The sequence below is a fragment of the Camelus bactrianus genome, chromosome 6 (genome assembly GCF_048773025.1).
Source record: "Camelus bactrianus isolate YW-2024 breed Bactrian camel chromosome 6, ASM4877302v1, whole genome shotgun sequence".
In the NCBI taxonomy this organism is placed as follows: domain Eukaryota; kingdom Metazoa; phylum Chordata; class Mammalia; order Artiodactyla; family Camelidae; genus Camelus; species Camelus bactrianus.
The window spans coordinates 100,968,019-101,037,706 of NC_133544.1; the positions used below are offsets into that span (position 1 = coordinate 100,968,019).

Here is a 69,688-nt window from a genome sequence, read left to right on the forward strand (position 1 = left end):
AAGGGTAGCTAGGAAGACAACAGAGAAAATAGAAGGATATAAAGTAATGGAGAGACTTCAGAGCAGTACAAATGTTGACTTTGACACCACCAGCTGCTGACGTGAACTTGGCAGGAATTTGTGAGAAATGGTGGGTGTCACTGCAAGAAAGAGAGTCCTGCAGCTTTTGGGGTGAACAGGCAAAGGGGAGAGCAGATATGGTGACCACTCGGGGGCTGATTATTTGTGTCCTGAATGTGAAAATGTCTGGTCTCCTGTTCAATTTTGCAGCCACAACTTCACGTGACTCAGGGCATTATTTCCACCAGATACCATAAAAACATAAACAACCTCTGTTTCCCAAAGTGTTTGTTCTCGATCTGAGATGATTGTCCTGTGGTGGGAGGTAAGTGGGCGGTGGGTCCTATTACATCACTCCCTTTCACTAAAAGTCTACCTCGCTGCTTTTCACCCTACTGCTAGGGGTGCTGCCATTCTGTTACACCTAGACCTATAAGACAGGCTTACCTGAATCCTCACGTGAAGAGGGATAGTTATGTGCAGTTTTAAATAATTGCTTGGGTCATGTGGTCCTTTGTTCCCTCCATTGGAAATCACTATTCCAGAGCAAATAGTATGAATCTATATAAACTATATTGTTTGTAAGATGTCTTCGGAAGTTTTGCAGTAGGTTTAAATATTTGCTTGGTGATGGCCTCTTGATTGTTTGAAGGAGGCAACCCTCACTAGGGGCTTTGTTGGCTCCCTTAGATTTCCCTTACTGGCAGTAGAGTGTTCGTAGGCAGAGTTAGAAAGTTAACTGGGCTGAGAAGCTGAATTTGCCCGCAGCTGGGAATTGGTAGAAGAGTCAGTTATGGAAGGAAGGATTTAGGATTATCTGGTAGCAGAGTTGTGGGATCCAAGCCCTGGGAAACCTCAGCTTTTGTAGAGTATATTCTGTAACAATAGGCTATTGGATAATTTTAACACTTGTTATGGGATGTAGAGTTGGGGAAAGACTTAAAAGTGAAAGAACCTTAAAAAAGAATCTCCAAATATTTTAAAGAAAACAGTACTCAGAATGAGAGCTTTCCTGGAAAAGACTAGTTCTTCACTTCACAGGGGAAGCAGGGAGAAAGTGTAACTGCACTTACAGTAACTTAAAAGGTAAACCTTACCCTCCCACTTAGCTGTTTCCTGGTGTAAGTTCATATTCCACATCTGTAGTTTTAGACATGATGTGTCATTTTCTGGTACTCCATTCTGCTTCTGAGTGAGAGACTGACGCAAAGTCACATAGCAATTGAAAAATTGCACAAAAGTCTTTATTGTTAAAAATGTAGATATGTGGCAGAGTGCTGCATTTGCAAATGACTTTCAGTACAGAGAACACTTAAAAGAATGCGGTGTTATTTCTTTTTTTATTCCTTTAAGCCTTTGAATAGAAGGTTTTCTTTGCAGAGTTTCTGGAGTACATCAGAACAAGCAGAAACTAAAAATAGCTTTAAGAAAGCACCAGTATAGATGTTGTTTATAGTATGGTATCTGTCTTAAAGTTAACTCTTTAAAGCAGGAAGTTGTAACTCTCAATTTCTTAAGCAAATAAAAAACATTCTTGACTCTTAATGACATACTTTGTGGGGTGAAGCCGCTTTTGCTTCCATTCTGAGCATTGAAAGGCCTTCAAGGATAATTCTACCAGTCCTCAATATTTTATTTTCCTTCTGTTGTGAACTTGTTATTAAACTTGAAGGAGATATAAATATCATTAACTTGCTACATATGTAGATATTTAGTGTTACATAGTCAGAAAATTTGTGTACATCACACGTATCTACATAATTCCCCAGGTTCCAACTGTGTTCCTGATAAAAGAATGGTGGGAAATGGCATTATGGGGATATGTCTTGCAGTACACAGTGTTTCCCCTGTTCCCTCTACCAGATCTGGATATTCTTTCATCTTTCGGCTTCTAGAATTTCTACCTCTTTTTCTTAAGACAGGTGTAACTCATCCCCCTGCTCACACAAATATGCGTACACACACACACACACACACACACAATGTGCCATAGGGAGTAGCGTGCACCATCCCATTCTCTGACTCCAGCTCTGATCCCACACACTGGAGGCAGTGTCTTGCACGAATTCATTTGTAAGTTCCTTTTTAAAACTCGGGTGGTCGGGAAATAGGACTGATATCCTCACCTAGTAGGCAAGCCCTCAAGGATAACTTCTATGGTTAATGCCAGGGTATCTTAATGTTTGAGTACCTGGGTTTCATGTCTTCCTGTACCACCTGTGTGACCCATGATTCCCACAGTTCTGTCTCCCGTTAGACTTTTTCTCTCAAACTCTGGACTCTTATAATATTCTGCTGATTTGGCATCTTCACTTGGAACTCTGATATCTTAAAACCAACGTGTGTAAAAACTGAGCTCTTGGTCCTCCTACCCCCCAAACTGGTTCTTTATGCAGCCTCCCCCATTCAGTTAGTGGAAACTTAATCCTTCCAGCTGCTTGGGTCAAAAATCTTGGAGTTATTCTGACTTTCACTGACATACCACATGAATTCTGTCAATAGATCTGGTTTGACACTGCCTTTAAAACATATCCAGAGCCCAGCCACTTCTCACCATGGCTCCTGCTTCCACTGCTGCTTCCCTGCCCTGAGCCACTGTCCTCTCCTCCTGCATAGCCCTTCTCAGTAGCTTCCCACCTTTCATCTCTGACCCGTTTGCACTATTCTCACCCCGCAGTCAAGTGAGCCTTGAAAACCTAAGTTAGATTGTGTCGTCCTTCTGCAGTGCCTCCCCATTTCACTCCGGGTAAAAGCCACAGTCCTTACAATGTCCTCCAAGGCCATACAGGATCTGCACTGACCCTTCTCCGCAGCTCCAGCCGTGCCCCCATTCTGGAACATGCGAGGTCACGCTGGCCTTGGTGATGGTTATTCCGTCCTCCTGGGACTTCTCACCTCCTAGTCTTAATTCTAACCTCAGTTCACAGTGTGCCCTGCTCTGGTATTTAATACAACATCACCCTCATCCTATACCCTCAACTCTCTTTACTTTGCCCTTTTTACTTTTATCTATGGTTCCTCTTTCCTAGCATGCCACCTCCTCTGCTGCTCTGTTGTGTGTATTGTCATCTCCACCCCCACCCCAGCTAGACTCCAACCAAGCTCCGTGAGGACAGGACTTTTGTTTTGTTTATTGGTCTATTCCAAGTGCCTAGAGTAGTCCTGGGTACATTGTAGGCCGTCAAAAATTATTTGCTGAATAAATTAAAAGGCTATTTTAAAAATGAATCATCCTTTCATTAACAGGTGAGGAAAGGAAGCTGCATGAAGGAAAATGGTGCAGTAAATAATGATATTTGCCTGTTGTACTATGTATGATATATATATATGTGTTTTAGTCTTAATTTGGTATCTCAGTTTCTTAATTTAATAGCTGTATTAAGGTGTAATTTACAGGCCATAAAATTCACATATTATAATTGTACAAGTCAGCCATTTTAACTATTTCTAGAGTTGTGCAACTGTGTCCTCATAAAGTCCCCTTGTGTCCATCCATATGCAGTTCGCCCTCCCCTCAGTGGCACCCTGATTTTATTTGTTTTTGTTTTTTTGGCAATCACATCTGAAAAGAATAATTTACACAGCAGTACTAATATAGCTTTGCACTTTTAGAAATGACACACTTAAATATGAAATCAGGAGTCATTGCTGAATGTAGGCAGCAGTATCAGACATCGGTGAGAAGAATGGACTTGAGTGTCAGACTGGCTGCGATATTACCCAGCTCCACCATTTACCAAGTTACCCAAATTATTTTCTGTCTCAAGCTCTATGTCTGTTATATGGGTGTAATAATAGCAGCTTACAGAGTTGTGAGGATTAAGCAAACAGGGAAACAAAATTTAGTATAGTGGCCAGCTTATGTTATTACCTAAGAAATAGCCTTGCAGGTAGAGAGCAAAATTCAAATCAGTTTCTAAAGTATGTGTAAAATATGATCCAGTTCCTGCCTGGTTTGTAAACACGTATGCCTACTGCAGAATATAAAAGCAGGCTAATTTCCAACAGAAAAGATCATTTCTCAGCATTTCTTTCAAAGGTAGTTGCAAAATAATTTTTACTAAATTTTCTGTGCCCATCTCTGACAGAGCTTTGACACCAGGGAAGTAATTATCTACATTTTTGTTAAAATGATGCTGACCATCAGGAAGTGTTCCGAATTATATTTTAGCCTTTATGTTGGGAAATATTGTGAAACTTCTTCTAAATTAATGGGGGAGGGGCATTCATTGTAGCTCTTGTAGCCTGATAAGGCTTCTCTAAATTATCTTTTTTTAAATTTTAATTAAAGTAATTAATTAATTTTTTGCAGGGGGTGGTAATTATGTTTTTATTTATTTTATTTTTATAAGAAGTTCTGGGGATTGAACCCAGGCCCTTGTGCATGCTAAGAATATGATCTTTCACTTGAGCTATACCCCCCTAAATTATCTTTAATAAGGTCTTTTTCTCTGTTTGTTATTTTCTTTTATGTACAGATGCACAAAGCAGGGTCATCAGAAGCCTCTCAATTCCAAAGATGATTATAGTGAAAAACATTGCACAGTGACAGTGAATCCTTGGAATATGAAGAAAGATTGTAAAGTCCTGAATGAATTAAGAAGGAATTGTTACATTAACTTACATGTAACCATGGCTCTCTTACCTTTATTTTTCACTTTATAATGAAGATATTCCTCATCAGTCAAGGTTGCTTTGTTAGATATAGGGAATATCTAAAGCCTTTTCTGGAAGATTTTTAAATAAATAAGAGCAGGTAATTTATCAGAAGTGTGAATGGTGTAATCTGCTCTGTCTAGTATGGTAGCCACCAGCCACATGTGACTATTGTGAATTGAGATGTTCTATAAGTGGAAAATACATAATAGATTTTCAAGACTTCGTACAACAATAATAATGTAAAATATTTATTAAAAGTTTTCAAAGTGTTAATCACTTTTGAAATGATAGTATATTGGATATTTTGGGATAAATATAATTATTCCTGGAATTAAGTACACTTGTTCCTTTTTATTGTCTAAATGGGATTACTGGAAATTTGTGACTTGCACTATGTTTCTATTGACAGTGCTGGCTTCTAACTTATTGCAAATAATATGAAAAAAACTTTGATTAAGTATTTTATAATTGAGTAGTTGATTTCCATCATATTATTTTCAGGTGTACAACACAGAGGCTCAACATCTTTATATATTATATTCCATTTAATGTCACCATAAAATAATGGCTATATTTCCCTGTGCTGTATGATACAGCCCTATAACCTATCCATTTTATACATAGTACTTTTTACCTCTCAATCCCTTACCCCCTTCCTGCCTCCCTCTCCTCCTTCTCCCCATTGGTAACCACCAGTCTGTTCTGTGTACCTGTGAGTCTATTTCTGTTTTATTATAGTAATTAATTTGTTTTATTTTTTAGATATACATATAAGTTAATAAATAGAATATTTGTTTTTCTTTCTCTGACATATTTCACTTAGCATAATACCCTGTAGGTCCATCCATGTTATTGCAAAAGACATTATTTAATTTTTTAATGGCTGAGCAGTATTCCATTGTGTGTGTGTGTTCATGTGTATATATGTGTGTGTGTATGCGTGTATATATGTAAATATACATATATATATAATATACCACAACTTCTTTATCCAGTCATCTGCCAGTGAATATTTGGGTTGTTTCAGTGTGTTGGCTACTGTAAATAGTGCTGCTGTGAACACTGGGGTGCATGTGTCTTTTTGAATTATATTTTTCTCCAGACATATACCCATGAATGGGATTGCTGGATCACACGGAAGTATATTTTCAGTTTTTTAAGGAAACTCTATACTGTCCTCCATGGTGGCTGCAACATTTACATTCCCACCAACCGAGTAGGAGGGTTCCTTTTTCTCTTAAAAGGTCAAAAATTCTCTACATTTATATACTTTCCTTACAGTTTAGGACACAATTTGGCAAAAGCCAGATAGAATTTAATAGGAGTAAATACAGTATTTTTTCAAATGTCCATGCATTATGGATAGATATGTTATTGATGAGTTGGTTCCCTATTTTTGTAGATGCAGAAATTTTTATAGCTTCACAGACATTTCAGTCTTGCAGAAAGAAAAATGTCTTTGCATTTTGCTGAACTTGTCCGGGTGGCTTTATGGAATTTGGTCCAGGCCTGCAGAGGTGAATACACATCCAAACCTGAACCATTTGAATGTCTGCAAGATTTTAAGAGTCTAGAATGTCAGATCTGGACTATAACTCTGGTGAATGACATCAGTGAGTGGACTCAAGAAAACTCCATTTGAGTGCAAAGCCTTTCATAAGCCAAAAAAGGCTTTGAAATTGTGGCAAAGCCAGAGACTTTTGTGCACCACATATGGCCAAAAACCCATGGGGACAACCACAGGCCTTCTGGAGTGCCAAGGGAATTCCATGTGAGGAGTTCAGCACTCACAGGAATCCAACAAGTCCCTGCCAGCCAGAGCACCTTCATTGCTACTGTGGTATTTTGAGCAAATGTCTTTTCTTCAGGTTCAAATTGGTTTGTTGTTTTTTTTTTAATAAAAGAAAATCAAACAACTTCTTGTTCCCGTGGTGAAAGTAAAAGTCTAACATTTTCTGATTTCTTTTGACAGAGAAAACTTGAGCCTATGAATCTAAACTCATCTGTGATGGTCTGCAGCTGGGAGCAAGCAGATCAGTGTCAGTCCCTTTGCAGCCGTTGGCTGGGAGCCTGCATGTTCCCTGGAATGATATTTGAAACATGTCACCCTAGCCGTGCTTTTGCTCTGGACTGGGAGGCGAGTCAGTCAGAATCTGCATTATGGAATGTATGTTTCAGATCCAAAGCTAGGAGATCTTTTTTTAATAGCCAGAGAATGTAGTCATAAATATATCTATTAATGTATTTATGCAAGAACAATTTTAAAGTTTTTTTATTATAAAAATTTCCCCCAAAATTGAAAATGAAAGAACATTGGAATTAAAATCCAATGGAATTAAAAGCAGTGGAATTAAAAATCATCTGTACCTTAGTTATACATAAAGAATCTTAAAATCCTTCTAAACATTTTTTTGTTCAAATGTAGATATTTTTCCCTTCCAAAAATGAAAATTATTATTTCACATTTTTTTCTTTTTCCTTTTATTATATATTCCATATTAATAAATATAATTCTTTTAAATCCCTTTTAATGGCTGTTTAACATTATATTGAACAGATATGTAAATAGTCCTAGGTTTAAGAAATTTAAAAAATTGTCATTACAATGCCCCTGCAAAGAATTTTTTCGTGTTTCTATTTTTAGTTACTAATTTGGACTAAAAGTTAACAAGTTTACTTTTCTTCATCTAAAACATTGGTTATTTTATGAATGAATTGTAAGGATTTTAAATAACTTTTCAGTAATTTCAACAAAGAAATTAACTTTAAGGCAAAAATGTATGATGGTTTGCAAATCTATTTTCATTATATCTTCACTTTTACCAGTGTCATATCTGTGTGTGTTTGCACAAGTGCTTTAACTACCAGCAATGTAAGAAAAATCTGTGTACTAAAAATGTGAAAATAGTTTCCTGGTTTGTGTTTTCATTCTCCCAATATAGGTTTTGGATGACAAGCTTGTATTTGCAAATGTACACACCCTGTGGGTGGTGCTCTGTACATACGCTGAGATACTGTACATAAAATTGCCTCTGAATCCCAATCATCTGAAAACCGTGTCCTCAGCCTTTGATACCTTCAGCTGTTTTATGAAAGTCCTCCAAGTGGATGAAAGTATCAACAACCGGAACAAGAGTTTTTCATTGCCCTATTTGAGAAGAGCTGCGTGAACGACTTTTATATTCAGGATAGAGATACATTCATCAATCCAACCACCAGGAGCCTCACTGTAAGTCTAAACCGAGTTTAGCTGCTGTCTTGGGGGTGATTTAGAACCTGCTGTTGAATTATAAGTGATTTGGTTTTGTTGGTTTGGTTTGGTTTTTAAAAGCTGCCCATAAAAATGAAAAAAGAGAAAGAAAAGAAATATGCCTACAGATTCCTGTTAGGATAGTAAACAGTGGCTGGTTATTTACCCTGTATAAACCACACGCTTTCTTAGAATCTATTTAGGTTTACTTCATCCTTTCTCAGATCAAGTATCAAGTAAGGGACAGTTTTAAAAAAAAATTCAGGATTAACTGGCTTGTGAGCTCCGGGATCTGCAAGGCAGCTTTCCCTTCCCATGGTGTAAGTCAAATGGCAGAAATGAAATAAAGCACTTCATGTATCCTCCGGTGTTAACAGGAAAAGGTAAGTCTTCTTGACCTTGTTACTTCCTGGGTAAAATGAAGATAATATGTCAGGAGTCGACAAGCCCATTTAGGGCAGGAACCATGTTGTCTTGTTCACTGCTGAATCCCAGGCACCAGGAAGGCTGAGTTTAACAAGTGGGTGAATGAATGAACTGTAGTTCCCCCAGAGTTACCATGTGGGGCAATGTGGATTAGCAGCTAAGAGCATAGACTCGAGAGGTGAGGGTACAGTTCAAGTGATGGGGCGCATGCTTAGCACGCATAAAGTCCTGGGTTCAGCCCCCAACACCTCCTCTAAAATAGACAAATAACCCTAATTACCTCCCCACCCCCCACCAGAATTACCTTATTATCTCCCTGCCACCAAAAAAAAAAAAAAAAAAAGGTAGAAGTGGCCAAGAGCATAGACTCAGGCTGGAACACTTGTGCTGGTTTCTCGCTGTCTACCTTGTAAAAGTCATTTAGCCTCTGTGTTTATCAAGTTCCTCATCAATAAAATGGGGATAATAATAGTACCCACCTCGTAGAGATGCTATGGGGATTAATGAATCTGTTTGAATTTTAGAACAGCCCTGGCTAATAGTAAGTACTATGCATTTGCCAGCTCTTTTCATAATTACTGACAGATGTTATTATCAACCAAAGAAGTATTAGTTCTTTGTAAGGGAAATGCATGTTAGACCATTTCATTTATCATTTTCTGTAATTCAGGATTTTTCCCTCTGAAATATCATTTTCTGTCTGTGCACTAGTAAATCACAGGGCTTTCCAAATTTCATCTGTCTGAGTTCTTGTCATGATGACAATACTGCAGAGTTTTGACATTTTTTAGGGACTCCATCTGAGATGACAGCAACCCCTCAAATTCAGAAGCACTTCTCTAACTGACAACATCTCGCATGAAATGAAGTTTGTAAAATGTAAGAGCTTCAGACGCTAAATGATGCCATAAATGCAAAGATGTTATATCTAAGCTCTTTAAATAAATCCTGTCATTGAAATAAAGGAAATACTATATTATAGCGCTCTATGACTTTGTTACCTTGCTATCCGTTTATCTGACTCTTTAAGACAAAAGAAAGCAAAGACTGAGATTGATCATTACTACTGTGTGGTACACGTATTTGTGGATGAAGACCATACTGAAATGCACTGTCTAAGATACTAAAATGGACACTAAACAGCTGCTTGATGCACATGCATGAACAGAACAGGGAGCTGGTTGCAGGGAGCAGACACTGAGCTTCCTGGATCAGAGACTCAGCATAGCAGTCCAGCCCAGCAGTCCACATGTTTTATATTTATATCCCAGCAAAATTAGCAGTGAGAGTCTGAAATGAACTTTGGGGACACTTGCAAACAGCTGTCATGATTACTAATGTGGGACACCAGGATTCTACAGTGTTTAGTTGGCATCTGCACACAACCATTTCTTTTCCACTAAAGCCTGTTGTAATTGCTGGTTCCACATCCAGGCTGAGGAATCACCTCATGTGGTGTTTGGGAGGGAGGTAAGTGGAGTCAGGACCCATGCTAAGGCTGGGTGGGTAATAATCTGGTTCTAGTACAGGAGAAAGGAAAGTAGGTCAGGTGGGAAGGAGAATGACTGGATTTAAATTTTGTTTCTTGAGTAAGCTAAATATATAACATCATGTCAAGTTTCTTTATTGTTTATATTCCATGTGCTGTCACCGAATAACTACTGAATTGTGGGGACAAAAAAGCCTGGGTTTTAGAATTGACCCTGCCCCTAAACAGCCAGAGTCCAGGTTCCTCTGTGTGTCCAAGGAGGGGGCTGCTGCCTCCACTGAAGCAGTTTGGGCACTTGGGTGGCGTAGTTTTTTTTGCTGTGGAAGACTGGCCCGGTTGTAGGACATTAAGCATCTGCAAGGCCCTCACCAGGTACCCACGGTGGTCCCAGGACGGTAACATCCAAGTGTTCCTTTCCAGCCACGTTTGCAAATGACCCTCAAGGGGTTAGTATTAATCCTCGGTGAGAATTATGAAAAATTATATGGTACCTCCATCCCTTCTGGCAAAGGAGGGCCCCTTATTTACAAATGACCACAAAGTGTTAGCACCACATTTTATTAGCAGAACATGTGAACACGTGGTGACAGTGACGCTCACCTGTTTGCTTCTGCTTCCCAGTGCAACTTCAGCCTCCATCAGAGGACCTCAGCTGCCCCAGCGAACAGGGCCTTCTGTACAGGGAATGTGCTCCTCCTCGAAGCATAGACAAGAAGCAGCCCTTAGATCTCATCAGGTGAGCTGTTGTGGAGAGCACTCCAGTGGGAAGGGCTCAGGGTTGCCCTCATGGCTTCTGAGTGTGACAGTCCTCCCAGAGTGTTACCAACCAGGAAGCTCACAGGAGCTCTGAGCTTTGTTGCCCCAAGTTTTTACTGGAGACTTTATTACAAAGACATGATTTATTGGGTCACTACTGACATGGCTACCCCAAACACTAACTGTAAGTCAAAGCCCTAACATTTGAGCCCCTACCTCTCCTGATGGTCACTCACTTGTCACAAAGCTCAAAGCCCCACTCCTCTAATCACATGGTTGGTGTCTCTGGCTGGCCAGTCCCCATCCTGAGTTATCTCATGAACACAAGCCATTCAAGGGTCCACCATGAATAGTAAAGACACTCCTATCTTGGGAAATTTCAAGGCTTTAGGGGTTGCCGTCCAGGAACTGGGAACAAAGACCTTCCAAATTCTTCATTAAACAGGAGTAAATGTTAGGTTTCACTTAAATTATAAAATAAGAGAAGTATTCTCACTGCTTAGCTCTATCTGCTGTTCGACACCGTTTCACTACACCACGTGACTGTAATGTCGTGCTCAGCATGTGTATTCTCAGAGCATCAGCGCCGGCTGCTCCCCGGGAGCTTATGCTGTTTGTGCAAGGCTGCTGGGAGGAGGGAGGCCAAGGACAACTGAGCAAACAAAAATAATCGGGCTAATAAGGAAACAATTTCAGATTGAAATGAAGGAAATAATACAGTGTTGAGATGGGAGACTTGGGGGAAATGGAGTCAAGAAAGCTATCTTTGAGAAGGTTACATGTGAGCTAAAATGGTGATAAGGAGGCTGGTCTTTGAGGATCTGGGATAAGTCACCCCAGGAATAGAGGCAGCTTGTCCATTGCCCCGAGGCACAAATGTGCTCAGCAGGTTTGAGGAGATACTGGAGCCAACGCTGGTGAGAGTGATGAGACGCGAGGTTTAGAAGGGCATCAGGAGCACGGAAAGTAGTGTAGACTCTAAGTGCAGTGAGAAGCAGTCATGATAGTTTAAGCACTAAGGTAATTTTCTCTCACAATTTGCAAAGATAATGTGGAGAATGAATTGCAGGGACCCAGGAAGCAGGGAGGCCTGGTCGGAGGCTCTTGGAGTGGGCCAGATGAGAGATGGTGGGAGCCAGGGAGAATGCGTTTGGGGAGTGGAGCTGACAGGATGCAGTTATGGGCTGGCTGTGGATGGTGAGGAGAAGAGAAGGGTCAAGGTAGCCCCAGGTCGGCCTGGAGCCAGGTGCCTGATCTTCCTAATCTCAGTGCCCCATTCAGATGCCCACTTACTTGGGCAAACCTCTTAACCTTCCAAGTGAGGGTTTTAAATCACTGAAGTCTTTTTGTTTGTTTCACATTTTATGGAAAGATTCAAACACGTACAGAAGTAGAGATAACAGCACAGCCAGCCTGTCTGTATCAGTCACCCATCTCCAGAATTATCAACTCAGAGTCACTGTTGTTGCAACTTTCATCTCCACCTCTTCCCCTCCCCCACTTCGGGATCATTTTGAAGGCAATCCTACGTAGCTTAACCTTTCATTAGTGAAATGACAAGGTCTCTTTCAAATACAATTGGAATATTCATTTTTTTTAGGGTTACGAAATAATTCCCTGATTGTCACAAAAATACACTTTTAAGCAGTTTTGGGGTTGAAATCAGGATCCAGACTAAGTTCACACATTGCAGCTAGCATATCTCTCAAGTGGGTTCTAATCTATAATTTTCCTGTTTCTCATTTTCCTTGAAATTGCTGAGGGATTTCTCTATTTCCTGTTTGGTTGATTTCATTCTCCCCTGTGGTTAGACTTATTTCTCCATCCTATGTATTGGCTTTAGCTAAGTGATTTGATCCTCCCCTAAAAGCTTGATCTGAACGAGGTTCAAATTTGTGCAAGAATATTTGTTATATGAAGTTTTGTACTCCTGTCATAAGGTACATAATGTCCAGTTGACTCTCTTTTTTGTGATGACAGCAGCCAATAATGATTGTCACCCGGGATCATTATTTCATAAGGGATTTTATTTCATGTGGTCATACTCTAATTTCATCCCACAATTATCAGCAGGATCACAGTCATGAAGAGGCACTTTCTCATTAACCCGGATTATCCTGTAGAACAGTTTTAAAAGAGGAAGTTTATATATTTGTAAATATTTAAAGTTGATACATTTTTCTATTGTTTCTAATGTTTTTTTTCTAATAGAGGTACTGAAGATTGAATCTAGGACCTTATGCTAGCTGAGCACACACTCTGCCACTGAGTGTACCCCATCCCCCTTGAGATTCATATTTATATGATATATTCCTTCTGTTATTTTTGTTTTATGTTATACAGAATTTGATGGCAGGGCAATGGGTTTGATGGCTATTTAATCATTCTTTATGGGATTTTGGGGTTGGTGTGTGTGTTTGTGTTTGTAAAGAGAACAATTTTCCCACTATTTTAAGTATGTTTTGTGAAGGAAATTATGTTGATCTGTTCCCTTCTCCTGGTCCATGTATTCCCTTGTTGCTTCCCACTAGTGGCCACTTGAGCTCTGTGACAAGACTAGCATGTCGTTAATCCAGGTTGAAGGAGATCTGAAGAGATTTATTCAAGGAGATGAAATTTGTAGACAATGAATTGGAAAGTATTGAGAAAGTTATTCATTAGGAGAAGGTATGGGGTTGAATTGTTAAGCGCAGAGAAATCTAAGCTATGAACCACCAAGACAATTATTAACTCCAGGAAAAACAAAGTAGGGAATAAAAAAGTAAGCCTAGCAGACAACTTGCTACAGCTGTGAACAGTCTGTACAGAGTCCTAATAATGTAAACCAAGGATACTGAGCTGATCAAAATTATAATGTATTTGTATCAAAAGGTTGGAAGAATGAAGGTTTGGGTGTGTAGAGGAGATGTGGTTTGAAAGAGAGCTTAATATTCATTTTCCAAAATAGAAAGTTAAATAGGTGATACATAAAGCTGAAAAAGTCAGTAGGCTGTGTTACAAGGATATTAGTCAGAAATAGGGAGTTTTTATTCCAAGAGTCAGCAGTAGGAGCTGAACATTGTTGCTTCTGACCAGGAAATGGGGTGGTTGTTGGGAACTGCTCCTTTTTACAATCGGTGTTCGAGAACTGTTTGACTCTTTAATGAATGTATGGTATAAGTTTGATAAAAAGAAATCAAAGCTGAATTTTGAAAAATTGATGTTAAGAATTGGGGTGTTTTTGACAGAGAGAGATAACAATCAGACAAAACTACATTTGAAGGGATCCTCATTATTTCTAGCCTTTCAGCAAGGACTAGGGGGCAGACATCTGTTTAAGGTTCAAAAATTCTTTCTGACATTCTTGCCGACATGTAACCTTTGGAAGTAATGAACTCTCCGTCATTGTAAATATGCAGGCAGAGGCTGCCTGACCAGCTCTCTAACTGTAGCAGGGTGTGTTTACCATTGGCCAGTTGGAGCAAGCAACTTCTAACATTCTTTCAGTTTTGAATGTGGCATTTTCAGGATGGATAGTTGATAAGAATGTATTACAAAAAGCTTAACAAGAAAGAGTCCAAGACATCTCAAACCCATTGCCAGGGTTTTCTCTGCCAGACACCATCCTGAGCCTGCCATCTGTGAGCCAGGCCACAAAGACCAGTCACATGAGAATGAACACACTTTGTCCCTCCTATCTGATTTGGCATCGGGCTCAGCCATTTTCCCCATGGAATGGTCCACGCCCAGGTCTCTGACGATGGAGCTGGTCTCACAGCAGCCCTGTGAGCGCTGGTCCAGCCCTAGGGGTTCCTGCGTGAAGTTTCTCAGGACTCCAGGCTGTTCTCAGAGCTGAGTCCCCCCTAGGCTAAGCCCTCGGAGCTCATCTCAGCTCCAGACTGAGCCGGAAGCTTCCGAGAGAACTCAGAGCTGAGGAAAGTCACAGGTCTTACCCAGCACTGCCGCGTCAGCAGTGCTCCAGCTGAGGGAAGTAGCAGCAGCAGCAAACACACCTGAGCCGCCGCCTCATTTTTCCGCCTCATCCCTAAGCCCTCTGTGTCTGCCTGTCTGTGTCTGTCTCCCTTTCAGGACCAGCCTGGCACCGCTTCGTGCCCTGCCTCCTTTCTTCTAATCTTGCCTCCCTGGCCTGTTCCATCTACTCCAGCTTAACTGAGTAACATTGAAGTGTTTTTGAAACCTAGGAACAGCCGACGAGCTAGATACAAAGAATACAGGGCAGTTCCTTACTCAGCCACATCCCTCCTGCCCTCTCCCATTCCTACATGAGTTTTATAAATATTTTGTCAGAGAGACATTGCACTCCCAGTTGTTATCATTATCAGCCATTTCCTTATTATCTGTGGTTTACGATGCATTTGCTCCAGGGAAGTTCCCGAGATAAGGCAGACTCAGATGACTGAGCCAGTAGTTGAAGTCCACTTGTGTCAAGCCTGTTAAGAATGATCTTTGGTGGGATTTGTTGAATGTGCCAGACTGTCCAGTGAGTGGTGATGATCCCCTGCATCTGCTCCGGAGTCGGCCTCGTCCCCTCCTTTGCTCTGTTCTCATTTATCTCTCTTCAGCAGGTGAACCAGTGATCTGTATTTCTATGATACGTAAAATACTTCTTATTTCACGGTAGAATTTGGGGGCTGCTGTGAAAACGCATATGTTTTAAGTGTGAGTTGAGTCAGAGGTTTAAACTTAAAGCCCCCTTGATTTAGAATCAGAAATTAGTATGATGGAAGGAGGGTATAACTCAGTGGTAGAGTGAATGCCTAGCATGCATGAGGTACTGGGTTCAATCCCCAATGCCTCCATTTAAAAAACAAATAAATAAACCTATTTATGCCCCACCTTAAAAACAAAGAAAAAAGAAATTAACATGAGGATGAAGCTACAGAGTGAATATGTGTGTCTTCTGAAACTACCTTCTGTCTTTCTACAGGAAATTCTACGGAGAGAAGGTCGGAATCTACTTTGCTTGGGCTGGGCTATTACATTCAGATGCTCCTCCTGGCAGCAGTCGTGGGGGTGACTTGCTTTCTGTATGTATATTTTAATCAAAATAACTGTACTTAGAGGTAACTTCTCTTTATTCCTTGTTACGGTGCTTACTTAACTTAGAATGACATTCTCCAGGAGCATCCACGTTGCTGCAAATGGCCCTATATTGTCAGTTTTTATAGCCGAGTGGTTTTCCATTGTATAAATATACCACTTCTTTAGCCAGTCATCCGTTGATGGACATTTAGGCTATCTCCATGTCTTGGCTATTGTAAATAGTGCTGCTATGTATATTGGGGTGCAGCTGTCATCCTGAAGTAGGGTTCCTTCAGGATATATGCACAGGAGTGGGATTCCTGTTTCATATGGCAATTCTATTCCTAGTCTTTTGAGGAAACTCAATACTGTTTCCAAAGTGGCTGCACCAAACTGCATTCCCACCAGAAGTGTCGGAGGTTTCCCTTTGTCCACAGCCTCTCTAGCATATGTCATTTGTGGATTTTTGAATGATGGCCATTCTGACTGGTTTGAGGTGATACCTCATTGTACTTTGGATTTGCATTTCTCTGATAATTAGTGATATTGAGCATTTTTTCATGTGCCCATTGATCATTTGTATATCTTCCTTGGAGAATTGCTTGTTTTGGTCTTCTGCCCATGTTTGGATTGGGTTATTTGGTTGTTTCTTAGTAAGTCATATGAGCTGCTTATATATTCTGGAGATCAAGCCTTTGTTAGTTTCATTTGCAAAAATGTTCTCCCATTCTGTAGGTTGTCTTTTTGTTTTACTTAAGGTGTCCTTTGCTGTGCAGAAGCTTGTAAGTTTCATTAGGTCCCATTTGTTTATTCTTGCTTTTATTTCTATTGCTTGGTTAGACTGCCCTAGGGGAAGATTTCTGAGATGTATGTCAGATATTTTGCCTGTATTTTCTCCTAGGAGGTTTATTGTATCTTGTCTTATGTTTATCTTGCTGAAGAGACTATCTTTATTCCATTGTATATTCTTGCCTCCTTTGTTGAATATTAGTTGACCAAAAGTATTTGGGCTCATTTCTGGGCTCTCTATTCTGTTCCATTTGGCTGTATGTCTGTTTTTGTACTAATACCATGCTGTCTTGACGACTGTAACTTTATAGAATTGTCTCAAGTCTGGGACAGTTATTTTTCCAGCCTCTTTCTTTTTTTCTTAAGTTATTCCCTGGAAATTCTATGTCTTTGATGGTTCCATATAAATTTTATTGTGATTTGTTCTAGTTCTATGTAATATGTCCAGGATAATTTGGTAGGGATTGCATTAAATCTGTAGATTGCCTTGGGCAGTGTGACCATTTTAACAATATTGATTCTTGCAATCCAAGAGCTTGGGATACCTTTCCATTTTTTAAAGTCTTCTTTAATTTCCTTCACCAATGGTTTATAGTTTTCTGTGTATAATTCTCTCACGTCTGTGGTTAGATTTATTCCTAGATATTTTATTACTTTGGGTGCTATTTTAAAGGGGATTGTTTCTTTACTTTCTTTTTCTGTTGACTCATCATTTGTGTAAAGAAATGCAACTGATTTTTGAACATTAATCTTGTAACCTGCTACTTTGCTAAATTCTTCGATCAGCTCTAGTAGTTTTTGTGTGGACCTTTTATGGTTTTCTATATATATTGTCGTGTCATCTGCATATAGTGACACTTTTACCTCTTCTTTTCCAATTTAGACCCCTTTTACTTCTGTTACTTGCCTGATTGCTGTGGCCAGGACTTCCAAGACTATGTTGAATAGGAGTGGTGATAGTGGGCATCCTTGAGTTGTCCCAGATTTTAGTGGGAATCTTTTGAGGTTTTCATCGTTGAGTGCTATGCTGGCTGTAGGTTGGTCATCTATAGCTTTTATGATGTTGAGATATGTTCCCTCAATACCCACTTTGGTGAGAATTTTTATCATAAATGGGTGTTGAATTTTATCAAAAGTTTTCTGCATCTATTGAGATGATCATGTGGTTTTTGTCCTTTCTCTTGTTGATGTGAAGTATTACATTGATTGATTTTCATATGTTGAACCACCCTTGTGTCCCTGAGATGAACCCCACTTGAGCATGATGTATTATCTTTTTTATGTGCTGTTGGATTTTATTTACTAGTATTTTGGTAAGGACTTTTTCATCTGTGTTCATCAGTGATATTAGTCTGTAATTCTCTTTTTTGGTGGTGTCTTTGCCTGGTTTTGGTATCAGGGTAATAGTGGCTTCATAGAATGAGTTTGGGAATATTCCTTCTTTTCAATCTTCTGGAAGAGTTTGAGAAGGACTGGTATGAGTTCTTCTTTGTATGTGTGGTAGAAATCCCCGGTGATGCTGTCCAGTCCTGGACTTTTATTTGTAGGGAGGTTTTTTATTGTTAATTCAATTTCATTCCTAGTGATCCATTTGTTCAAGTGGATAGTTTCTTCTTGATTCAGTCTTAGTTGACTGTATGTTTCCAGAAACTTGTCCATCTCCACTAGGTTATTCATTTTTTTCCATGTAGTTTGTCATGATATTCTCATATGATATTCTGTATTTCTATGTTATTTGTTGTAATTTCTCCATTTTCCTTTCTTATTTTGCAAATTTGTGCTCTCTCTTTATTCTTCTTTGTGAGTACGGCCAGAGGATTTTCGATTTTATTTATTCTTTCAAAAAACTAGCTTTTGGTTTGATTGATTATTTTCTCTATTTTTTTAATCTTTTTTTTATTTATTTCCTCCATGATCTTTATTATTTCCTTCCTTCTGCTGACTTTTGTGTGTTTTTGCTCTTCTGTTTCTTGTCTTTCAGCTGGTGGGTTAGATTGTTTATTTGGTATTGTTCTTCTTTTTTGAGGAAGGCCTGCATTACCCTAAACTTTCCTCTTAGCACTGCTTTTGCTGTGTCCCATATGTTTTGTGTGGTTGTGTTTTCATTTTCATTTGTCTCAAGGTATTCTTTAATTTCAACTTTGATTACATCATCGACCCATTGGTTTTCTAATAGCATGTTGTTTAATCTCAATGCTTTCCTTTTTTTCTCCTTTGTTTCTCTGAAGTTGATTTCTAGTGTCCATGGCATTGTGGTCAGTAAAGATTCTTGAGATAATTTCTATCTTCTTAAAATTGTTGAGGCTTCTTTTGTGACTAAGTACATGATCAATCCTAGAAAATGTTCCACACACATTTTAAGAGATTGTTTATTCTGTTATGGGGGATTGTAATGCTCTGAAAATATCCACTGAATCCAATTATTCTCTTGTATCATTTAATTTCTCTGTTGCCTTATTTATTTTCTGTCTGGAAGATCTGTCTAGTGATGTTAATGTGGTGTTAAAATTTCTGACAATGATTGTATTCCCATCAATTTCCCCCTTTATCTCTGTTAGTAGTTATTTAATGTACTTAGGTGCTCATGTTGGGTGCATATATATTAATGATTGTAATATCTTCATCTTGTATTGATCCTTTAATCATTATAAAATGTCTTTATTTATCTTTCTTTATGGCCCTTGTTTTAAAGTCTATTTTGTCTGAAATCAATACTGCTACCCCTGCTTTTATGGCATTTCCATTTGCATGGAATATCCTTTTCCGTCCATTCACTCTCAATCTATATGTGTCCTTCTCCAGAAAGTGTGTCTCTTGTATGCAGTGTATTGAAGGTTCTTGCTTTATTATCCAGTCTGCTACTCTGTCTTTTGACTGGAGCATTTAGACCATTAACATTTACAGTAATTAATGATAGATGAGAGTTTATTGCTATTTTCAACTTATTTTTGCAGTTGATTTGGTATTTCTTCTTGGTTCCTTTCTTCTTCCTTTTGTGCTATGGTAATTTTCCTTTGTATTGTATTTAGTTTTTGTGACTCACTTGTAAGTTTTTGGCTTGTGATTACACTTTTTTGTAAGTCTGTTAACCAATTACTGTAACTGTGTGTACTAAACAGATATTAATGTAATCTCAAACCCATCCTACTGAGAACAAGATTTAAAAAAAAAAAAAGAAGAAAGGAAAAATACTCTCACAGTCATGAATTCTCATTTCTGTAGCATCCTGCTTCTTTTCTATTTAGAGTAGACCTTTCAATATTTCTTTTAGCATGGGATTAGTGTTGCTAAATTCTTTTAGTATTTGCTTCTCTGTGAAATTCTTTATCTCTCCTTCTATTCTAAAGGATAGCCTTGCTGGAGCAAGTATCCTAGGCTGCATCTTTTTTTCATTCAGGACTTTGAATATATCTTGCCACTCCCTTCTGGCCTGTAGTGTTTCTGTAGAGAAATCAGCTGAGAGCCTTCTCTTGTAACTCACTGTTTGTTTTTCTCTTGCTGCCTTTAGGAACATTTCTTTATCCTTTAGTCTGGCCATCTTGATTTATGATATATCTTGGCGTGTTTCTCTTTGGGCTCTTCCTGTTTGGGACCCTCTGAGCCTCCTGTGCTTGGGTGTCTGATTCCTTCTTTAAGTTTGGGAAGTTTTCAGTCATGATTTCTTTAATTACCTTTTCCATCCCCTTTGTTCTTTCTTCCCCTTCTGGTACCCCTATTATGCATAGATTGGCATGCTTTATATTATCCCATAGGTTCCTTATATTGTTTTCATTGTTTTATATTTGTTTTTCTCTCAGCTGTTCTGATTGGGTGCTTTCTGTTGTCCTGTCTTCTAGGTCACTTATTCGTTCTGCTGCATTATCTAGCCTGCTTTGTACAGCCTTTAGGTCAGATCTCATTTCAGCCAATGAATTTACCAATTCTACTTGGCTCTTCTTTATAGCTTCTATTTTGTTTTTGATATATTTTATGTCTCTAAAGACTATCTCTTTTAGTTCCTTCAGTAATTTGATCACTTCTTTTTTGAAATCTTGATCTAGTAGGCCATCAATGTCTATTTTATTGATCGTTCTTTGAGGGGATTTCTCTTGCTATTTTAATTGGCAGGACTTCCTCTGCTTCTTCATTCTGTTCATATCTCTCTGGCCCTGTGGCTTTTGGAGTATCAGTTATCTATTGTGGTCCTTAAAGGAGTTTATTTATTTATCTATCTAAAGCCTATGTGGGAATAAAACTTAAAAGAGAGAGAGAGAGAATTTTAAAAGAATGGAGGAAAAGAAGGTTTGAAAAGAGTGTATAATCAATAATAGAAGAGCAAGTTGAAGCAGAATAGGAATCGAGTTGAGATATCTTTTAAGAATCTTAATAAAAAGAAGAGAAAATTCAAAATACAATATTTGAAACCTGTGACTAATAAATAACAGATCAAAACCAAGAGAATATAAATGAAATGAGAATTGTAAACATATAGGACTGTTTAAAAATAAAGATTAAAAATGTAATAGGAATAAAACAGATATAAAAAGATTTTAAAAACAAAGATGTGTTCTCCTAGAGACTGTGTGCTCTTAATGGTTTTATTGAGAGGCCTTTGTGTCTTCGCCCTGTTTCACAAACTCACCTTGCTCTGTTTGCCCCCTTGTCTGTGCTGCTCACAGTGTCTTTCGGCAAGAAGATTGCACCCCTCCAACACTGGGTCAGGTGATCCTTTCCTTTGTGGTGGGTGGGTGGGTCACTCCCCCTCCAGATGCTGCAGTCAGTGCTGGGCCAGTTGCTCCATATGTGGGCTCAGCTTCAAAAGTAACAGCTTTATGGAGATATAATTCACATACCATAAAATGCAGCCTTTGAAATTGTGCATTAGGATTTTAAGTACATTTCAGGGTTTTGTAGCCATCACTCCCAAAAAGAACCAGTACCCTTTAGTAAGTCACTCCCTAAACTTCCTTTCCCTTAGACCCCAGCAGCCACCACTCTACTTTCTGTCTCTACGGATTTGCCTGTTCTGGGCATTTCATATAAGTAGAACCATACAGTATGCTGCCTTTTTTGATTGCCGTCTTTCATTTAGTGTGACGTTGTCAAGGCTCATCCATGGTGTAGCATATATCAGTACCCAAAGTCCTTTTTGTGTTCAAATAATATGCCATTGTTATAAATACACCACTTTGCTTATCCATCCATCAGTTGATGATGAATAATTCTGCTGTAAATGCTCATGGACAAGTTTTTGTGTGAACACATATTTTCAGTTCTTCTCAGGATATATCAAAAAATGGAATTGCTGGGATGTATTCTACTTTTAACATTTTGAGGAATTGCTAAATTAGTTTTTAAAGTGACTGCACCATTTCATATTTCCAGTAGTAATGTATGAGGAGTCCAGTTTCTCCACATCCTCATCAACACTTTTTATTACCAAGTTTATAGATACATATTTATATATCATATATCATATATATTTGTCATCCTATTTGGTATGAAGTGGCATGTCATTGTGCTTTTGATTTCTGTTTCCCTAATGCCTACTGATGTTGAACATCTTTTTATGTGCTTATTTCCCATTCGTATGTCTTCTTTGGAGAAACATCTATTCAAATTCTTTGCCCATTTTAATTGTATTTGTCTTTGTATTTTCATGTTTTAAGTCTCCTTTGTCTATTCTGGATAAAAAGTCCCTTATCAGGGAAAATATTGGAAATATTTTCACCCATTCTGTGGATTGTCTTCTTACTTTGTTGATGAAGTCCTTTGAAGCACAGAAGTGTTTAATTTTACTGAAGTCCAGTTCACTTGATATATTTTCTTTTGTTGTTTGTGCTTTTGCTGTCATATCTTAGAAGTATTTGTACTTCAAAATCCTGAAGATTTTCTCATTGTTCATTTTCTAAAAGTTTTATAATTTCAGGTCTGTGATTTATTTTGAGTTAATTTTCATAAATGGTGTTAAGATAAAAGTTCAGTTTTCTTTCTTTCCAGGTGTATGTTCAGGTGTCCCAGCATCATTTTTGTAAAAATTACTTTTTCCCGTTGGATTGTCATGGAACCTTTACGAAAAATTAACTGGCTACATGTAAGAGTTTGTTTATGGACTCTCAGTTCTTTTCTCTCAATCTATTTGTGTGTCCTTTATGCAAGTACCACACTGTATGGATTACCATTTTGTTACTGAGTTTTGAATTTGGAAACTTCAAAACTTTGTTCTTTTTCAAGATTGTTTTGACTATTCTGGGTATCTTGCATTTCCATAGTTTTAGGAACAGTTTGCTCATTTCTCACAAAAAGCCAGATTTGCATTGAATCTATAGGTCATTTTGAGGACAAATGCCATCCTAACAATGATAAGGCTTCTGATCCATGAACACAGAAGAGCTTTCCATTTATTTTAGGTCATTTTTAACTTCTATCAGTAGTATTTTAGTTTTCAATATACAAGTTTCAGACATTTTCCTCAGTATTCCACATATTTTTCTTAATATTCCTAAGTATTTTATTCTTTTTGATGCTATTGTAAATGAAAATGTTTCCTACATTTTATTTTTAGATTATTCACTGCTGTTGTATAGAAATATAATTACTTTTTTATATATCGATTTGTGTCTTACAATTTTGGTCAAACTATGTTGTTAATTCTAATAGTTTTTTTTTTCTCTCTCTCTCTCTCTTTTTTCTTTGTGGATTCCTTGTGATTTCAATGTATAATATCATGTCATCTGGAATTGAAATAGTTTTATTTCTTTCTTTCTAATCTAGAGGCTTTATTTTCTTTGTCTGTTTGCTTTGACTAGAACCTCTAGTACAATGTTGATTTTGGGAGAAAATAATTCAGTCTTTCACCATTATGTATGATCTTTGCTCCAGGTTTTTCATAGATGTTCTCTGTCAAGTTGAGGAAGTTCTCTTCTATTCCTAGTTTTTATCTATTATTCTATTAATATTGCATATTACATGAATTGACTTGTATGTTGAAGTGCCTTTGCATACCTGGATACATCCCACTGAATTGTGGTCTATTTTATATGTTAATGGATTGGATTTGCTTTTATTCTGTTGAGGACTTTTGCATTTATATCCATAAGAGATAGTCTTTAGTTTTCTTGTGATGCCTTTGTCTGGTTTTGGTATCAGTGTGATACTCGTGTCATTGAATGAATTGGGAAGTGTGCCCACCTCTTTATTTTTAGACGAGTTTGTGAAGCATTTTTTGTTTGTTTGTTTTTTGTTTTTGTTTTTTCTTTAAGTAGTTGATGGAATTCACCAGCAAAGCCATACTGGCCTAGCATTTCCTTGTGGGAATGTTTTGGATTACTGTTTCAGTCACTACTTATTGTAGGATTATTTGAGTTTTCTATCTCTCCTTGAATTAGATTTAGTCACATATCCTTCTAGGAATTTATCCATTTCATCTAGATTATCTCATTTATTGGCTATACAAGTATTCATGGTATTCCCTTATATTCCTTGTTATTTTTGTTAGGGCAGTAGTGACATCCTTCCTTTCATTTCTCATCTTAGTAATTTGAACCTTCTCCCTTTTTTTCTTCAGTACTAGCTAAAAATTTGTCAATTTTCTTGATCTTTTCAAAGAATCAACTTTTCTTTTTGTTGATTATTCTCTGTTATTCATCTATTCTCTATTCCATTTATTTCTGCCTTTACTATTTTGATTAGAATATTTAATTCATTTACATTAATGTAATTTCTAATCAGGTTGAAGTTACATCTGCTATCTGCTTTCTATATGACTTTTTATTTCCCCAATGCTCTATTACTACACTTTTTTGTACAAAGTAGGCATTTTCAAGTGTGCCATTTTAATTTGTTGTTTATTTTATCTTTTTCTTCTCCTCCTCCTCCTCCTCTTCCTCCTCCTCCTTCTCCTCCATTGCCCTGGAGATTATTATTAACATATTTTTTTAAAGCAATCTAGTTCACATGAATGCCAACTTAATTTCAATAGTACACAAAAACTTTGCTTTGATATCAATCTTTTCCCTCCCCCTCCTCATGCTGTCACTGTCATACAAGTTACACCTTTATGCATTTATAAGTGCATCTACACTGTTTCATAAGTATTGTTTTATGTAGTTGTCTTTTACATCAAATAGAAGAAAACACGTACATGTAATACTGTATTTATACTGTTTTATTTTCTTACTCATGTAGTAGTGCTCTTTATTTTTCAGGTGAGTGTCTTTTCATTTACACCTGCTGGACTATCCTTAGTATTTCTTGTAGGGCAGGCCTGCTAGCAATTGATTCAGACTTTGTAGGAGTGTGTTAATTTCTTCTTTTTTTTTTTTTGAAGAATCATTTTGTTGGCTATAAAATACTTGGTGACAGTATTTTCCTTTTATCACTTTGACTATACCATCCCACTGCCTTCTGGTCTCCATGGTTTTTGATGAGAAATCAACTGTCTTACTGAGGAGCCTTTGAATATGTTGAGCCTCTTTTCTCTTTCTGCTGTCAAGATTCTTTGTTCTTCTCTTTTGACACACTTAGCCTGATGTGCCTATTTTCGATGTCTCTACGTTCATACCACGTGGAGTTTGTTGAGCTGCTGGGATGTACAAATTAATGTTTTCATCAAATTTGGGAAGTTTTCAGCCATTATTTCTTTATATACTTTTTCTACCCCTTTTTTTCTCTCCTTCCTTCTGGCGCTCACATTATTTGTGTATTGGTATTGTTGATGGTGTCCAACCTATCTCTGACACAGTGTTCATTTTTTTTCATTCCTTTTTCTTTCTGTTCCACAGACTGGATAATCTCAGTAGTTTTAAATTAACTGACTTTTTCTTCAACAAGTTCATATCTACAGAGAAATCTCTTATTGAATTTTTCATTTTAGTCAATATATTTGTATCTCTAGAATGTCCAGTTGGTTTTTAATGTAAATTTTATCTATTGATATTCTCTGTACAATGAGATGTTCACATACTTAAATTCTTTATGCATGGTTTCGGTTAGCTCTTTGATCATATGTGTAATTCCTTATTTATGTATTTGTCTAGTAAGTCCAGTGTCTGGGTTTCCTCAGGGAGTTTCTATTGACTACTTTCTCCCCTGTGTTATGGCCAAACTTTTCTGTTTCTTTGTACATCTTGTAATTTTCTGTTGAAAACTGGACATTTAAAATATTACAATATGGCAGATCTGAAAGCCAGATTTTCCTCATCTCCAGGGTTTATCATTGTTTCCATTGTCATTGCTGCTGCAGATATTTATTTAGTTACTTTCCTGAACAAATTCTGTAAAGTCTGTATTCTTTATCATGCATGGCCATGAGATCTGTATGTGTGCAGAAAGCCTAGTTGTCATCACTGTAATAATGATTGGACAGTGAATTCTTTCAATGCCTGGAGCCAATCGTTTGAGCTGTTGCCAGGTGGCTGTGTGCCTGCGTGCTGAGGGATGCCCTCAGCACCGGCAGGCAGTCTGCAGCTATTCTGTAGCCTTTAGTTCTTGCTTATGCAGAACCTCAAGTTCAGCCAGAGTTGAAGGCTTAAGATTTTCTCAGATCTTTCCTTGCCATATGCCACACATGTGTATGGACTTCTACAATTCTCAGAATTTTTTGGAGCTATTTAACCCTACCTCCACCCCCAGAAAGTCTCAATACACAATTTTGCCTTCTAAGTTTCCTAGTCAGCATCTAATTAGCCTGTACTGGTACCACTGCCTCATGCAGTTGTAAAGTTACTCACTGCTGATTGTTTTCCACAAACACTCTGGGGACAGGCTGTTTGCACAGCATGAGTTTGAGATAGGTGAATTAGTGACAGCTCTCTGGGGGCGGATTTTTTGGGTAACTTCAAATCACTTCTGCCCCTTCCTTGATTGTGAGACTGTTGCTTTTAAAGGCCACCATTTAGGTGAGGATACGGGGATGGGGTTAGATCAAGTTACGATATGACAAAACTGACTATCTTTATGGAGATTTAGCTGTTATTTTTTCTCAAATAAACATTCCCCTTATTGCTGGAAGCCTTGGTTAAATTTCCAGAGTTCTGCAGAGGTTAATTTTAACAAATTTTCCCATTGTCATTGCTTAACAGAGGAGTAAGTTTTCCAAGATTTTTACTCAGATATTGTAGAAGTGTATCCCATTTGCATTTGTTTTTAACTGAGTTACTTGCAAGAGTAACTAATTCTACAGCTCCAGCCCCATTCAAATAAGAGTCCATCTGCATGGCTTCTCCTACAGGGAGAAGTGTGCAACCTGTTGTCCGTTTGTTGTTTTACTTATTAAAGTGTAGGGGTTTTTAAGAATATGCTCATGAATAGCCCTTTGTCATTTTTACACGTTACAAATCTTCCACTAGAATGTGGCTATTTTTTTCCCTTTCTTTTAGTTGTTTTAATGAAGTTCTCAGTTTTAAGGATTTTCAGTATAGCAATATGTGGATGCTGATTACACGGGTGAGGCATTTAACTACTGTCTAAACCTCAGTCTTTGCTCTGATTCACTGTCTAGAATATCTGAACATATCTACTGAACCCCATATACCAATGGACACTGACAGTCCTAATTAAAAAAATGCTTTTTAAGTAAAGCAAAAAATATTATCTTTGACACTGGAAAAGACAAATTTCAAATTTACTAGCTGATCTTGTTTTCTGTGATCATTAGCTACATCATGTTTATAGAGCCGAGAGGCATATTGAGCTACTGATTTTATTTCATCGGATTTTAGAATGTAGAACACATTTCAGGCCCACTTATAGCACCATATGTGTATCTTTAAGGATATGTACATATGATGATGTCTTTATTATAAGTACCTTATTTTATTTTAAGTACCAACTGCTGTGAACCTCATTAAGGAAACCTTGGAACTGCGGGACTAAAATTTTTCACACCACCACCATCCCGTAGCATCTCTTTTGCAATTAGATGTTGTGTGGCAGAGTATTTTTCTGCTCCCTAGGAATGATCAATGTTGAAGGGGGAAAAAAATCCCTCCTCTAATTAATAAAGTCCAAATCACATATTTATCTGAACAATGGCCACCATTTTAGTCCACACCAATCCATCTACTCATACTGACTCAGAGTCCTTAACACAGACAATCCACAACTGTAGTCAGGGTCCTCAGCCCACGTTGTATCCCCTCCCCATTCTTTGTTGATTCTGACCTACTTTTGTCCAACACGTCCTGCCAGCCTCTTCGCTACCTTACTGCAGTTTTTAATTTTTACCTTTGAGTCCCAGGCTGTGCCTAGTGATTTCCAGAGAAACGCCAGACACCTGGCTCATCAGGAGGGGTGGGGAGGATTTCAGGAAGCTATTACCAAAACTCACTTGCAGATCAGTAAGTGGCTGTTGTGAGCATTCCTTCTAGATCTCTGCCAGGCCCGCTGAATCCACCCCAGCAAAATAACGTAGCTCCTCCACCCACCTTTGCCTCCAATCATCTGGGTTTCTGCTTTAAGTGACACTCAGAAGCTGCTGATGGGCATTATATATATATATATATATTTTTTTTTATTTGAAGTATAGTCAGTTACAATGTGTCAATTTCTGATGTAAAGCACAATGTTCCAGTCATTCATATACACATATATATGTATGAATTCCTTTCCATATTATTTTTCATTAAAAGTTATTACAAGATATTAAATATAGTTCCCTGTGCTATACAGAAGAAATTTAGTTTTTTTAGCTATTTTTATATATAGTAGTTAATATTTGTAAATCTCAATCTCTGATGGGCATTTTTAAAGCCACATCTGGAACCCTTGCTGCAGAAGAGTCTGAGAAATATATTTTCAACCTCATAGCATTTTGGTTAGGAAGTTGGAATAAAGGCTGAGCTGGCTCACCTAACTTTTCTGCCTTTGTGAGTAAAGAGGTCTGGAGATTCAAGGCCCAATGAAATGTCCCAGCCCTTCAGTAGCAAACTCTTAAAGCAACCAAAATGCTCCCATTTGCCAGAGCATGACTTGTCCTTAGATACTGCTGGCCATAACCACCAACGCTGTCTAATGCATCGTCTTCATCTGGTGCACACTTTCTTTAGATGTCTAATATCCTGATTAAGAGGACAAGCTGGTTTGGATTCCCAAGGTCACAGGCAGCCTTCTGCCTGACTTTGATGTATATATGTTCATTGAAGAGTCCTCTCTCAGATCAGCTAGAGCTGCCTGGTGTGTGGCTTGCCAGAGAATGTGGGTATATTGCTCCCCACCAGAGTCCTACCAGTTGTTTTATTGCAGGAAGAGAGAGAGCAAAAGAGACAGAACAGAAAGTTCTTGTCCAGCCTCAAGCACAGTCACCCCTGCCCAGGGCTCTTGCTCTGGGACACGAAGAAGTACAGGTCAGCATCGACGTGGCCCTGGTGTACTCCAAAACATGGTGTGGTTTTACTGGGCTATCTGTGTCTTTCATGGACCCTGCAAAATTCTCCCCATTTGTGAAATGGGGTACTAAGGAACTCCCACCCATGCCTGTAGCTCCCAGGGTTTCCACCCTTATGGGTTTTGAGGATTTGCTGGCAATTCATTCTTTTACACCAGGTCATTTCTCAGTTACACGGCAGTCCTGTGACTTCCTCATCAGAACTACTCCTTAAGTTCTGGATTCAGTGAAAGATGCCATTCATGTTCAGGGAGGAGGAGGAAGACAGCACAGATCAGAATTTCTGTTTTGCTTTTTTTGTTGTTGTTGTTTTCATAAGCCGTCTCCAGTTGTCGAATAGACCCTGAGCAAATGAATGACTGTTACACTCCCATTTGAAGGATGAGGAAAATGACACTCAGGGAGAGGAGGCAAATATCCTGAGGTTCCAAAGACAAAAAGGGATGAGCACAGAATAAGATCCCTGCAAATTTCTTGGCTGTCATCAGCCTTTAGGTCAGTGACAGAGTGCCATGTGTAGTAGTAAAGTTGTAGCGTGCATTTAGAAGGGTGCAGATATTCTTGTTTTAGTTGATACAATCACACTGTTTTGTCTGGGACTCTGAAAAAGAGAAATGGGTTAGAAAATGTTGGTTTCTCATCCTTGGTCCTTCCTCACCCTCACCCGTCTCATGAGATCAGTACTCATTCATTTCATCCCTGCCCACCTGTAGGTGATAAAGCATAGCATGATTTTCATGTCCTGCTTCACTGATTCTTGTGAAATTAGGTGTTTGAAGATAGGAAGTCATGAAAGGAAGCTGCTTTTTTTAAATAAAGTGCAGTAATTTTCTTAGCAGTGTAGGAAATTGAGGATTTTCTTCACTGAAAATCAATAGAGATTTCAAGAATATCTGTATTTCTGATGTGTAGATTAAAATGACAAAATCTAGAGGGATTACAGAAACACAAGGATGATACAAAAATATCTTTAAAGAGCTTTCCTAAGACTGGGCTTGTAAAGAGACTGTTAGTTGACAGAGACCCTCTTCTCACCCATAGTCCCTCTCCTTAGGTTGCAAAGGGCCAGCGTTTCCCCTGTGTGCAGTCCTGGTGCTTCAAGTGAGTTGTGGGGTAGGGCGGTGCACATGGTGCTGCCTTCAGTTTGTCCACCCTAAGTAGCATCTAACAGTCAAGGGGCGAGTGTGTTGTAACGGCATGAACCATGCGCCATGCTCTCCGGGGTGTGTGCCCATCTCAGCTCATCCCAGCTCAGGTGATGGCAGAGCAGAGAGTGGTGGCAAGAGGTCAGCCATGAGTAGCAGGGAGCACCTGTAGTCAGCTGGGACCCAAGAGGCTAGGAGTTCCAGGTGGAAATCCCAGGACTTCCCACAGCTCATTCATTCAGCTAATACTTCTCCAGCACCTGTGATGTGCTGGTGCTTCCTTTGTGAACAGAACCAAATCCTTGTCCTCCTGAAGTTGATGTTCTAGTGGAAATAAGAAATGATACACACAGGAGCAGATCCTGGTCAGGACACATGAGTGCTGTCTATTTTGGAGTGCACAAGGTGAGATCCTTTGGGAAGGAATGTATGATACAGGAAAATGTGGGGGAGAGGATGGCCATATCCCAGGTCGTATTTGGGTCCCTGGGATGCACCTCACCAAGTGTGGGTCCTTGGTTTGCCCAGCAACGAATTCGAGAGCCACAGTTCAGTAAAAGTAGATTTATTCAGAGAGATATATACACCATAGACAGAGTGGGCTGTTTCAGAAGGCAACAGAAAGGCCATGAGGCATGGGGGTTGGGTGCTCCAGTTTAAAGTAAAAGTAGATACACACTCCACAGACAGTGTGTGGGCTGTCTATCTCAGCAGAGAGAGCAACCACGAGGTGTGGGATTGTTAGATTTTATGCACTCCGTATCTTCATATGCTAATAAGTGGGAGGAATATTCCAACTGCTTTGGGAAAGGTGTTGGGATTCCCAGAAATTGTGCCACCACTCACCCTTTGACATTTTATGGTCAGCCTTGAACCTGTCCTGGGACCTGTGGGAGTGCCATTTAACATCCTGCTGTATTTCGGTGAGTGTGTATTGAAGCTCAAGATCTACTGGGAGTTGACTTTTCCACCATCTTGGTGCTAAAGGCTGTGCCATTCCTTTATTGGATTTGCCCGGCCCCTTCCTTCCTTTCTCATGAGGGAGCTCTGGACTGATTGCACAATTGCAGAGCAGGGGACACAGTGGAAAGAACTTCATAAGTGGAAGGTGGAAGGCAGTGTTTTCAGTAGAATTCTCAAGTCAATTACAAAGTAACGGTCTTCTTTTTGCTGGGGGTACATGGTGTCACATGAGGGAACTGTGAGCCTTGGATACTGTAGTGAGTGGGTGGCTCACTGTGTATACTGTGTTGCTTCTTAGGTGGCCCGAGGACAGTTGGCTTATAGGTGACCCATTCCCTCAAGCAGGGGTCTCTTTGGGGATTTTCTGCATGTGAGGGTAACATGGGTCACTTGGGGGGCAGGACCAGCCAGTCACAGCTTGGTCCACAGTCACCTAGTGCCCTCAAGGCTTTCACCCCATGGATGCGTCACCTCCCCCTGGATGGGGACAAGGGCACAAGTGGTGGGGCAGCTTCTCAGTGGTGGAGGCATTGCTCTCCAGACCCAACCCTCAACAGCGTGGACCCCTGGTGTTGGCCACAGTCTTGGCTAGATGAGGCTGTTCGGTAGCTGAGCTCATGAGACGTGGGTGCCATGCTTCCATTCTCACCAAGAGCTCTAGTTTCGAAGGTTCTCGTCAGACAGCCACAAATACTCCATAGCCCATAAACAAAGAACAGTCTCCTTCAATCGGGGAAGGGCACACAGAAGGAGAACGGATGATCCCGAGAGCAGGAGAGGACAAATCCGTCCTGCCATCAGGGATCTGACAGACGAGCCAGCTCAGTTCCTCTTACTAGTTGTTTACTTGGAGGATCTCGGGTATTTGGGTGACCTGCAAGTGTCAGGAAATAGTACACGAGGGCTTTGTAGATTTTCTGGTCCGGTGTTTACTCACCCCATTGTAGCTGTCGTGTAAGGAAACAAAACTTGTTGGACAACAGGCCATGGCCTCTGCTCCCTGGTGGAGCCAGGAGATTACAATATTAAGTACGACTGCGGGGGCATCATTTCTATGTTGAGAGGCCAGATGGCCTTACATAACTCTCATGCTGGATGTCTAAGATGCAGAGTGAAACTGGATTCCATCCAGCTCTCCAGCCAAGGAGGATACCAGAAGTGGCCTCCGCCACCAACTGTGAGCTCTTTGCCTCCACTGACAGCAGCATCTATAGCAAAAAGCTGGGCTGCCACCTGCGTTTCCGTGTAAACATCCGAGTACCCAAAGCAATGGCCTCGTGAGGGTTGGTGTGCCCAAGGAAGCGGTGTGTGAGATGGAGGGAGCAGTGCCGGGGTCAGACACCGGGCAGGCAGGCAGGCAGTGACGACATCTGTGCAGCGCAGGGCCCATGGAAATGAGCCAAAGGGAGGCGGGTTTTGGAGCAGGGAACCTGGGCAGTGCCGTGTTATTCGTAAGAAGATCCTGGGCTCTGGATCCACGAAGTCATTGGCTTGATTCCAGACACTAACCTTCATCTTGGGCAAATGTTTGAAGCTTTCTGTGACTCTGTTTCTTGGTGTCCCAAATGGGGACAATAGTAGCAATTACCTCTGAGAGTCAGGAGTGCCTTTATAGTTGTCATTTCATTACGCTCACAGCAGCCCACGAGCACGGTTCTAGGTCCCCCAGTTTACACGTGGCAGACCGGTAACCTTTTAATCAGTAATCACGCAGCTAAGAATGGTCAGAACGAGCATTTGAATTTGATCCCTTTGTCCAGATTATTTCTATTCTCACCCAGTATTACTGGAAAAGTAGTAAACTCAGAAGAAACACTGCTGGGAAGTGGGTGCTTGAAACATGTTTGTCATTGGGGAGTGTTGAGTTCACGTTCCTCACAGCCCATCCGAGGCTCCCTGCATCTCCGGCTGCCCTTGCTGGGGTCTGCAGGGCTCTGGGAAGCTTCTCCTTGATCTCTACCCCAAGGCTCTCTGCTCTCTACAGGTTGATTCTCAACCCTGACTGCTCAGTAGGGCTAATGTCTAAAAACAAAAAAATGGTGGGGAGGGTATGGCTCAGTGGCTGAGCACTTGCTTAGCATGCAAGAGGTCCTGGGTTCAATTCCAAGTACCTCCATTAAAATAAATAAATCTAACTACCCCCCCAAAAAAGGAAAGTATTTAAAAAACAATAAACAGTACAAAGGCCCCACACCAGGCTGGGGCGCACTATGTTTTAAAGGCTCCCAGATGCTTCCCATGTGCAGGACGGTGAGAGCTACCCCTCTACATCTCTTCTCGTGAGCTTGTCCACTCACAACCATTAGCCTCTTGAAGCAGGAAAACTACTTGGCTCAGCCTAGAACTTTCTCCCGATTTCTAGACTTTTATTTGCCTATTGGACATCTCTCCTGGAGCCCACAGGCACCCAGCCAGAACTGAATCAGTTGTCTCCTCTCACGACTTGCTCCTCTTCCTGCCCTTCTTGTTTTAGGAAATGGCACTATAATTTAGGACACTGCCAAAGCCAGAAAGCTGGCCGGCATCTTTGACCTCTTCCTGCCCTTCCATCACATCTGTGGCCAATCCGTCCACCTGCTGAAATGTTTTCTTCTCTCTCCTCCTAGCGGGGCCTCAGCAGGCCTTCACATGAACCTGCCAATAGGTCTCCCTGCCTCTATCTTTTTTCTTTCTAGATCACTTTGCATGTCTCCTTTACCTTGGAGGCACACAGAGTCCTGTGTGATGTGCACCTGTGATCTCTCCACCTGGTTGCCTCACCTGCCTCCCACACCCTGTGCTCACTTCTAGACTATTTGCAGTTCCTGGAAGTGACCTGGCTCTCTTTGGCCTCCCTCCTTTGCATGTGCAGCTCCCCAGGGAGAAATGGCCTTAACATTATAACTTCACCTGATCACTTCTAGGGCATCTCAGAACTCACCACAGTGGTTCCCTCCTCTGGGAGAGCGTTGGCTACAGTTCCGGCTCTCTGCCCCGAGCACCCACTGCTGACTGTTATCCAAGACGTCTTAACACGCCTCCTCAGCCATCATTTCATGATGAGTCCTGTGCACCTAGGAGCTCCCGGAAGCAGGGACTGTGTCTTTTTTCTCTTTATTCTCAGAGCATGGTAGAGACTCAGGTATAATGGTGGAGGGAACAGTGGTTATTCTGGAATTTCTCTAGAGTTAGGGCCTAGGGGTAACAGTCTGGTTGGAAGAAGAGCTTAGGGGATTTACCCTGAAGCCACATTTTTCAATAAACATTTCATGTTGTTTTTGTCTACTATTTGAAGTTACGAGTCTTAAAACAGATTGACGATTTCTAAAAATTACTTTACCGAAGATTGAGGAAAATGGCAGTTTTCCATATTTAAGAAAATTATTTTAATTTTGTGTGACTGGGGTGGTGGAAAATAGAAATGCAAGGGTTACTAAAGCATTGTTATCCCCTTCCCCACCCTCAGGTCCTTTGGACAGAAGAGAGAGGGATGTGAGGAGAAGGCTTGGAGGGTGGACCGTGCACTGCTTTTAAATTGTGACAGTTAATTTTACTTTTTTTTAATTTTCTTTTTTAATGGAGGTACTGGGGTTGAACCCAGGACCTTGTACATGCTTAGCACGTGCTCTACCACTGAGCTATACCCATCCCCCTGATATTTGTATTTTTAGTGGGCATAATGTGCTGGTAGCAGGTACTTTAGCATCAGACACAGTCACCTGCGTCTGACCATCACGTTAATAACTTTTTCTTGAGCTAGAGAGCTAGTCTGTTTTCAAAAGTTCAATAAATAATCTACATTTTCTTTTTTCTTAAAAAAAGGCATTAACTCATGTTTCTCTTTAGTATCGCCTATAAATAAATGTGATTTTATTAACCGTTTACCAAAGTGTTAACGGTAATAAATATTAAGTACTGGTTTCTGAAGCATCAGTCATCACTGAAGATCCACATTCTGCTGTTCTCTCTCTCTGTTAGTCACCTTACTTCTGGAGTTCTGGAAGCGGCGCCAGGCAGAACTTGAGTAAAAATGGGACACGTTTGAACAGGAAGAACAAGTCCAGCCAGAATAGGAGGCGCAGTGTCCCCACGTGGAGACAGATGAGATTACCCAGGAAAAGCGGGCGCTGTTTAGATGCACTTTAGTCTGTTTACTTCTGGGCTTGTCAGACTTGGCTGCATGTTGGAATCACCAGGGTACCTTAAAAAATGTTGGTGCCTGGATTCCATCACTGCTAACTCGGATGGTACTTAGTGGCCTTTGGTGCATTCTGGCATAGGGAAGTTTTTAAAGCTCCTCTGGTTATTCTAATGTGCAGCCAAGTTGAAGGAGCACTGACTGGAATGGTGTACACAGAAGAGAAGTGTGGTCCTTCATTCATAGTAACAGTAAAAAGGGGGAAAAGAAAAAGTCTTGTATAAGTGTATAAGAAAAGAGGCATTGACTTTTATCCTTTCATAACACCAATAAATAAATGCAAAATATAAATTAGCTGCCATGACATAGATGTAGGAGGAAAGACACATTGGTTTTTATAGTTGACTCCCATTTTTTCACATGTGCCTTCATTATTGCCGCCTCCTTTTCATCGTAGACTAGGTGCCCCTTTGTCTTTAACTAAGTCCCGGTCACTGCTCCCACTTCCGGTTGGGATGTGCACAAAGCAGCATGACTCTCATCCTAAAGTCAGAGAAAGGTTAGGAGAAGCAGGGAAACATTTGTTGAGATGCCATCAGTGTTTGAGCAGTGTTTGAGCTAGGCATTTTATATAATTGGAAATGTAAATTTATTGCTGCCACTCCTGCTGCAAAATTAAAAAATAATAATATATATCTTTGTATCAACGTTCCAGAACTATGAAAAGATGATTTTTTGAGTCATCTGTATTATTGCTTCTTTCCATCAGCTGAGATAATTTAGAGCTGTTGGTACTTGCAGTCAGCAGCAGCAGGACAGTATGTTGTGAACATGAATAACTCTTGGAAAGAAAATGCTTTTACTAGGAGCATCTGAAAATGTCTCCAACTATAGATTTAATAAATTGAATCACAGATCTACAGAATGTTGGCACTGAAAAGTTCTGGAGGGAGCAGGTAAAACTCCTCTTTTTATAAATGGAAAAAAATTAGGTTCAGCTACAAATAGAAAGTGACATTTGTCTTTTACAATGTAATAAGCTTCTAATAATCCCCATTATGAATATTTCCCATTGTTTACAACTGAAGATGGGGGTCAAAGCATATGTTGGTAAAAGACTGTACATTCAGAGTTGAAAGCTGAAACTTAGACAAAATTAGATGTTCATAATGCTTTTGAGTCCTGAAAAACAAAAACGTATCATATTGGCAGCATACAAAAAATACTGAAGAAAAGTTTTTTGGTCATTTAAACTGCCAATTTTAAATTTAAAATTGCCAGCTAATAAGTTTAAATTTTCATTAGAACATGCTTGTTGAAAAATTGAAGATGAAAACTCATTTCACTTTATCGTACTTCCTTTTTTAAAAAATTGCCTAATATTTTTTTGTTTAGTTTTTTAATTGAAGCATTTTACTTTACTTGCGAAAGTATGCTCCATTGTTTAGAGAGGCCAGCGTTGTGGTAGTGAGAGCTTGGGAATGAAGTTGCCTAAATTCATATTTGAACACAGCAGCTTGCTTCCTGAGTGATCTTGGACAACTTAACTTCTCTGTGCCATAGTTTCCTATAAAATAAGAATAAGAGGGTTGCTTCTTCATGACTGTGGCAATGACGGGTCGAAGTAATGTACAGAATCTACTTGGAAGACTTCCTGGCACAGAGGAAGGGCCATGTACTTAGGGACAGCTATTATTATACTATATCTGTTTTTATAATCCAGGTAAACCTTGATTCTTACTGATTTCATCTCTTAAAAATATTCGAAATATAAACTCTAAAATGTAAACTCTAAAACTTCATAGTTGTAGCTAATTAACACATAAAGCTCAACCAAGAAACACACAGTGGAGACCAGTTAGCTGCCGACACCTGTGAAACATTCTGTCCTGCACGGACTCTATGCTGTCACTACCGTCACTTCTGAAATCTAAGGCAAGCTCAGGCCTCGTCAGGTACCCAGACCCCCAAGCTCAGACCATGGCAGGGAAATAGTTTACTGTTCACATATGCATTTTCAAAAAATAGTATTAAAATGAACACTGTACGTATTTTGTTGTTTGTTTGACATCGTTAACGGAAAAGAAAAGAACAAAAAAAAGGAAAAAACCAATGCAATTACAAATAATGAGGCTATGTCTGAAAATTATTTTTTTTAAATTATGTTTAGGATTTATTGACCAATTAGGAGAAAAGTCATTTCATTGGTGTAATCCCTTGATTGACTTAACTTGTTTTTTTAATTAGGAAGAAGAGAGTTTTCCATTTACCACCTGGGGAAAGTTTATACATATAACCCTTTGTGCAAGTGCTCTTTTTCTGGGTAAGAACCTGCCACAGACTTTTTAAAATCTAATGTGAAATCCTGAGAAAACTGAAAATCAAGCTGGGAACTATGAAGTCTCATAGAGAAAACTTTTTCCAGAGAACATCTGAGCCAATGCAGGGCGCCACTCTGGAGGTTCCACAGTCTCTTCTGCTCACAGTGCTTCCCCCTATTCTTTTCACCTCATTTGTTCAAATCAGATCAGTGGTTTAGGATTCTCCAGGGTCTGATTAAGAGACCAGATGGAGGCATTAAGATTTCTAAAATTTTCCAAGAGTAACAACCAAGGTAAAATGTCTAAGAATAACCTAAGAAAAGGATAGTAGGAACTATCAAAAAATAAAAGTAAAAACTACTGAAAGATATAAAAGATGCTTTAATCACATGATTCTAGATTAAAAGATCATATCTCCAAAATATCAGAAGTTATAAAATTGATTTGGGGTTTATTGTGAATAAAATCATATTAGTAATATAATAATTAATAAGTTAATGAGACTTTTAGTAGTTCAAGAATAGCCAGATTAGAAAATAGGACAGGAAGTCCAGATATGGGCTCTGATATCAATAATAATTTAATATAAGAGATGGAAGGCATTACAAATCAGGGAGATAAATAAAGGTTATTCAGTGAATGGAACACTCGTTAGCTACTTGGGGGGAAAAGAAAAGATTGAAATCATACAGTGAACCATATATTGTGATAAATTCCAGAAACATTTAAAAAGTAACACAATTAGAAAAAAACTAGAAATAAATATGGATGTTTACACAAACTCTAGATGAACAGTAAGTTTCTGAGGAAAGTATACAAAGATTTCCATGCATCAGAAGCATCCTAATTTTAAACAAAACACCAGAGGATGTTATTTGTTTACAAATCCAACAAGGGGCTAATTCCTTCAATACATAGAGAGTTCAGATCACTTCAAGGGTAACATCAAAATATCTCAGGAGCATAGAAGGCAGAGAAAAGGAACACACATTCACAAAGAAAAATAGATGTCACACTCCAATGGTAATTCACTCAGTTCACATCAAAATGAAGTAGTTTTCCACCTCTCAAGTGACACAGCTATGTTTATGAGGATGAAATGCCAGTGATCACCAATCCCTTGCCTAGGTTACTGGATATTTTTTGTGAAGTATGGTTGATTTACAATGCTGTGTTAATTTCTAGTGTACTCCTCAAGCTTTCTTAGAAAGCAGTCTGGCAGTTGATATCAAGAGTCAAAAATATTCCTATGCTTTAATCAACTAATTCAGCTTTGAAAAACTTTTAATCAGGAAGTATTTCAAAATGGCAGGGAAAAGTCAGTACGGATGCAAGTCACAGACATACTTTTATATGTATATATATATATATATAAAATCTCAGCCAAAATATTCTTCCAAACGTTCACAAAGTAGAATAGTTTGCAGCCATGAAAAAGTGTGTCCATGAAAATATTTTATGACATGTCAAAGTGTTACACTTACGATAGGCTTGAGAATAAAATTAATATATAAAATGATTTGTAATATACAAACAATGTACCCTTCTGAAGGAATTATGTCTATAGGTAGAAGCATTTTCCTTATTTTATTTTTTATTCATTTTCAGAGTTAGAGTCTTTTCATTGTAGGTGACAAAATCAATTTCCAATGTGTTTAAACAACACCCAAAATTGGGGATGCATGGGATTTATTGGTTCCTGTAAATGAAAACCTCAGATCTGAGGTCTGGCTTCAGTCAAGGAGAGATACTGTAGCCCAGATGATGTCAAGGGCTGGTCTTGTCCTGTCTTCATTCTGTGTCCAATGATGTCTCAGCATGCTGCTTCTAGGCACTCAGCATCCCAGATCATCCATCCAAACCAAGAGAGGTCTCTTTGGCAGCTTCCTCTCTTGATAGAGGAAGCTTATCATTCACATGGGCACAAGCACGTATCTCCTCACATAATAGTGGCTCTTACTGGGTTATTTGCCAATTCTCCAATCATGTGTGAGGCCAATACAATGAGGGGTATTATTTGTCTTAAACCAACTGAGATCTACCTCTTGTGCTTCAGAATGAGTTGGTTAATTGAGCTTAAATCACAGGACTAATAACAAAAGGGAGGTTATTTATCCTAAAGCAAATTCTGGGCCCTCTTCTAAGACTGGGGACAGATCCAGGACAACAGTTCTGTCCAGTACTGAGTACTTTCAAATTATCTTTAATGAGCAAATGTTAAAATTATGATCAGAAAAGATGATAAATAAGAAGAAACTTGAGGAAGGGGAATGGAAAGCTTTCCTGTTTCATAAGAAATATTGAACCCATTAAGTGCTTGGAAGAAAAATGGAAATGTGTCAAGTTTGTAAAAGTTCTGAAATGAATTACAATTGATTTCACAGACCATGTAGTAGACAGTGCTCTACAGTTAGTGTGTCTTTGGGCTCTTTGAGTATTTCAGTTCTTTCACTTAATAGTTGCTTCATTTGGGGCAAATTGCATCATCTCCATGTGGCTCTATTTCCTCATCTGTAAAAGAGATATAATATTACCTTCCCAACAGGGTGATTGTGAGGATTTAGAAAAATAGATGTGTGCTGAAGCAATAGTAAGCATTTAAAGAATCTTAACTATTAAGTTTACTTAATACATAATTAAAAAATTATTATGCAGACTTTTTAAAAATGCATAGTATTTAAATAGCCTATATGTGCTGTACAAGAGAGGAAGGCTTAATATACCTTGTATAATACATTTTTCACAGCCTTAACTAATTTTCACATTTAATCACACACACACCAAAAAGTTATACCTTTCACAATCATGAAGACTTACTGTGAAGAAAAGGATGATGAAAGAGAGTAGAGGAGAAAATAAAATGCTTTCTCTACAAAGTGATGGCTTAAAAACTAAGAAAAACACCTTTTTAAGACTTTGGTCACCATATTCATAGCTAATACTTAGGTATAGTTTTTCACATGCCTGTGGTTAATGTTCTAATTGTTTTCACAATTAGTAAATCATTGACTTATCACAATAGTCCTATAAATTGCTATTATTATCCCCCCATTATATGGGTGAGGAGATTGAAGCCCCTAGAAGTTAAGAAATTTGCACAAGGCCCCACAGCTAGCATCGGAGCTGGGATCCAGATGCAGGAGTGTGGCTCCAGGAGGGGCTTGTAAACACTCCAACTGCTCTCCCCTGCAGGTGCAAGCCAGCCTCCCGCTGTTACTGTAAATAACATGATGTGGTTCACCTAGTCTTGAAATTCACATTCTTTGTAGCTTTCTCTCTGGGGCAGCCATCAGGAGCAGCCAGGGACCCTGAGTACATGTTTCTAGACTATGACCAAGAAGGTAGATGGAAGGAAAACAGTTTAAAAATGGTACCTTTAATGTGCATTCTTCAGTGGGCAGAAAAATACCTGCCTAGTGAGGAACTGAAGCCTTACCAGCCACGTGCAAATTATGCTTCAGACACTCCCGTTGCCCTTGAGTCCACTCAGTCAGAACTACAATGGATCAGGGACATGAATCTTGTGCAAATGCAGGGAGTAGGAGTACCTGCCATTTTAAGATCTCAAGGAGTATGAAAAGCATGTGAAGCTTTCATCAGCAGAGACCTGCAGTCACTTCCACTATTTCCCTCAGGGCATGTCCACAGCTTCACTGGTCCTATTCAGAATGAAGATGACAGCTAGCACCTGCTGATCCCTGAATCAGTGATAGGTTCTCCCTTGAAAGGAAGCATATCCCCTTCATGGGTTACAACTAGTTCATAACCTAAATAATTCTATAGATGTAGAAGGGATACTTTCATTGGTTCTGCTATCACAGACTTGTCTCCAAAAGAACATGCCACCAGTTACTCCATTTTCAGCCATTTAAACATATACTTAACAGGCTTCCTTCTTTAGTGCAGTTTTAGGTTACAGAAAAATTCACAGAAAGTGGAGTTCCCATATATTCCTTATGCCCTGCACACAGCTGCTCCTGCTGTCAGCATGTTACATTAGTGGATGTACTCATTCTTTTTGACATCCTTCATTCCTCCTCCCCTAAAATTTAACATGCCGGATATTCACGTCTCTTGTGGCATTTACATGCGATTTACATCACTTCTCAGGTTTATGTGAGGTTTACAGCACGTGCATGTTGTCTGTTTAAGCGTAGATTGGGGGCAAGTTTTCTGTGTAAAAATATGATCATTAGTGAGCCTTATGCTGCTGGGCTTTTGGGTTGTCAGGTCCTGTTGACCATTGCTTCAGTTATTGGGATCATTGTCTACGGACTTTCAGTGTTCATTGTATTTTCAGCAGAACTTCCCAAGAACCTGAATGGAAGAGACCCAATCCAGAAGTACCTGACTGTGCAGGTGGGCCACGCCCATCACTGCTTCCCTCATCAGTTTTAACATCATCGTGACCCTGAACGCCATATATGAGAAAGTGGCAATCAAGATGACTGAGTCTGTTAAGCTCCTTCTGCAGCTGAGGACATTTCTACACCAGTTTTAGAACCAGGTCAAAACAGAGACTTTATCTTTTAGGCACTTCAATTCCAGTACATTACAGTCTTTAGAAAACTTCAAGTGTAAACGTATTTTCTCTAGCCTATATGAGAAGTGAATTAGCTGCAGCTATGCATTAGTAAAAGGGACAAAGAAAGCTTTAGAATGTCCAAGCTCTGTGTAAATATGTCAGTGCTTAATAATAATTTCAATTACATTAGATCATGTACCCTATTGTTGAAAGTAAATAGTCTCTCTATTGCAAATAAGTGGAAGAGGGTCGTGGTTCCAGTGGCAGATTTGCTTGTGCGTTACGGAGAGGACAAGTAATCACACTGTTATGTGTCCTCCCCCCATGCTGTTCCTGTTAGTGTAGCTCCATTCTCATCAGCTGTGGCTTCTATAACAAATGTTTCTTCTCTCTGGCTTGTATCCCAGCCAGCGGCTTAGCGGCCCTAGTTAACTGCTTCCCACACACTGCATGTGGCTGGGTCGTTCTCCCAGTTGTCTGCTCAGTGGCCATCTTCTGAAAACACTAAGACCAATTCAAATATTGAACTAGGAGGATGTTTTATGTTCCCCAAATGCTTCTAGCAAGTTGCCCCGTGTTTTGTTTGTTTTCTTCAATAGTCCTACCTTCCTGCCGTTCAGGGAGACAAGAGAATTTCACTTAGCAGGATGTTTAGAAGTAGCTTTCTTTCAACTTACACCTGACAGAGGACAGTTCTTGCCCATTGGATACTGTTGTGCTTATAAATTTTAAGGAACGGGTGACTTTGTTTTTTTTTTGCCTTGTGTGATATTGCATTCATAGTGGGAGAAACTCTTACAACAGTGTGTACAGTTGGAATTAACATAGTAGCTATTTTAAGGAATTCAAAACAGCTTATATGAAAAAAGTGTGAATTGTGTATATATTTATATATACATATTTAGCGTGTTAACTCATGTGTCCGTGGCTTTGATTATGGTCTCAAAGCTGTTCACAGTTTTACAGACTTAACTTTTCTTTATTCTAGCTGCAGAGATCCCAAGGACCAGACTGACTGTGGGAACAACCTAGCCATGAAGGTGTTCTTCTTCCAGTTTGTCAACTACTACTCCTCGTGTTTCTACATCACATTCTTTAAGGGCAGATTTGTGACTTATCCTGGAGATCTGGTGTATTGGCTGTGAAAATACAGAAATGAAGACGTGTGAATACAGCTTTGTGTTCGGACAGTCTAACCTGTTTCATGTTTTCTCTTAGTTGCCCAATGAAGAGTGTCTTTACTCTCTGTTCCTTAGATTTTTTTAGGCATAAAATAATGACTTTATTTCATGTTAGAGCTATCTAAAATTTACATGAGATTTTCTTTCTAATATTCCAGTGTGACCCAGGTGGCTGTCTCCTTGAACTGATGATGCAGCTGACAATAATCATGGGAGGACAGTCCATCTGGAATAACATACAAGAGGTGTTACTTCCGTGAGTACTAAGTCATGTGATCTTGGGGTGAGAACGGCCCATCCATCCAAGTAATTTTCCTGCATGCCCATCTCTAAAACAGGGGAGACTCTCTGCTTATTAAAGCTCTCCAGATAAGATGATCCAGCCAACAGTGTAAACATACCTCCTGTTTAATAATGTTTAAATTCCTTCCTTTTTATGTTTAAATTAAATCCTCAAGTGCTATAGTTTCTGCTTATTAGCCCATCACTGGGGACTGACTGATCAGAGCCCGTTGAGAGATGGCCCTTTTTGGGGCCATGAACTAAGTTTTCCCACAACTTCCCGCAACTTTCTCCTCCTTTTATACATGCATTTAAAAATCCATAACAGGAATTTGTTGAGTGCCTAGTATGTGTTAGTCACTGTATTAAATGTTGTACATATATGTGTGTGTGTGTGTACAATTTAATCACCCAAACAATCCTTATTCTTATCTTCCTTTTCAAATGAAGATCCTGTGGCTTAAAGAGGGTAAATGATTTGCCCAAGTTCTCATTGCCAATAAGAGACCACTGTGGGACTCAGATGTAAGACCCTATCTCATGGAATTCATGTTCTTCTAAGAACAGAGACTCTCTTGGTGTCCTAAGGCACAGGGCTACATAATGTTTTAAGAGACACTTGTCTAAAATAATAACTACAGAGGTTTTGACTTACTGTTCTCTTCCTAAAAATGAGAAAAGCAGATGTTAGCAAAGGTCACACTGTCCTTTGGATTTTCACATATGCCCTATCCCATATCAAAGTGGACATTCCAGTGTTATCTGCAATTTCTGAACATTTCAAGGAGCTTAGTGTATTCACTTTCTTTTGTAACAAGTATCCCCAAATGACATGGTAGTAGGAAGAAAAAAGAAATAGTCTCCACTAAACAACACAAATTTAACCTTGTAGGGTTCTTGAACGCAGGAGCCTGCTGAAGTCAAAATATTGGCACGGCTGTTTCTGAAGGCCTCAGGGGAAACTGTATCTTTGACATTTCTGGCTTCCAGAGGCCACCTACGTCTCTTGGCCTGTGACCTCTTTTCCTTCTCTCAAGGTCAGCATGGTTGTGTGCCTCTGACTCTGATCCTGTGGTCAAATCTCCTCTCCTCTCTCCCCTCTTCTGTCTCCCTCTTCCTACTTTAGTGACCCTGGTGATTACAAATGGGCTCACCTCTATAATCCAGCTCGTCTCTCTTAGAGAATGCTGGTTAGCAACGTTAACCGCATCTGAAATCATAGACTCCCTTTGCAGGGGAAACTGACCTCTTCCTATTTTCTGGTGATAAGGACATAGACATATTGGGGGGGAACATTTTTCTGCCCACCACACTAAGCTTTTTAAGATAATTTCTGGCTTTGAGTTTCTGTCCTCATGAAACTGTTGATCTCTCTTCTGTCTTGCCTTCCACAAAATCATTCTGCTCCTGGCCAACCTAACTGCATTGCTCACCACTCTCTGTGGTGTCCCCCAAAACCAATTACACAAGCAATTTTTACTGTTGTTTGGAGCATGGAGGAGAAACTCAAACAACTTGAATTTTGAAATAAAAACCTCCATCATTTTAAAATCTTCCATGCCACTATAAAAAAATTATTTTTTAACATCATTTTTTAATTTTTAAACTATTTTAAACTTTGTAACTTTTTTTAAACTTTACTTTTTTTCTTATCATCCTTCATTTTAAGCTCCAGAAACCTGCTATTCTGTCCACCGCATCCAAGTTCCCTTTCACTGTTTCTCCTCCCTTCCCTAACTTTCCTTCACTCTCCCTTATTACCAATTTTCTGTCCATTCTCTTTATAGGGCAGTTAAATTATTTTTTCTTTCCTTCTTTCTGTTTTTGCAGAGTGAACACATTTGTGTGTCAGTGTGTCCTTCCACATTTCTTCACAAGGTCTTCATCTTTCAGCTTCAGGATGGATTACTGTGGTCTGTCTCTAAACAAAGGCATTTCCCTTGTCCCCCAGCTCACCATGCCCCTCAAAAAAAAGATTCTGATCTTTGCTGTGAAATGAATCTTTTTTTTCCCTACTGTGCAGTAGACAACTCTTACCCTGAGCTCACAATCAGATTTCTCCAGAGGAGTAAAAGTAGCTCATGTGCAAATAATACTACTTTTCTCTGTGAAAAGAAATAGATCAGATAGAGGAAATACTTAACTCAGATTACTCAAAAGCATTTCCTGAAGGAAATAGGTTAATTATTTAACACTAAATTTTGTTGAATCTGGTTATCAGTGAGCTATTTTTACCAATCAAGAAGGATATATTTCCTAAATTGGTACTGAGCAATTCATGTGAAATGAAACTTGCTCACATTAACTAGTTTAAAGTAAAGGATGCATTATAGTATCTGTGGTCTGTTTATACCTTCGCTTAAGTAAGCACATTGTTGTAGGTTCCAGTGAGCTGAACTTTGCCTACATGTATTTCTAATCTGGGCTAAAATATTTAGGGAAAATATTTTGAATTATGTTTCCCTTTTTTGAATACCAGAAATTCTGAATGGTAGCCAAGTTTGAGGGTGGCTTGTGTTTTCCTCACTGCCTCTTCTCTTTGTATAAGGTGCCAGTTTCCTTCTTAATTTTTCATATAAAATCCTAACATACTAAAGATCTATCAATTACTCTTGCTGCCCCAAAACTATACCCATCCTCAAAAATACATAGGAAGGGAAAAGAAAACTTATCAAAGTTAGTGACTATTTTCATGCTATTTAAATATGTCTAAAGGAACATAATGAAATGAATTTTACCATATCTCGCCTGCCTCCACCCCCCAATCCCATGTGGGTTTGTTGAGTAGGATTCTGGGAGCAAATGAAGAAGGACAGTGATGCCGTGATCCAGGCTCTCTCTGGGGTCTCCCCAGCACTTGGATCGGCATTTGGTATAAAGTAGGTCTCAGTCCGAGCCAGCTGAGTGAGTGAGTGACTCACAGGCATCGAATGAGTAACATCAGTGAATTAACAGCATTCTTTGTAGGACTCAGAGAATAAGCTGAGTGCCCTACGGCCTTCCCAGCCTCACGTACTATTTTGATGTTGGGGTCATTTCTGAGAATGTTATTCTATACTTGACAAAAGTCTAGTACAATTCCAGGGTTAAGTAACTTGCCCTAGGGAAATTTTATGATAAAATATTATGAAAAATGGTTAAATGCCCAACATGACATAGCACTGTCCTTTGGTGTTTAGATAATGTATGGCTGTAATTTTCTTACTTTATATGCTTTCTACATTTTCCACCGTGTGTACGCACTACTATATAGTAAGAAAATGCAAATATTTAAAAGAGAAAATCTCTCTTCTTCAGATATGATTTGGTTAGAGGATGAGTCAGATAGATATATTAAGAGAATCTTAAATACATGTGTCCATAATTCACTCTTTAAATCCAGGAACAGGAAACTCAGGAATGAAATAGATTAAGAGAATCAAAGATACTTGTATTCAAGATTAGCAAGTAGGAGTGTCCTCAAAAGAAAAGGTGATTATCTATAATTCAGGGATTAAATGTGATAATGAACGTACAAAGACAACATGAAGTAGAAAATGCCATGTGGGAAGCACTGAGTAAAGGGCAATTTACCATGATTATGCCAATATGTGTGGTCAATTCACAAGCAAATTATTGTGTAACCCCTGCTAGAGGGAGAAAGCTTCCAGCCTTGGCTGAAGAGTGGGGAGGATCCAGTGTCTGTATTTTTTAAAATGTCTACAGGTGTTTCTCATGTGCAAATTGGTATCCCTGCATGAGAACCATAAACCAACAGAAAACCCAAAAGACCGAGGACAATGATGGGTTGCCGACAGCCCAAGCTTTTCTGCCACAGAAGAGTGGTTCCAGTCAGGAAGACTGAGCAAGAGGCTCAGAGTCTTAGCTAAGGACAAGCAAGTCGGGACTTCTAATACGACCTAATGTCATCGACGGGGGAGGGCAGTTCAGCACAAGAAGCGAGCACCAGGTGAGTTAACATGGAAGTTACATCCTGGATCCAAGCCGTGATGGATTTGGGTCCCGGAGGGTTAAAGCCCTGCTTCCGTTGGGCATGGACCGCATTCCACAAGAGGCTGAGACAGGAATTATGAGGCAGAGAAAAATTCCCCCAGGGGACTCCCGAGTCTGGGTGCCTGGAAGGGTGATGGACGAGCGCGGTCCCAGCTCCACCCGCACCGCAGGGCTCCGAGTGGCTGTGGAGCTGTGCGCTCCCGGCCGGACCTCAGACCTGACTGCAGTGCTCCGGGCTGAGGCCTGGGGAGCGGCGTCAGGAGCAGGCTGTCCCCGTCATTCTCGTAGGTGCTGCAGTGACCCCCACCCCGGTGGCCACGGCGTTCCCAAGCCAAGGGTCTAAGTGACTTCAACCTTATTTACAGGTGACCACAGCTGGTTAGCCTGTGCTGCTCAAAAAGAAGATCCCATATGGGGTTTTGATGTGTTAGGGGGTTTGCTAATACCTGGCCTGCTTTGAATCGTTTCATCTTGACAGCAGCCTGGGCAGTCGAAGTTTCACCTCCCAATTTTATTTCAACATTTTTTGTTGAAAGTATAGTTGGTGTAAAATATTGTGTTAATTCTTGGTATACAGCATAGTGATTCACATATACATACATATATATATATATATATATTCCTTGTCATATACTTTTCCACTATAGGCTATTAAAAGTTATTGAATGTAGTTCCCTGTGCTATACAGTAGGATCTTGTTTGAAACAAAAATTACTAAACAAAGTAACAAAGGAAGCAGACTAAACCTATCCATGTATACGGCACAGTTGAGTTTATATCAGGATTTAAATGTGGTTTTGAGCTCCAGGATCTCTTTATCAACTTATCATATGTAAAGTGCCTGTGGAACACTTCTCAGAAAAATATTTAAAAATCATAAGATTTAGAGAATAAAGAAGGAAGATAATTATACTGAAAAGCAGGTATCAAAATATAGAAATGGGCATTTGTGATACAGTAATATCTGAATTATTGGAAGGACGTGTTGAATAAGCGGATCCAGTGGTGGGTCTACTGACCGCAACATTCTGCCACAGCAGTGAGTGTAAATCAACTTCTGAGATCTGCAACAATTGCATTTTGAATGTAAATAAAGTTAAATAACAAATAAGCCATGAAGTGTGGATTCAGATTCAGGGGTATCTCGAGTCCATATCCCCACCCCCTCACAGAGCTCCCTGCTCTTCCCCTAATGTCATTGAAAGAATTGGGGAAAGTTTGTGAAGCGAAGGGCATGTTCCATTGCAAAGAATTCTCGTAGCAACCCTGGGAGCATGGCCAGGGAAAGGTTAACGCTGAGATCAGAGGCAGTGGGAAACCTAGCAGGGGCAGCTCTTTACAAGTCACATCATATACTCTGTGTGTGTCCACGTGTGTGTGCATACAGACGTGTGGGCATGTATGATGTATACACCTGCCTTTCGTGTGAAGCCGCCTCACTGTCCAAATTTGAAATCCATCCAAACGTGCAGTGCAGTCAGCCGAAGCTCCGCAAGATGCTAAGTTGTCTGTTGTTGCTCTGTCTCTTCTGCTGAACTCCACGAGTAAACCACGCGCCAGCTGTTGCTTTCAGGAAAAACAGCTCTGTAGTCTACAGGTCCATGCCTTGTTTCACTGCCAACTCCGAATTCCTTTCATGACAAATTGCCATTTGAAAAAGGGGGAAGCATTCAGTTGTCCCACAAGCCTCTGAGTGAGGAAAAAATATAACCTTAGAGACAGCTCTGTGGGACAACATCCAGAAGGGTGCAGAGCACTGGGCTGCGAGTCGAGGCTGTTTCTTTCAAGCTCTGCACTGAATTTGAGGTGGCATGTCACTTCTTTGGCCCTTGATTTGTTCAGCTTAAATTAGGGTCTTGGACCTGTTCGATCCAACGTTAGAGTGTCACTTTTCTGCTCAGTGATCCTCCATTGTTCCACAGTTCCTTCAGAGGGAAAAATGCCCACATCCTCAAGGCAGCCTCTAAGGCTCCACCCCCCAAAAGCACCACTTATTTCCTATTCACTCTGGCCCACACCAGCCTCCATGCTGTCTGTCCAGCGTGAGGGACCTCAAGGCCTGTGATCACTGTTCCCTCTGCCCACCCCATTGCCTCCGTCTTTGCCTTATTCAAAGGTCACTTGCCCCATCCACACTCCTCCCTACCACACATTCCTCGCCCTCCTTTATTTTCCTCTGCAGCACTTATCACCAGCTCACCGACCCTGTATTTCTTTCTTTTACTTATTTTCTCTGACAATTTACAGACTGAAAATGCCATGGTGGATAATAGCAGAGAAATGGGGGAAAAAACAAATGAGGGTAGGTATCTTCTAAAAGCTAAAGTGCCCACCTGAAAAGGAGGTAGGAGATAAAGTAGTAGTAGTCGTTACAATTTTGGTAAACCCAAGGTACGTAGTCAGGACTAGTTTTCACAATACTTGAGGGTAGGGAGGCAGCAATAAAAAGAAATTTACCCTGAGAACAAGAAATTAAATACTTGGGAAGATGATGTGTTCAGCTTGAAATGTCAGTAATACTTTTATGACCTTGGTCTGATAATATCTTGCCTTATAATTTGATCTGTTTGACAGCTGGGTCATGAATCTAATGATGCCACAGTTTCGGGAGCAGAACAGACCACCCCACGATGGGAATGGGACAACCATCTGTATCCAACGGGCAAACTGGGGTTATTTTATGAATACCCTGAAATGAGTAAGTCATCAGTGGGGATTTCTGTGCTGTCGGTTATACTAGAATATGCTTTGGGTCTCAGAAGCATCGGTTACCGAGCCAAACAAAGACCTAGCATACCGAAAAGGAGCCCGCTTTTCTCAATTAGATGCAATTATGCAGTCAGGCTTTCAAATAGGTTGCCTGTGTATATCTTTGTCAATATTTATGTTGTACAAAGCTGAAGGTTTACTGCCATGGAATAAAATGGAATACTCATTCAGGTAATTCTCCATCATTGATTCTCAGATCCTTCTGGTCATGTCGTCTAAGGATGAACTCAGAACCGTTACTAGATGTGACTCAGCACGGGCTGCAGCCCGTGTGGCACAGCTGTTGGCTGATATCCTTCTAAACAGAGTCATGTGAGCCTGCCAGCCTGTGCAGAAAGCCCGCAAGAGCATCCTGCCTCATGGCAGCAAGGGTCACAGGGTCACCCCTTCCACACCTCACACCTGCCTTTGACATTTTTCCTATTTCTTCTGGCCGATGGTTTCAGCCTGGTTCCTTGAGTGACCTCATGGCACATCACTGGCTTGAATTCAGGATGAATTTGCTGATCTGGAGTATTGGTAGAACACAGATCCCCTCCTTCTCCAATGTCTTTGTTCATTTCTGTAAATTTGCTTGGCCTTTGTTTCTCTTTGTTTGAACTTGGTTTTGAGCTCTCGGTTGCCTTTAAATTGTTGCATCTCAAAATAGATTTCCATAGGAAACTTCATCTTTTCTATTATGCATGGCGCACTTTTATCTACTAGAAGGCTGATGATGTGCACGTTTTGTATCTGAGACCTTTGAGCTCACCACTGCCTTGAATTACTTTTTTTTTTTTTAAACTTAGGAGACAGGAAAGTATTTTGGTCAATAGGCTTTGCATTTATGCATGCGGGTTCATGTCTGCAAGACACCCCATTGGGCTTCCTGTTTATAAGTCTACAGAAAGAGGGAGTTTTCTTTTTCCTAAATTACATGCTATATATATAATAATTGCTTTTAAAATATATAATATACATAGAAACGCATCTGATTCCCTAGGTGAATGAAAGGTCATTTTGTGGCATCTTCAGTCAGCTATGCTTTGTGGCCTGGTGTCTGATTTGAGTTTCATCTTTGCTTTTGTTGTGCTTAGTGACCAGGTTCGATTAAGGGTGCAGCTCCTGTCCCTGGTGTAGAAATTATGTTCGTTTTTTTTGCTTATTTTCAAAAGGACTTTAATCCAATGACCTGTTATTCCAAAATGAGTCATAATTGTAAATATTTCTTATTGGGGCTATTATCAGCATTAATAATAACAACAACATTCTGAGGGCAGCATATCATTTGGTATTTTAACACACACGAAAAAAGCCTTGGAAAATAGTTATTGTTCTAGTTAAGTCAAATAAAGGTCATTGAAAGGAAAAGTTGTACGCTTTTGGGAGAAATTGATAGGACTTTTACAACTTTATAGTCTCATTAAAATACTAATTAAATAATTCAGCCTAACTCTACCCTACATAACAGGATGGAGTAACAGCTATTCTAGAGATTTATTCGTTTTCCTATTCTCTAAATAATCCCTAACGAATTAGAAATTTCAATCCATTTTTGAGAGTAGGCAGTCTGTTATTCTGTATTCAACGCTGGAGTGAAACTTATTTTGTGTTCTTTTCGTTCATGGGAGATAGGATTTTCAAGTGCTTTTTGAATTATTTTTGTTCCTCTCAAATAAAGTGCCTTTGGTGGTGATCTCCTGACCTCAGTTTTCTCCTCCCAGTTTTCCCCATGATCATTAATGACACCCCACCTGCCTTTTTAGTTAGGCCTCTTAGCTGCTGAAGGGGAACAGCTTCTGACAGATGACCCTGGAGCCATCCACCCTTGCTTCTTTAGGCCTCGCACCCTGCCACCATCCCTAGACTCCTTCGCCAGAAGTATCTTTCTCTGCTTTTCTGCCTGGAAGGGCTCTTGCCAAGCCTTGGCAGCAAACCCTCAACTTTTTAGAGATTTTCTGCTCTCCTCTCTAAGCATGAATTGCAGTTGATTCTTGTCTTGATGGTGCTTGATCATGTCTGTGTCCATTGCTCTCCCCGGCTGGACTGATCCTGTCGGAGGCAATAGTCAGGCTTTTCATCTTCCCGTGCATGTCTGAAGCACCACAGCCTCGACCCTGGTTCTCATATGTGTTTAAGTGACTTGAGCTTGGAGTTTTAATGCACTCACATACAACTGTTAGATGAGTTGGCGGTAACATTGCCCCCAAGGCCCCCACAAGGTTCTATAGGGCATATGTTTTTTTCTGAGTGAAATTTCTCTTTTATTTGTTCTAGTGATTTCCCCACTGTCCTTTGAGATTATTGGAGTAACCCTTAGTTATTAACCACAATAGCTCACCCCCAGAAGCAAAAGATCCTGCTGTTGGAGAACTCAGACACGGGACACAAGAGAAATAATCTATCAGTCTTAAAATCTGGAAGCCATAAGATACCGTTTTGTACTTAGAGCACCCACAGCACAAACACCAGTCTCTCAAGAACTTGGCGCTGCCTTCCCAGAGGGCGGGTGCCGTAAGTGAAATGCAGTGAGTGATGAAGTGAGAGCTCTTCGTCTCTGGTACTGCCTTTTCCACCCTTGCTGTGTTAACTTGATCTTCCCTTCATATATTATGTTCTCCATTTAATTTACTGCAGTTAATATCAGTTGTTCTTCAACATCTCCTTGCATGCGCCCACTCCATTCCCTCTCTCTCCATTGTTATCCCACCCACGCCTCTCCTGCGCTCTCCAGGACCAGGCCTTTCTCCCCCACGCCCTCACCTCTGTTCTGTCTGCCCACCACCTGCACTGACATTTCCTTAACTCCAGAGAATGAACTTTCCAAAATGGCAGCTGAGTAACTGGGGGGGATTGTAGACCTCTCATCTCTTTACTGATTCATTCATTTATCTATCCAACAAACACTGAGCACCTGCTATGCTAAACACTGTATCAACTGCTGGGGAGAACAAGACAGGTAAGATTTGGTGTCTGCACTCCGCAGGGCAGGCGAGACTTGGCGAGTAGTTGATGGATTGCTAAGCAGGTGAACACACATTGGACTTCATAGAGCTGGGAATATTTGAACTGAATTTTGAAAGGTGAAAGGAAGTTAGCTCTCTAATTTGTGGTAGAGGGAGTGGACACTTCATGCAGAGAGGTAGAGACATATAAGAGTACACGGCATGAAGCGGCTTGGCCAGACTGAAGAACAACAAGTAGGGTTAGAACAAAGTATCCACAGGTGGGAATATCAGGTGCACAAGGCCACTGTCACAATGGGTCTTGTGTGATTAGACTTGAATGTATCCTTAAAGAAACAGGGCTATATTGGAATATATGTAAGCAAGAGAATTGCATATTGATTATGTTAAAGTATATCTGGTTATACTGGCAGCAGAATGGATAATAACATTTTTGGGGGGAGGCCCACATTTTGGGGGGAAAGGATATTTCGGGGGCCACCCCAGGTAATCCAGACATGTGACACACGCCTGCAGAGAGGCCCTTGGCTGAGGGAGAGAGTCGTGGGCGGCAGAAGTGGTGACTGCTGCAGAGGGGACTACAGGGCCGGGGCGGCGGGCTGCAGAGCTGCTGAGGTGACTTTCCAGTGACCCATCTGGAGAGTGGATCTGCAGTGGGAGTGTAAGGGGAGGAGATGCTTTCGAGGAGATGGTTCTGTGTGTGGCATTTTGATTGCAAAGTGTCTATGGGACATCTGAGGAGTGATGCCCGTTGTTAAGCTGGATTCAACAGTCAGGAGCTCAGAGGAGCTGTGGGTGAGGCCGTGGGGGCGATTCATTCCTGCCAAGTGGAGGATTGAGGACGAGGCCCTGGGGAAAATGGCCATGTACATGGCACATGGGAGAAGAGAAATCCACCAAGAGAAAGAAGAATAGCAGAGCAGTTGGGAGAAACTAGTTGAGGCAACACAGAGAAGGCTGTAACCTGGCTTAAGAGGGATTTGAACACTGACTAAAAGGAGCATAGTGAGAAAGGGGGTGTGTGTGGGGCAATAAAGCAAGAGCTAAAGCCCACCTTTAATTGCCAAGCCTGGGGAAAAGGAGGAGGAGGACTATACTTAGGTAGACTTTAAAAAACAGATCTGTGTGTATCTGTGTGTGTGCATATGTGCACACAAACTTTTCTGTCTGGGCTTTTTAAGTTTATTTAAGTAAAACAAAAATTACGGGGGGAAAACGTCCCCCTGAGAGGAAAATATTTGTCCACGGCAAAAGCTAACTGGTAATCAAATAAACACGAGCTGAAAATGCTGACTAGTTTGAAACACGCAGCCACCGGCAGTACAACTCCTGTCTCAGTGCTGCGATGAGGCCCGTGGGGGATGCAGGGCTCTGAGCCCTGAGGTGTCTTCAGCGCAGGTACTTCTCCAAGAAACTGGACTTTAAAGGGAAGAAGAAAGTGTAGAACATATCAGAGAGCAATACAGGGCCGTGAGAGAGGGTTGGGCGAGGGTTCGTTTTGTTTTACAGTGGGCGTTTCTGGCCTTGCTGAGTTGCTAGGCCTTTGCACTTTTTGGTCTTTGTTCCAAAAGCTTTTTAGAAAGTTCTTCTCGCTTGAAAATCTGAACAGATTAAATGATGTTGGGTTATTTCTGGTGTTTTATTTTTTAATTAAAAAATTATCTGGAATTTATTTTAATGTCATAAATGAGGACAGTCTACCAGGCCTTCCAATGATTTAGCTAATTACTGCAGAACTTGAATCCACTGATTTGAAGTGTCAGTTTTATAATATTACTAAAATCTCATAAATATCCACGTCTATTCTTGAAATGTAATGTATTTCATTCATACTCTCAGTGCACTATTTCTATACTGTTTCCATGAACATAGATTAATACCTCCTAGAGTTGGTCCTGTTTTATCCTTTTCCAGAATATCCCTAATACTACAAATTGAAACATCCCTCCTCATTACTTTATTTGTATATATAGGTATATTTCTGGAATACATTTAGGATCACCTTTCAGATTTTTTTCTTAAATCCATTTGGGATTATTAACTAAATTTGCATTCAGATACTAAATTTATTTTGGAGAAAAAATGTTCTATGTCCCCCAAATTTGAGTCTGCCCACTGAAGAGGGTGGTGCATTCTACTGTTCATTCAATCATCTTTTTTTTTCTTTTTTTAAATCATTTATCAGAATCTTCTTAATATTTTTCATTAATTTATCTCTGAATAGTCTGTGCCTGCTTTGTCATTATAAAATGATATCTTTTCTGGGTTTTGATCTGGGTTGATTGCTAATAAACTCTTAATTTCTGGCTTCTCTTGAATAAGAAGGAGATCTGACACTGTGAGGCCCTATTTCCAATAAGGTGATGTTGAGCATTGCGTTTCCTTAGGATGTCCACTTGCCAATTTGCCAGTGGCTGCACCCACTCCAAGCATTTCTGCTACTTACCTGCCCCCGTAGGCAGATGAGCTCATGTAGGGTTAGGTGGGTTATGGACACAGATACTGACATCAATGCTGCCACGCTGCTGACCCTGTGGCGTCACTAACTCTGGTTCTTGCTCTCTGACCTCCCTGAATATGACAGCTCCTTTTGGGCTGTGGACCTACTGCATCTTTCCAGCACTGTCGGCTTTTCTGCAACACACGCCTGCCTCTCAGGTCAGAAGCAAATGTCAGCTCCTCCTACGCATCCACCCCATTCACGGTCTTGCCGTTCCTGGCCAGAGTGGTCCCTACCCCTTGACTGAGCAGTAACACTAAAGGGACTATAAATTTGCCTCTCATCCACTGTCTTAGTTACATACCTGTGCTAGTTTACTTTAAAGGTCTGCCAGTTAGGAGGGGAGGGTCTAAAAGTCTTTTAGATCTCTGACCTTATCATTTCTAACCGCTCCCCCACCCTATGGAACAGCTTACCACAGATCTCTGCTGCCCCATCTGTAGCATTGCCCTGTAAATTACACACAGAGAGAAAAGAACTTCTAAGCCACCACCATAAATTTGACTTCCTGTGACCACACAGACCATAGAAATATCAAGATAAAAATTCCTGAAGAAGAATATTTTGCTTAGGAAGACACTTTAATTGCATACATTTCTGTGGCTTGTAATAACTTCATAGACTTTCTGAATGTGCTGCACTCACTTTCCCAGACTCAAGGGAGCTTGCTCACTTGCCTATATTCAGTGTATTTCCTCCAACATTCTCTATGCATAGCTTTCCCAAAGGTACATTTCTTATTTCTATTTAAATTGTTAGATACATCCACAATATTCTTTTTTTAATCCTCAAATACAAATCATCTTCCAAGATTGTATTATTTCAACACTGAGAGTGAATAATATGCTTCAAGATTCCCAAGTTTATTATGAGCAAATAATTATGGTTGGTTGAAGATTTTTAAGTATGTTATTCCTACTAAGGGTATATATGTGAAAGAAACAGGTTGTAATGAGTCTTCTTCCCAGAGATTTTATATTTGCCTTTTGTTTGGATTCTTTCACTGTTGAAAATTATTATTACCATGAACGTCTTTTCTCTTTGGGATTTATTTCACCATTTTCCCCTCTCTCTTTACAGGAGTAAAAGAATTTATGTTGTCCTTCCATCCATCCACCACTCCATGTTTTGTGTCCATTCCTTCAACAGGTATTCAGTTTGGGTTCACCACAGTATATGTGGCCTCTTTCCAGTGGCCCCTCTGTTGGCTCTGGAGAACAATATATTGGAAATCAGAGTGGGTACGTGGAACCTTGACTACCCAGTATAGACGCATTGTGCCAGAAAAAGCCCAGAACATCGCAGCATGGCAGCCCACCATGCAAGGAACAGCAATTCTGGCTGTGGTGGACCAATGTGAATAAAAAGGCTTCATTGGGTGAAGACTTAGAAAAGTACAAAAATGCATTGGCGTTGTTTCCTAAGGAATCTAGTGTTGGGTACTGTTTAATATGAGAGGGAGATGCTAACACTATCATCGTTATAAACAACATAGTTGTTGTAACTGTAATTGTTATTATTTTTAATATATTTTCTTTATAATTATTATTTGTGACTTACAAGACCCTTACAGAGGCAGTTGTTAAGGAGCGTGGCCGTTATACTGTTGCTGAAGTGTTAATTCAGAAGAAGCATGGGAATAGCATTAATAAGTACTTACTCTTTTGATCCTCACATTGACTATAAAGGTCACCCAGCAGTGCTTGTATAATGGAGATAGAAATCTATCCGTTTAAGTGTTTGTAGAACTTAAAATAAGAGCAGACATTCCACCGCATTTGACCATATATTCCAGACTATCAGTTTAAAATAGGAACTACCTGATGAGGCCATAGAAACCCTTTGTGCATCCCCAATCATTCACTACCTTCCTGGTCCCCTGGGGCAGCGGTTCTTCCAGAAGGTGGCCCCATCTCTCCTCCCCACCCCACTCTTGGTCTTTGATACCTACTGTTGGTCATTTGCTAAGCATCCTCATGTCCTGCATGTGTCTGAGCTGTGAGGGAACAGAACTCAGCTGTTTACAAACTGTATTGACTATGACCAGTATGAACAGCCTCTCTCCTTCCCTGCCCACAACCCCACAGTGCAACACGGGGCTCCCAACCACAGCGATTCCCATGCCAGCCCATCAGGGAACCTTCTTCCCTAGAAATATTCTTACAACCAGAGATGTTTCCTCCCTTACTTCACTGCCAGTTTCACTCCCAGGTTACAGTCCCCAACAAAAGGCTATCCCAGTTTGAATTTCTTAATCAAGTCGCATTGACCCTGAGTACCTGGCTTTTTCCTATGAGCACTCATAGAAATAGAACAGGGCCAGGCAGTGGCTGTGGGCCAGGTTCCTGGGTGAGGGGACTTGCTGGGAGCTTCAGGTTCTGTAGCCTGGCCCGAGCTTAGCTCCCAGCACGGCGTCTTCCCATCTGCATTATTTCGGGCCAGGCTTCAACAGTTCAGAGTTTCATTTTATCATCTGCAAACAGAATAATCCCCTGCTGCATATTTTAAGACTGTTATGTACCACAAAGGGTGCTTAGGGAATTCAGTGAGTCAATGCATGGAAGTCACACAACCTGGTCCTCAGGTAATGTTAGTTATCTTCATTATGCACCATCGATAAAATTGGCTCACAGACTTGGCCAGGTATCAAAGCTACAGGCACAAGAATTTGACAGTGTGTTACTGTCTGGATCATAGTCACAATTTTACACAGTAAAACAAGCTACCTGGGACCACCCAGCTGTCAGCCCACCTGACTCCCCACCCCAGGATCCCTCAATTTATCTGATTTGCTTGCTACCCCTACTTTTTGGAGAAAGTTGGCAAATCACACACAGTCAATGACTGCTAGGTTATTTCCATTCCCATTCACTCAAATTGCCCCATTTTCAGTATCCACTGTGCTGCAAAACATAGACTAATGTTCAGAAATATGACAGCAAGGCCTTTCCCGTTCCACAGTCAGAGAACTAAGAATCTGTCATGTTTAATATGCCATGTGACACTAAGCAAAGCAGGAAAACAGGCTTCTGTGCTTTAAGAAAGTTTTTAACAATGACGTTTGAAATTAAAGTGTTTTTGTTTGGCCTTCAGCTAACCAGAAAATTCAATTGACTCCTATTACCCATTACTCAGGTGTCCTGGTTTGATTGTATTAGGCACTTTTTCCTCATCTCCCCAGCATGGCTTTGCTCCATCAGCACAGATGGAGTGTCTCCAAGGCTGCTTCGTGTGCATAGGCGTGTGTATGCACACATGTGCACCCACTGATTGGTGCCACTGATTCATATCCAGGAGTTGTTCTGTCTTATAACTCAAGCACTGCTTTATTATATCCTAGAAAACTGCTTTTAGATCATTGATTGAACTATAGACCATCCTTTTGCCCACATTAGAAAGTGACATCTTCCAAGACACAGGTCCTGTGTGCTTTTATTTATGTATAAGTAAGAATTAAATATGTATGTCATCCCCTCACATATTTAATTTGTGCCTTTCCAATTGAATGTGCACAGTAAAGGCTAACTTCCCATAACAGGAGAACTTTTAGGAAGTAAGAAGAAGGAATTAGCCACCATGGAGAAGACAGGATATCAAGCAGGAGTTTGGTATAAAGTCATTTATTCTAAAGCTGCTCTGGCTCAATAAATAAGTGGAATTGACATTGTTGTATCATGACAGAGCATCTGCTATTGAAGACTGATTTTAATTTACTTTGATATAAGTGGAAAATTGTGTCAGAACAGCATGGGAAATGAAGAACACTGCATCTATCTGTACTCCTGAAGTGTGTTTCAGAGCTGCTGAATTTTGAGGAAAATTATCTTGTCTGGAGACAATAGAATTATTTTCATTGTTGGAATTTTTGTAGCTCCCAGAAGCACATCTGCAGGTGATTCTGTAAATGTCTAGAGTTGACTTAAATAGCAGTAAATTTTAGCCTATTGAAATCAGGAGATGTGAAATATTTTTGCCTACCACCACCACCGCCACCACCACCACCAGGCAAGCACTTGTACACCCAGAGAGATTTCACATCAGAGGGAATGACAAAGCTGGTTCTGTTACTGAGGCCAAACTTGTTCTGCTCACTGCACCACAGTGATAAATAAATAAATCAGGAGACAAGGTTTTGGGGCAAGGAATAGTAACTTTATTCAGAAAGCTGGCAGACCAAGAAGATGGGGGACTAATGTCCTGGAGAATCATCTTTCCCAAGTCAGAATTAAGGCTCCTTTTGAACTAAAAAGGGGAGGGGGTGTGGTTGGTTGTGCAAACTTCTTGCTGCCGGGATTCTTTGTTCTTGCAGCCATTCATGTGGCTCAGGCTATTGTGTCCCTGTAAGCCTCCAACAAAACAAAGCTTATTCTCTATTTTGCAACTTGCCATCTCTGCATAAGTGCAGAAGTGCTAACATCCTTAAAGGTCAGAGCCCCGAGAATAGGCTTTCCTGTAGGTTTTAGGCTAAAGGCAACATTGTTTTACAAAAGGTGCAAAGCCAGCAAGATTAAGCCTGGAAAACAGGGCACAGTGCTTCAAACTGAAGGAACAGAACCAATATGGCGTCAGATTTGTTCTCAATTACAGTTTTATTTAGGGGAAATTTTGCAGCAGAAAATCCCCTCAGTTGTTTTTCTTGCTTTGCCTGAGATCTTGTTTGCTGGCTTGTGGTCTCATGTTGTCAAAACCGTATGTTCAGATGAATACTATTAAAATCATATGGTGCACAAATCATACCTATTCTGCTTCAAAAAAATGACTGAAACATTTAGCTTTGTTTATTCCCATAGAATTTGGATTGAATCTATTCTCGACTTTCTTCTTCTTCAAACCAGTTTTTTACTGGAGGATTTAAAGCCCAAATTAAAGAATTTTGGAGAAGACTCATGTAATTTATAAGACGTTTACATCCGAATTTAAGACTGACTCATATTTGTACTTTTAATCAAGGAACACAATAAACTTTGTTAGTCAATCATTTATGACGTTTTAAACTTTGTCCATGTAATCTTTTGGAAGTTGAGAGGCTTAGACAATTGATATAACAAAACAGGTATCATTGCTTAACTGTGTGAATGAATGAATCCCAGTATAGTTTCCTGAAAGTATATTTTATTAAAAATAATAATGAATTCTTGCTCTCTAATAAAGCAACAGACAGAAGCACATACTGAGTGTTTAAAATAAATAATACTGCGGGAAAAATTATCTAAGCAACTCAAGATAGTATAGAGAAAAAAGGATGAACTTGAAGGAAAATACATATTGTGCAATTAATATCTTATTTTTAAGAAGCAAATGATAAAAAAAACCAATTTTTAAATGATTTATCAAAAAAGGATTTATATAAAGCCAACTTATTTTCATAAGTATTACATAAAACAGGGCTATCTAAATCTATATTATTAAAGAATAAAATATATGAAATATATCTCCAAGGTTAATTGATTTTCATAATATAATTTTTGAAAATATAACTTACATATACATATTCAAGAAGCTCTTCAGATAAACACAGTAACCTAGTATACAGTTATACCTATTCCACATAAAAAATGAAAAGGCAAGGATAATGCCCTTGCTTACGAACTGCCACTGGACTTCTGGATATTCCTTTAGGTTAAAGACCAAAAGCAAAGTAACTAGTCTACTTTGAAGCGGTCGCTCAAGATTTTAAGATATTCACTATCTATATCCAGTTACAGGAAAGACTTAAGTTTTCTGAAGTTTAAAAAAAAGAAATCAACTGCTGAAAACGAAATTCTGTAATGTCTCATGGCCATAACTATAAAGGCTCTAAATTAATGCTCCCTTAACTGTTTTTTTACAAGCACAGGTCATGATCATCATTTTCAAATTCCATTTATGCTAGATGAACGAACGTCTCCCCACATGCTCAATTCTGAGAGTTAAGTGTGTGTGAAAGCCGTCAGTCACCTACCTTATTGAGAAAACACAGTTTCATTTAAGTGGGAAACAACACTACATACATACATATGGGGAGGAACAAGTTCCAACTGGGAATTAAAGTGAAAACTGCAGGAACTTAAAATCGGCAGAGGAAACATACTGAGAATCCAGAGTAAGTGTTTTAACTGCAAACCATTTCCCTTAAGCTAGATGAACGAATGTCTTTCCACATGATCAATTCTGAGATATAAGTGTGAGTGAAAAAGTCAATCACGTAGCTTGTTGGGAACACAGCTTCTTTTCAGTGGGAAACTACACTACATACATATATATGGGGAGGTTCTAGCTCCAAATCTGTTTTACAGTAAAAACTGCATGAACTTTCAACAGGCACTAGGAAACATACTGAAACCAGAGTAAGTGATTCTACTGAAACTCACTACATTTGAGCTAGATGAACGAATATCTCTCCACATGCTATGGTCTGAGATATAAGTGTGAGTGAAAGAAGACATTCACTTAGCTCGTTAGGAAAACAAATTTCTTTTCAGTTGGATTCTACACTACATAAATATATATTTATTGTTACTACCTCGAACTCGGGTTTACAGTGAAAACTGCATGAATTAAAACCCGGCATTTCGAAACAGAATGAGAAACCAGAGTAAGTGATCCTACAGCATCCAATTCCGTTTGTGCTACATGAAAGAACATCTCTCCAAATGCTCAGTTCTCAGGTATACGTGTGTGTGTGGCCGTCAATCATCTAGCTTGTTGGGAACATAAAGTTTCTCTAATTTGGAAGCAACACGACATACATATATATGGGGAGGTACAAGCTCCAACTCGGTTTTACACTGAAAATTGCATGAACTTCAAAACGGTACTAGGAAAAATACTGAGAAACCAGAGTAAGTGTTTTTACAGCAACCCATTTCCTTTGTGCTAGATGAACGAACGTCTCGCCACATGATCAGTTCTCAGAGATAAATGTGTGTGAAAGACGACATTCACATAGTTGGATGGAAAAAAATTTATTTTCAGTTGGAAAAAACAGAAAATATATATATGTGGGGAGGTACAAGCTCCAACAGGTTTTTAAGGTGAAAACTGAATTAATTCCAAACCAGCACTAGGAAACATACTAAGAAACCACAGTAAGTGTTTCTACGGCAACTCCTTCCGTTTCTGCTAAATTATAGAACGTCTCTCCAAAGGCTCAGTTCCGAAAGATAAATTTGTGTGAAAGCCTAACTTCACCTAGACTATAGGGAACATACAGCTCCTTTTATGTTGGAAATTACACTCCATACATATATATGGGGAGTTTCTAGCTCCAACACGGTATTACAGTGAAAAATTTAAAGTTCAAACCGGAAATAGGAAAAAGACTGACTAACCAGAGTAAGTGTCTCACCTTCAAGACGTTCCCTCTGTGCTAGATGAACGAACGTCTCTAAACAAGCTCAGTTCTGAGAGATAAGTGTGTGTGAAAGCCGAACTTCACATAGATTGTTGGGAACACAAAGTTTCCTTTCACTTAGAAACAAAATAGCATGGATATATATAGGGAGGTACTAGCTCCAAATAGGTTTTACAGTGAAAAATACAGGAATATCAAACCGGCACTAGGAAAGAGACAGAGAAAACAGAGTAATTGTTTCACCTGCAACCCGTTCCCATTGTGCTAGATGAAAGAAAGTCTCTCAACATACTCAGTTCTGAGAGATAATTGTGTGGGGAAGCCGACTATCACCTAGCTTGTTGAGAACACAAAGTTTCTTTTTAGTTGGAAACTACAATGCATAAATATATACGGGGAGGTACAAACTTCAACTCGGTTTTTCATTGAAAACTGCAGGTATTTCTTACCAGCACTAGGAAACAGACAGAGAAAAGAGAGAAATTGTTTATATTTCAAACAGTTCCCTTTCTACTACATGAGCGAACGTCTCTCCACATGCTCAGTTCTGAGAGATAAGTGTGTGTGAAAGCTATGCTTCACCTATCTTGTTGGGAACACAAAGTTTCTTATCAGTTGGAAACAACACGACATACATATTTATCGGGAGATACTAACTCCTAGTCGATTTTACAGTGAAAACGGCATGAATTTGATAACGGCACTACGAAAAAGACTGAGAAACCAGAGTTAGTGTTCTACAGCAACAAATTCCTTTTGCGCTAGATGAACGAACGTCTCTCCACATGCTCAGTTCTGAGAGATAATTGTGTGTGAAAGCCGTCCTTCAACTATCTTGTTGGGAACATAAAGTTTATTTCAGGAAGAAACTACATAATATACATATATATGTTGTGGTATTAGCTCCAACACGGGTTTACAGTGAAAATTGCAGGAACATCAAACCGGCAGTAGGAAACAGACTGAGAAACCAGTATAAGAGTTTCCCCTGCAACCCGTTCCTTTTGTGCTGGATGAACGAACGTCTCTCCACATGCTCAGTTCTGAGAGATAATTGTGTGTGAAAGCCGTACTTCACCTAGCTTGTTGGGAACATAAAGTTTCTTTTCACTTAGAAATTACACTATATACATATATCTGGGGTGTTACTATCTCCCGCTTGGTTTTACAGTGAAATCGGCAGGAATTTGAAACAGGAACTAGGAAGCAGAGTGAGAAAAAAGAGTAAGTGTTTCTCCTGAAAACTTAACTTTTGTGCTAGATGAACAAACGTCTCTCAACATGCTCAGATCTGAGATATATGTGTGTGTGAAAGCCGTCCTTCACCTAGCGTGCTGGGTACACAAAGTTTCTTTTAAGTTGGAAACTGCAATATATACATATATATTGGGAGGTACAAGCGCCAATACGGTTTTTCAGTGAAAACAGCAGTGACTTTAAACAGAACCTAGGAAACAGACTGAGAAAACAGAGAAAAATATTTTCCCTGCAACCCGTTCCCTTTCGAATAGGTGAACGAACGACTCTCAACATGCTGAATACTGAGGGATACTTTGTGTGGAAACTGTCCTTCGACAAGCTTGTTGGGAACACAAGATTCTATTCAGTTGGAAACTACACTACATACATATATATGGGGAGTCACTAGCTCCAACTCGTCTTTACAGTGAAAACGGCAAGAATATGAAACCAGTACTAGGAAAAAGCATGAGAAACCAGAGTAAGTGTTCTCCTGCAAACCGTTCCTTTTGTGCTAAATAAACGAACGTCTCTCCACACGCTCACTTATGAGAGTTAAGTGTGTGTGAAAGCCGTCCTTCACCTAGCTTGTTGGGAACACAAAGTTTCTTTTAATTTGGTATATACACTTCATACATATATATGGCTAGGTACTAAATCCAACTCAGTTTTACAGTGAAAAGGGCAGGAATTTAAAACCGGCACTAGGAAACAGAATGAGAAACCAGACTATGTGTTTCTCCTGCAAACTGTTCCCTTCGTGCTAGATGAACGAACGTCTCTCCACATGGTCTTTTCGGAGAGAGAAGTGCGTGTGAAAGCAGCCCTTCACTTATCTTGTTGGCAACACAAATTTTCTTTTCATTTGGAAACTACACTACTTACACATATATGGGGAGGTACAAGTTCCAGCTCGGTTTTACACTGAAAACTGTAGGAACTTCAAACCGACAGAAAGAAAAACACTTTGAAAGCAAAATGTTTCTCCTTTATCATGTTCCCTTCGTGCTAGAGGAACGAATATCTCTCAAAATGCCCAGTCTGAGAGATACGTATGTGTGAAATGCGTACTTTACCTTAATTGTTGGGAAGGCAAAGATTCTTTACAGTTAGAAATTTTACTACATACATATATATTTGGGGAGGTTCTAGCTCCAACTCTGTTTTCAGTGAAAATTGCAGGATCTTGAAACGGGAACTGGGAAACTGACTGAAAATCCAGTGTAACTGTTTCTACTATTACACTTTCCCTTAGAGCTTGATGAACGAATTTCCTCCACTTGCTCAGTTCTGAGAGCTACGTGTGTGGGAAAGCCACCCTTCACCTAGCTGTTTGGGAACACAAGGTTTATTTTTAGTTCAAATTACACTGCATAAATGTATAAAGGGAGGTACAAACTCCCACTCATTTTTTCATTGAAAACTGCAGGAATTTCTAACCGGAACTAGGAAACAGACTGAGAAAACAAAGTAAATGTTTCTCCTACAACCAGTTCCCTTTGGACTACATGAAGGAACGTCTCTCCACATGCTCAGTTGAGAAAAAAATTTTTGTGAAAGACGTCCTTCAACTAGCTTGCTGGGAACATAAAATTTTTTATCAGTTAGTAATTACACTATATGGATATATATATTGAGGTACTAGCTCCAATAAAGTTCTACAGTGAAAACTGCTGGAACATCAAACGGGCACTAGGAAACAAACTGAGAAAGCAGAAAAAAGTTTCCACTGCAAACCGTTTCCTTTGTGCTAGATGAACGAACGTCTGTCAACATGCTGTGTTCTGAGAGATGTTTCTTAGAAAGCCGTCTTTCATATATCTTGTTGAGAACACAAATTTTTTTCAGATGAAAAAACATTATCTACATATATATGGGGAGGTAGAATTTCCAACACGTTTTAAGTTTGAAAACTTCATAAACTTCACAAAGGCACAAGGAAACAGACTAAGAAACAAGAGAAAGTATTTTCCCTGCAACCCGTTCCCTTTGTGCTGGATGAACGAAAGTCTATCCACATGCTCAGTTCTGAGAGATAATTTTTTGTGGAAGCCGCCTTCACCAAGCTTGTTGGGAACGCAAAGATTCATTTCCTTTGGAAACTACACTACATACATGTATATGTAGATGTACTAGTTCCAAGTATTCATTACTGTGACAACTGCAGGAGCTTCAAATCGGCACTAGCAAACAGACTGAGAAAACAGAGTAAGTGTTTCTCCTGCAACCCGTTCTCTTTGTGCAAGTTGAACGAACTTCTCTCCACTTACTCAGTTCTGAGGGCTATCTGTGTGTGAATCCGTCCTTCAGCAAACTTTTTGTGAAAGCAAAGTTTGTTTTCATTTGGAAACTACACTTCATACATATATATGGGGTGGTACTAGCTCCAACTCTGTTATAGAGGGAAAACTGCATGAACTTTAAACAAGCCCTAGGAAACAGGGTGATAGAACAGAGTAAATGTTTCCCCTGAAAACCGTTCCCTTTTTGCTAGATGAACGAACGTCTATCCACATGCTCATTTCGGAGTATTAAGTGTGTGTGAATGCCGTCCTGCAGCTAGCTTGATGGGAACACAAAGTTTCTTTTCAGTTGGAATCTACACTACAAACATATATATGAGGAGGTACTAGCTCCAACTCGATTTTACAGTGAAAACTGCAGGCACTTCAAACAGACACAAGGAAACAGACTGAGAAATCACAGTAATTGTTTCCCAGCAACCCGTTCCCTTTGTTCTAGATGAACGAAAGTAGATCCACATGCTCATTTCTGAGAGATAATTGTGTGTGGATTCAGTCCTTCAACAAACTTTCGGGAACACAAATTTCTTTCCATTTGGAAACTACCAAACATAAATATATACAGGGAGGCACAAGTTCCAACGCAGTTTGACAGGGAAAAGGGCAGGATATTGAAACCTGCACTAGGAAACAGACTGAGAAACGAGAGTAATTGTTTATCCTGCAAAAACTTCCCCTTGTGCTAGATGAACGAATGTCTCTCCACATGCTCTTTTATGAGAGATTAGTGTGTGTGAAAGCCGTCCTTCAGATTGCATTTTGGGAACGCAAATATCTTTTCAGTTGGAATCTACTCTTCATACATATATATTGGTGGGTTCAAGCTCCAACTCGGTTTTACAGGGAAAACTGCAGCCATTTCAAACAGGCACTAGGAAACACTATGAGAAAACAGAGTAAGTGATTTCCCTGCAACCCGTTCCCTTTGTGCTAAATGAACGAACGTCTCTCCACGTGCTTTTTTCGGAGAGATAAGTATGTGTAAAAACCTTCCTTCACCTAGCTTGTTAGGAACATAAAGTTTCTTTACATTTGTATACTGCACTTCTTACATATATTTGGGGAGATAATAGCTCCATTACGGTTTTAAAGTGAAAACTGCAGGAACTTCAAACCGGCACTAGGGAACAGACTGAGAACAGAGATTAAGTGTTTTCCCTGCGGCCGCTCCATTTGTGCTAGTTGAACGACCGTCTCTCCACAAGCTCAGTTCTGAGAGATAATTGTGTGTGAAAACCGAACTTCACAAGGTTTGTTGGGACCACAAATAATCTGTTCAGTTTGAAACTACAGTACATACGTATATATAGGGAGGTACTATCTTCAACTCGGTTTTAGATTGAAAACTGCAGGCACTTCAAGCAGACACAAGGAAACAGAGTGCGAAAACTGAGTAAGTGATTTTCTTGTAAACGTTCCCTGTGTGCTAAATGAACGAACGTCTCTCCACATGCTCAAATCTGAGAGATAAGTGTGTGTGAAAGCCGTTCTTCACCTAGCTTGTCGGTAACACAAAGGTTCTTTTAAGTTGGAAACTACACTACATACATCTATAAGGGTATTTAATAGCTCAAACTCGGATTTACAGTGAAATCTGCAGGAACTTCAATCCGGCACTAGGAAAAGTCTGAGAAACCAGAGTAGGTGTTTCTCCTGCAATTCGTCCCCTTTTTTCTAGATGAAAAACTTCTCTCCACATGCTCACTTCTCAGATAATGGTGTATGAAAGCAGTCCTTCCCCTAGCTTGTTGGAAACACAAAGATTGTTTTCAGTTGCAAACTATACTCGATACATATATATGGGGAGGTACTAGCCCGAACTAGATTTTACATTGAAAACCGCATGAACTTCAAACAGGCACTAGGAGACAGACTGAGAAACCAGAATATTTCTTTTACTAGAAACCACTCCCTTTAAGCTAAGTGAACGAACGTCTGTCTATATGTTTAATCCTGAGTGTTAAGTGTGTGGGAATTCTTCTATCTTCTATCTTGTTTGGAACACATTTTCTTTTCAGTGGGTAAATACACTGCATACATATATCTGTGGAATTACTAGCTCCAACTCGACTTTACAGAGTAAACTTCATGAATTTCTAAAGGGCACTAGGCAAAGATTCTGAGAAACCAGTGAAATTTTTTCTACCCCAATCAGTTCCATTTTTGCTAGATGAAACATCGTCTCACCACATGCTCTATTCTGAGAGATAAATGATTTTGCAAGCCATCCTAAAACTTACTTGTTTGAAAAACATTTTGTTTTCAGTGGGTAACTACACTACATGAATACATGTGTGGAGGTATAGCTCCATCTCCGTTTTACAGTGAAAACTGCATTAATTTCCAAGCGGCACTAGGAAACATACTGTGTGTCCAGGGTAAGTGTTTCTATTTCAACCCTTTACCTTTGTGTAGATGAACGAATGTCTCTCCACTTGCTCAATTCTGAGAGTTAAGTGTGTGGGAAACCTTCAATCACCTAGCTTGTTGGGATCACACAGTTTCGTTAGAGCCGGGAAATTCACTGCTTACATATATAATGGGAAGTACTATCTCCAATTCGGTGTTACAGTGAAAACTTCATGAACTTCAATCTGGCAAGAGGAAAACATACTGAAAACCCAGTAGAAGTCTTTCTAGTAGAAACCATTCCATTTAAGCTAGATGAACGAACTTCTCTCCACATGCTCATTTATGAGATTTAATTGTGAAGCCATCAATCTCCTTGCTTGTTGGGAACACACAGTTTCTTTTATGTGGGGACTACACTTCTTATATATGTATATGGATGTACTAGCTCAAACTCGGTTTTATCGTGAAAACATCATGAACATCAAACCGGCAGTAGAAAACATACTGAGAAACCCGAGTACGTGTTTCTACAAACCCATTCCCTTTATGCTAGATTATCGAACGTCTATTCACATTTTCAATTCTGACTTTTAAATGAGTATGAAAGCCGTCAATCACGTAGCTTGTTGGGAACACACAGTTTCTTTTGTGTGGAAAATTAAGCTAAATAAATATATTTTGGGAGGTACAAGCTCCAACTCGGTTTTTCAGTGAGAACTGCATGAATCTCCAACGGGCACTAGGAAAACATACTGAGAAACCAGAGCAAGTGTTTCGACTGCAACCCATTATTTCATGCTAGATGAATGAACGTCTCTCCACTTGCACAATTCTGAGAGTTAAGTTGTGTGAAAGTCTTCAATCAGCTAGCTTGTTGGGAACACAGTTTCTTATGAGTGGGTAAA

The 69,688-nt window shown here is 39.8% G+C and overlaps 1 long non-coding RNA gene across 2 annotated transcripts; it reads left to right on the top strand.

Moving 5' to 3' along the window:
* The first annotated feature begins 7,164 nt into the window (after positions 1–7,164).
* LOC141578006 (uncharacterized) lies at positions 7,165–60,538 on the top strand. 2 transcript variants are annotated; one of them, XR_012507840.1, is made up of 7 exons: positions 7,166–7,948; positions 10,506–10,620; positions 15,568–15,667; positions 43,226–43,323; positions 47,055–47,298; positions 49,917–50,040; positions 56,637–60,538. It is a non-coding gene; the product is annotated as an uncharacterized LOC141578006 (long non-coding RNA). The 2 variants fall into 2 exon arrangements; XR_012507841.1 differs by lacking the exon at positions 10,506–10,620 and having other exon boundaries at positions 7,165–7,948.
* The last annotated feature ends 9,150 nt before the right edge of the window (positions 60,539–69,688 follow it).